The sequence below is a fragment of the Sapajus apella genome, unplaced genomic scaffold, assembly GCF_009761245.1.
Source record: "Sapajus apella isolate SASKATOON/1434 unplaced genomic scaffold, GSC_monkey_1.0 scaffold18, whole genome shotgun sequence".
NCBI lineage: Eukaryota > Metazoa > Chordata > Mammalia > Primates > Cebidae > Sapajus > Sapajus apella.
In genome coordinates this window covers 19,709,668-19,781,756 of record NW_022436958.1, presented here as the reverse complement: position 1 = coordinate 19,781,756, position 72,089 = coordinate 19,709,668, and positions in this window count along the sequence as shown.

Sequence of the window (72,089 nt, the reverse complement as noted above, 5' to 3'; positions counted from 1 at the left end):
TTGTATTCCTAGGTATTTTATTCTCTTTGTGGCAATTGTGAATGGAAGTTTGTTCTTGATTTGGCTCTCTTTAAGTCTGTTATTGGTGTATAGGAATGCATGTGATTTTTGCACATTGATTTTGTATCCTGAGACTTTGCTGAACTTGCTTATCAGTTTCAGGAGATTTGGGGCTGAGACGATGGGGTCTTCTAGATATACAATCATGTCGTCTGCAAATAGAGACAATTTGACTTCCTCCTTTCCTATTTGAATGCCCTTTATTTCTTTTTCTTGCCTGATTGCTCTGGCTAGAACTTCTAATACTATATTGAATAGCAGTGGTGAGAGCGGGCATCCTTGTCTGGTGCCACATTTCAAGGGGAATGCTTCCAGTTTTTGCCCATTCAGTATGATATTGGCTGTTGGTTTGTCATAAATCGCTTTTATTATTTTGAGATACGTTCCATCAATACCTAGCTAATGAGGGTTTTTAGCATAAAGGGCTGTTGAATTTTGTCAAAGGCCTTCTCTGCATCAATTGAGATAAATATGTTTTTTTTTCTCTTTGGTTCTGTTTATGTGGTGAATTATGTTTATATACTTGTGTATGTTGAACCAGCCTTGCATGCCCAGGATGAAGCCTACTTGATCATGGTGGATAAGCTTTTTGATGTGCTGTTGCAATCGCCTTGTCAGTATTTTATTGAAGATTTTTGCATCTATGTTCATCATGGATATTGGCCTGAAGTTTTCTTTTCTTGTTGAGTCTCTGCTGGGTTTTGGAATCAGGATGGTGTTGGTCTCATAAAATGATTTGGGAAGAATTCTCTCTTTTTGTATTGTTTGGAATAGTTTCAGAAGGAATGGTACCAGCTCCTCTTTGTATGTCTGGTAGAATTCGGCTGTGAACCCGTCTGAACCTGGGCTTTTTTTGGGTGGTAAGCCCTTAATTGCTGCCTCAACTTCAGACCTTGTTATGGGTCTGTTCAGGGTTTCGGCTTCTTCCTGGTTTAGGCTTGGGAGGAGGCAAGTGTCCAGGAATTTATCCATTTCTTCCAGGTTTATTAGCTTATGTGCATAGAGTTGTTTGTAATAATCTCTGATGATGGTTTGAATTTCTGTGGAATCTGTGGTGATATCCCCTTTATTGTTTTTTATTGCATCAATTTGGTTATTTTGTCTTTTCTTTTTTATTAATCTGGCTAGTGGTCTGTCTATTTTGTTGATCTTTTCAAAAAACCAGCTCCTGGATTTATTGATTTTTTGTAGGGTTTTTTTGTGTCTCTATCTCCTTTAGTTCTGCTCTGATCTTAGCTATTTCTTGTCTTCTGCTAGACTTTGAGTTTTTTGATCTTGCTCCTCTAGCTCTTTCAGTTTTGACGATAGGGTGTCAATTTTTGATCTCTCCTTGCTTCGCTTGTGGGCACTTATTGCTATATATTTTCCTCTAGAGACTGCTTTAAATGTGTCCCAGAGATTCTAGTATGTTGTGTCTTCATTCTTGTTGGTTTCAAAGAACATCTTTATTTCTGTCTTCATTTCATTGTTTATCCAGTCAACATTCAAGAGCAAGTTGTTCAGTTTCCATGAAGCTGTGTGGTTCTGAGTTAGTTTTTGAATTCTGAGTTCTAACTTGATTGCACTGTTGTCTGAGAGACTGTTTGTTAACGATTTCCATTCTTTTGCATTTGCTGAGGAGTGATTTACTCCCAATTATGTGGTCAATTTTAGAGTAGATGTGATGTGGTGCTAAGAAGAATGTATATTCTGTGGATTTGGGGTGGAGAGTTCTGTAAATGTCTACTAGGCTTGCTTGGTCCAGGTCTGAGTTCAAGTCCTGGATATCCTTGTTAATATTCTGTCTGGTTGATCTGTCTAATGTTGACAATGGTGTGTTAAAGTCTCCCACTATTATTGTGTGGGAGTCTAAGTCTCTTTGTAAGTCATTAAGAACTTGCCTTATGTATCTGGGTGTCCTGTATTGGGTGCATATATATTTAGGATAGTTAGCTCTTCTTATTGCGTTGATCCTTTTACCATTATGTAATGTCCCTCTTTGTCTCTTATGATCTTTGTTGCTTTAAAGTCTAATTTATCAGAGATGAGAATTGCAACTCCTGCTTTTTTTTTGCTTTCCATTTGCTTGGTAAATCTTCCTCCATCCCTTTATTTTGAGCCTTTGTGTATCCTTGCATGTGAGATGGGTTTCCTGAATACAGCACACCGATGAGTTTTGGCTTTTTACCCAATTTGCCAGTCTGTCTTTTGATTGGGGCATTTAGTCCATTTACATTTAGGGTTAATATTGTTATGTGCGAATATGATACTGCCATTTTGGTGCTAGCTGGGTGTTTTGCCCTTTAGTTGAGCTGGTACTTGTTGTTCCTTTATATGTGTAGAGCCTCTTTCAGGAGCTCTTGTAGAGCTGGCCTGGTGGTGACGAAATCTCGGAGTACTTGCATGCTCACAAAGGATTTTATTTTTCCTTCACTTATGAAGCTTAGTTTGGCTGGATAGGAGATTCTGGGTTGAAAGTTCTTTTCTTTAAGGATGTTGAATATTGGCCCCCACTCTCTTCTGTCTTGTAGGGTTTCTGCTGAGAGATCTGCTGTGAGTCTGATGGCCTTCCCTTTGTGGGTAACCCGACCTTTCTCTCTGGCTGCCCTTAGTATTTTCTCCTTCATTTCAACCCTGGTGAATCTGACGGTTATGTGCCTTGGGCTTGCTCCTCTTGACGAATATCTTTGTGGTGTTCTCGGTATTTCCTGGACTTGAATGTTTGCTTGCCTTGCTAGGTTGGGGAAGTTTTCCTGGATAATATCCTGAAGAGTATTTTCCAACTTGGATTCATTCTCTTCGTCGCATTCAGGTATGCCTATCAAATGTAGATTAGGTCTTTTCACATAGTCCCACATTTCTTGGAGATTTTGTTCATTCCTTTTTACCCTTTTTTCTCCAGTCTTGCCTGCCCGTTTTATTTCATTGAGTTGATCTGCGACCTCTGATGTCCTTTCTTCTGCTTGGTCAATTCGGCTGTTGATGCTTGTGCATGCTTCGTGAAGTTCTTGTGTTGCGTTTTTCAGCTCCATCAATTCACTTATATTCCTTTCTATTTTGTCCATTCTCATTAGCATTTCGTCAAATCTTTTTTCAAAGTTCTTAGTTTCTTTGCATTTGGTTAGAACATGTTCTTTAAGTTCACGGAAGTTTCTTACTACCCACCTTCTGAAGTCTGATTCTGTCATTTCATCATACTCGTTCTCCCTCCAACCTTGTTCCTTTACTGGTGAGGAGTTGTGATCCCTTGTAGGAGGAGAGGTGTTCTGGTTTTGGGTGTTTTCATCCTTTTTATGCTGGTTTCTTCCCATCTTTAAGGATTTGTCCACCTGTTGACTTTGTAGTTGCTGGCTTTCAGATTGGGTCTCAAATCTTTCAGATTGACGTGTTTGTTGATGATGAGGTTATTTCTGTTTCTTGGTTTTCCTTCTGACAGTCTGGCCCCTCTGCTGTAGGTCTGCTGAGGTTCACTCCAGGCCCTGCTTGCCTGGTGTTCACCTGCAGCAGCTGCTGAACAGTAAGGGTTGTTACCAGTTTTCTTCTTCTGCTATCTTTGTCCCAGACAGATACCTGCCTAGTGTCAATCTGATCTCTCCTTTATGAAGTGTCTCTTTGGATATATAGGGGTCAGGGAACTGCTTGAGGAGATGGTCTCTTCTTTATAGGAGCTCAAATGGTGAGCTGTGAGCTCTGTTGTTCATTCAGAGCTGCTGGGCAGGTACGTTTAGGTCTGCTGCAGCAGAACTCATAAACTGCTTTTTGTTCCCAGGTGCCCTGTCCCAGGGATTTAGGGCTTTATTTATGAGTTTCCGTTATGATGCTGCCTTCTTTTTTTTTTTCCTTCATAGCTGCCCAGTCCAGCAAGCAGGCAGCCTAGTCACTGTCTGCCTGTAGAGGCTTTGCTGAGCTGCTGTGGGCTCCGCCCAGCTGCCGAGTTAACTTCCCTGCAGTCCTGTTTATATGGGTATAGTTAGAACTGCTTTGGCAATGGTGGCCTGCCTCTGTTGAGGCGGAGTCTCTCTGCTGTGGCGGGTTGCCTTGGCAACGGCGGGCTGCCTCATCATTGGTTGACTACCTCCGTTGTGGCGGGCTGCCTCGGTAATGGCAGACGCCCCTCCCCCACAGAGCTGGACCATCCTGGGTTCAGCTGCGCTTGCTGTGAAACTCTCAATCCAGAGTTTCTGATTGCTGTTCTTTTGTGGGGGTGGGACCAGCCGAGCCTGATTGATTGCCTGGCTCCCTGCCTCAGAGCCTTTTTTAAGTTGGTGTTCCAGTGGCCTGTTGAAGAGGCGCCGAGGTCTGTTTGTTTTCCCCTTGTGGCCACTCACTGTGCTGGCTTAAACAGCAGCACTGAGGTTTGTGGCGCTTTTTTGTTGTTGTTGCCCTGGAATCTACTATCCTGGTTCCCTGCTCAGTCCCCTTTTTAAACAGAGGAATGGGTGACTTCCCGTGGCTCCAATCGCCAGCCAAAAGGGCACCCAGACTGGTGTATTTTGTACGGAGAACTGCTGCTCTGGGACGCCGACAAAGCAGCCGCGTGGAACAAAGGAGTGGCGCCGGCCAGCCGCGCTGGTGACCTGTGGAGCTCCTCCGCCTGGGAATTGCTTAGTCTGTGGGAAATAAAAATGCGGCATCCACTCACCCTCTGCGCTTTCACTGGGAGCTGCAATGCTGAGCTGTTCCTAAACGGCCACCTTGGATCAATCCCCAAAACCCTTTGTTTTATACTTTACACTGTAGTTCAGAACTTTTGTTTTGTTAAACTGTTCTGTCCTGTGGCAGCTATGACCAAAAGAATAAATTATTCTTTATATTTATACTCTATTGTTTCTAGCAAGTGATGTTCTTTAATCACAGTTTAAGTGCTGTTTTTTTTGTAGCTAAGTTCCAAAATTTCTACATTTTAGACTTCAGAACATTATTGAAGTCTCTGTGATCTTGGTTCAATTGAGCAGATTCAGGATTACAAATCTGTTTTGTAAATCATTCTCTATAATTTCTTCTCTATCTATCATTAAAAATATACAATATTTCTCTTTAGCACATCATCAGGATATACTAAATTGTGCCAAATTAGGTAACCTATTGCAGTTTTTGATTATTTTCTAAATAATCTCTGGTCGAAATCTATGCATTTCTGGAGCACTTTATATATTGAATTAAAACAATAACACAGGGCTTGTGTTTAGTTTTAGATAAGACATTACTTTTCAGTTTATCATGAATTATTTTCACATTTTCCAAGCAGTTTAGTCTGAACCAATTTTATGAGCAGGCATCTTTGTGCTGTAGTCAAGTGGCAGCCAAAAGGCCCTCTGGTCCTACTAAAACTTCCTTCATCATATAGTCTCTTGAAACAGGCACTGTGATTCCCATCAAGTGAGCCATCTTGTCATTAACTCCTTATTCTTAGAAAGCCCTGTGAAGAGGATAGCATACTGTCATTAACAGAGCCATTAACATTTGAAGACAGCAAAAATATGGGAGCTGAAGAGGGAATGGGTGAAGAACTGAATCTCACACCCTGTGAGATTTTGCAGAGGAAAATCCTGTTTAATTGCACAAAGAAAAAAGAAAGGAATAACTGCAATTTTGCCTTTTAAAAAATTATTTTATGTAGATTAGATTCTAGACTGAGATATGAAAAAAATTTGCTTGAGATACAAAGACTTTATATAATATTTACTACATATAGTTTTGGAAGATAGCCCAATGGTTGCTTTTTTTATTTGTTCATTATTTCATGTACCAATAGTTAATGTATTTTGAGTTTACTATGTACTAAATATTGTCCTAATTGTATTACATGTATTATGTATTACATAATCTCATTTAAACCTTCTAAACAACTCTCTGAGGTAGATATTATTATCACATATTATAGAATGAAACAATAAGATATAGATATATTACATTGCCAAGGTCACATGGGATTTGGGGAAGATTGAAGCACAGTGAACAAGTGACTGGTACATGAAAAACTAGTAGATGTACAAAAAATCAAAATGAGTGATGTGACAGAGTGATGAGTACAGGATACAGAAGGATAGAATTCTAATGTGTCAGGTGGTCAGGAAAGGATTTGAGAGGAAGTAACATTTGAGGAAAGATCTGTAGGATAAACAAGCTGTGCAAAAACTTGCAAGTTTAATACAAACCTCCTAAAGCAGAAAGAAGTGTAATGTGTTTGGTGAGAAGAACAGGGAAGCTATGTTAGCCATGTTGCAAGTACAGCCCTTCTTCTGCAAAAGCCTTGTCCACTTGGAGATCTATCAAGTTTAGAGGAAGAACAAGTAGTTGTCTTTCTAAGTTATGCTCAGTTTTTCAGTTTTGCTTGTTCTCTGGAATGACACGTCTTAGATGTAACAGTTGTACTGTCAGAGTTCTCCAGAAAAAATGAAACCAATAGATATAGATGATGTAGATATAGATGTATGAGGGGATTTATTATGGGATTGGCTCCTGTGATTATGAGGTCAAGAAGACTCATAATTATCCTCTGCAAGCTGAATAACTGGCAAAGCTGGAAGTGTAATTCAGTCTGAGTGTTGAAGGCCTGAGAACCAGGAGAGCCAATAGTATAACTCCCAGTCCAATGTCAATGGCCTAAGAACTGAGGGACTGCCAGTGTAAGTCCTGGAGTCTGAAGTTTGGTTTAAGAACTAGAGAAGATGATATGGTTTGGCTGTGTCCCCACCTAAATCTCCTCTTGAATTGTAACACCCATAATTCCCATGTGTTGTAGGAGGGATGTGGCAGGAGGTAATTAAATAATGGGCAAGTCTTCCCTGTGCTGTTCTCTTGATGGTGAATAAGCCTAACAAGATCTGATGGTTTTATAAAGGGGAGTTCCCCTGCATATGCTCTTTGCCTGCTGCTATGTAACACATGACTTTGCTTCTCCTTTACCTTCCACCATGATTGTGAGGCCACCCCAGCTATGTGGAACTGTGAGACCATTAAACCTCTCTTCTTTATAAATTGCCCAGTCTCAAGTATGTCTTTATTAGCAGGGTGAGAATGGACTAATACAGAAGGTGAAAGTTTCGGTCAAGAAAAGAAGGAGAGTTTGTCTTTCCTTCACATTTTCAATCTATTTAGGTCCTCAATGGATTGGATGATGCTCACTCACATTGCTGAGGGCAGATCTTCTTTATTCTGTCTACTGATTCAAATGCCAATCTCTCTGGAAACACTCTCACAGACACACCTTGAAATCATGTTTTGCCAGCTATCTGGGCTTCTTTTGGCCCAATCAAGTTGACACATAAAATTAACCATCACAGAGTGTCTTCTCTTCTTTTGGATTTCACATGAAATTTCTTTTTCTAGCCTTTCTCATCCAAATACTTTTCTTATTGGCATACACATTAAGGGCCACACCATTTAACCAAGAAGCAACTTCTGTACTCAGTCCTTAGTGAGGTTGGAGTCTGGATTTCATAAAAAAACAAACAAACCAAACTTTCTTTAGTTCACAGGTTTACTCAAATGTTCATTGAAGGCCTACTATATATATTTTGAATAATAACAAAATAAATTTTTCATGGATATTATCCTTAAGAAATTTAAATCCCATATAATGAATTAAAAAAAATACATATATATATATGTATATATATATAGAAAAATATTTACCTTATTTTTCATATCTCATCAGTCTTTTTGCCTAGTGAGTCCATTATCCCTGGAGCACATGGGTCACTCAGAGAAGGCAAAGAAAGTCATTATTCAGACCTAAGTTGCAAAAGTGACTTTGTTCTGTAAGAAAATAAGAGTTTTAAAAAACAAGCTAAATTGGCTTGGCATGGAGGCTCATGCTTGTAATCCAAGCATTTTGGGAGACCAAGATGGGCAGATCATGATGTCAGGAGAATGAGACCATCCTGGCTAACACGGTGAAACCTCATGTCTACTAAAAATATAAAAAAAATTGCTGGTCATGGTGGTATACTCCTGTAATTCTAGCTACTTGGGAGGCTGAGGCTTGAACTCAGGAGGTAGAGGCTGCAGTGAACTGAGATCATGCCATGGCACTCCAGCTTGGGCAACAGAGCGAGACTCCGTCTCAAAAAACAAAGAAACAAACAAACAAAAAAACCAAGTTTTGTTGAGAAAGAAAATGTCTTCATAAATTCCCAAAGTTTGCCTTTATATAGCAAGATCAAAACCTGATGTCTGAGTGTTTTATTATAAATTACAATGCATAAAGATTGTAAGTCCTAATGTAAGAGAGGTTCTTCTCCAAGTAGCAAAGGAAAAGTATTTTTTTTTCTGTCATATAAAGAAGAAAAATTACAGAACTGAGTGGAAAGAAAGACCTTAAAACATGGTACAAAGCCTTATATCAATAGCTTCTCTTTGGCTGTGGTCTGAAAAGGTGATTGCAGAAAGATGGAAGAGATGAAAACAATATATAGAGATGGAAGCTAAAAGTGATGGATTTTTTTTTTTGCTTCCTTTCCTCTTAGAAACTCTGGGAGGAAAACTATCATGATGGGTCGCTATGTACCTGTGAGCACAACACAACTCTAGGGAGTATTCGTTAAATTCTAACCTATCTCAGCTGTGCTCCTGGTGTTGTACGTTGCTCAACTGAAAGTCAGATTGTGGTGTCCTTGGCAACCTGCTCATCATAAATCAGAAATGGCTGTCTGAGATATGTAGGCAAAGTGGGGCCAAAGAGAACTATCATGAATCTCCCTCCTTCCATGTGTAATGGAAGGAATTTGAAAAGTTCCCACATACCTTCAGTAGGGGAATGCAGAAGGAAGATGTTGATTGTTGAGTTAAACAGGAGCCAGATAAAGCAATGAAGATTTGTGATGACAATGAGAAAAGAAGGGTCCTGAACAGCAAGGGGGCAAACAAGTTTTCTGGAAGAAATCACTATTCCCTTCTCTAAAAAGAGATCAGACCATGAGTGAAACTGCAGCACTGAAGCCAGTGAGGACAGAGACTGCTTGCTCCCTGAGGCTAGCAAGATGAGACACTGAAAGGGAAGTGGGGCACAGGAACCAAAGGCCCCATTTTCAATGACATGAGCCAGGGCCAGCTTACCCTTACACCCAGATGCCATCTTGAGAAGGAAGAGAGGTGCCTTGAAAGGGAGCTGAACTTTGAATTGTTTGCATATTTACCAGAAATGGATGATTATAGCCAGAGGAGACAAAATTACTATTATTTGATAAGATGGGGGTGAGGAAGGTATTAATTTTTCCCCATTATTTTTACAATAAAGATTAAAAAAATTAAGATACTCGTCCCCCATCCCTCAATTCTGAGTTTGTAGCATTAAAATTGTATGTGTGTGTGTGTGTGTATGTGTGTGTGTATACATATCAGTCATCTTCATATGCTATATGAACCTAACTATAAAACAAAATAATCTAGGAGGTTTAGATAAAGTAGTAACAAGATTCTTTATAGCTAGCTAGAAATAATCTAATTTTATTCAAACCTGTGTGCTCTTTTTGTTTTCTTAACTCTGAAAGAGGATTGCCCACTATGGAAGTTCAGTAATTTGTGTAATTGGAGCTCTTTATATTTTATTGATCTACTTTCAAGGTTCATTTGGATTTTGAATATATAGTGCTTTCAATAATTAAAGAAGGATTAGTTTTATTGCTCTGAGTTGGAATCCATTTTATTTTCCAAATGTATTACATTTCTGCACTGTGTACAGAAAGCAGAGGCCTAGATGTTTTTTCACTGGCTCAGTGAGTTAGTTACCAAGCACTAAAAAAGTTGTTTTGGGGTTTTCCACAGAAAATGAGGTAAATGAGATCTTTTATAGGTATAATATGTTAAACTCAAATTAAGATTTTTAGCAATAATTTTAAAAGTTGGTTCCATCTGTTAAGGTTTTGGTTTCACTTTTTGTTTCTTGTTGACTCTAGAAAAATCTCCTCTAACAAATGTGTTTCTGGGGTTAGCTACATAGGATTTTAAAAATGTTTATCAGCTTCTGTGTCTCATCACTTATAAATGAGGGCCACGATGGGCCAACCAACCAATGTGACTCTGACAGCTTATGCCATCAGATTGTCAGCCCTGTTTGGGCTAAATAACTTTAGCTTGACATCATTAATTGTGGTTGACACTAGTGGTATTAAAATTGCTTTTATTGTGAAAATGTGGGATTTTTCTGATACACAGGAAAGGGCACATATCTTCCCCATTTCTGAGGTCCTAGGCTGTACAGGACTAGATACTAATAGAGTTATTTTGTTTATTTATTCTTTGTTTAGTTTGGGAGGGCAGAGAAAAGACATTTTGATAGTATGACAGAGGAATTATGCAACAGAGACAATTAATCTCAGCTGTAAAGGGCTTGATTTGTGTTATAGATTATTTTTAGTGGGCACTGGACTAGGAAAAACATTTTTCCTTCGTCTCTTTCACCAATGTCTGGATGTCTTTTCCGCCTTCTTCATTTTGCCAGAAGAGAAAGTACATGGGCCAAAGCATAGTGGAGGAAGACACAGAACTCTGGTAGAACAAAGAGGGAATAAAGTGTAGGGAGACTTAGGAGGACAAGGAGAAGAGACATCAGAGAAGGAAGAACTCCTTAATGTCCAAAGCAAGCAGACTCACAGGGAATTATGGGCAACTGCTGGAAGAAATAACTATCTTGCACCATCTTTTGGACATTCTGTGTTTTTGATTGTCCAATAGTAGTGTTTCATGTAATGGTCTGTGCATTTTCACTCTTTCTAATATTAATGGTAGAGCTTCATATCTTGTGTGTGTCTCTCTTCCTTAGTATAAACCATTAACTTGAGGATTATGTCACCTTAGTTTTCCACAAGTACCTTACATAGTATCTGTGCTACACATTTACACATTCTCAGTTAATAACCAAGTTACAATGGGTGATATTTCAAAATTACGTATTTGTTCTTTATGACTCTGAACTATTTGAATTATAGTTTTTGGCCATTTGGTCCTTCTAGGGAACTTTAAGATCCAAGATAATCAAGATGTAATTTGATATAAATCTCTTTAAAAGTAAACTCCAAATGTTAAAAGGGATTTTCTTTAGATTATACAGAAAAAGAAACTTGAAAAAATTTCAAGTGTTTTAGCTTATTGTATTAGTCCATTCTCACACTGCTATAAAGGACTGCCCAAGAAGGGCTAATTTGTAAAGGAAAGAGGTTTATTAATTCGCAGTTCCACATGGCTGGGGAAGCCTCAGGAAACTTACAATCATGGTGGAAGGCACTTCTTCACAGGGTGGCAGGAGTGAGAATGAGTGCCAAGCAAAGGGGAAAGCCTCTTATAAAACCATCAGATCTCATGAGAACTCACTATTATGAGAACATCAGCATGGGGGTAACCACCTCCATGATTAAATTACCTTCCACTGGTTCCCTCCATGTAGATATTATGGGCACCTACATGTCATGGATGAGATTTGGTTGGGGATACAGCTAAACCATATCATTCTGCCCCTAGCCCCTCCTCAATCTTGTGTCCTCACATTTCAAAACATAATTATGCCTTTCCAACAGTCCCCCAAAGTCTTAAGTCATTTCAGCATTAATCCAAAAGTTCAAGTCCAAAGTCTCATCTGAGACAAGGCAAGTCCCTTCTGTCTATGAGCCTGTAAAACCAAAAGCAAATTAGTTAATTCCTAGATGCAGTGGGGGAACAGCATTGAGTGAACACAACCATTTCAAATGAGAGAAATTGGCCCAAATGAAGGGGCTACAGGCCTTATACAAGTCTGAAATCCATTGGGGCAGTCAAATCTTAAAGCTCCAAAATTAATCTTCTTTGACTTCATGTCTCACATCCAGGTCATGATGATGCAAGAGGTGGGCTCCCATGGCCTTAGGCAGCTCTGCTCCTGTGGCTTTGTAGGGTACAGCCCTCCTCCCAGCTTCATTCATGGGCTAACATTGAGTGTCTGTAGCTTTTCCAGGAGTATGGTGAAAGTTCTTGGTGGAACTACGATTCTCCAGTCTTCAGGATGGTGACCCTCTTCTCACAGCTCTACTAGCAGTGCCCCAGTGAGGACTCTGTGAGGGGCCTCTAACCCTCACATTTCTTTTCTGCACTGCCCTGGCAGAGGTTCTCAATGAGGGCTCCACTCCTGCAGAAAAGTTCTTCTTGGACATCCATGTGTTTCTATTACAACCTCTGAAATCTAGAAGGAGGTCCCTAAACCTCAGTTCTTGACTTCTGTGCACCTGCAGGCTCAACACTACATGGAGGCTGCCAAGGCTTGGGGCTTGCACCCTCTGAAACCATGAGCTGTACCTTGGCCTCTTTTAGCCGCTGCTGGGACACATTGCACCAAGTCCCAAGACTGCACACAGCAAGGCACTGGCCCCAGCCTATGAAACCACTTTCTTCTCCTAGGCCTCTGGGCTGTAATGGGAAGGGTTGCAATGAAGACCTCTGACATTCCCTGGAAGCATATTTCCCACTGTCTTCATGATTAACATTTTGATCCTTGTTCTGTTTGCAAATTTCTGCAGCCAACTTGAATTTCTCTTCACAAAATGGGTTTTTCTTTTTCTGTCATATCATTATGCTGCAAATTTTCTGAACCCTAATACACTGCTTCCCTTTTAAACATAAGTTCCAATTCCAAACTGTAACTTTGTGAATACATAAAACTGAATGCTTTAAGAATAATGCAGGCCATGTCTTGAATGCTTTGCTGCTTGGAAATTTCTTCTGCCAGATACCCTAAATCATCTCTCTTAAGTTCAAAGTTCCACAGATATCTAGGGCAGGAGCAAGATGGTGCCAGTCTCTTTGCTAAAACACAGCAGACCACCTTTATTGTAGTTCTCAACAAGTTCTTTGTCTCCATCTGAGACTACCTCAGCCTGAACTTCATTGTCCACATCACTATTAGCATTTTTGTCAAAGCCATTAAACAAACAAACAAACATGTAAGCATATGTTCCTAATATCATATGTTATATGTGCTGGGAAACCAAAAAAAAAAATTGCATGACTCACATTATTGGAGTGTTTGCTTTATTGTTGTGGTCTAGAACTGAACTCACACTATCTAGGAGGTATGCCTGTTATATTAGTTCATTCACATGCTGCTATAAAAACATACCTGAGACTGGGTAATTTATAAAGAAAGAGGTTTAATTGACTCAAAATTCCTAATGGCTGAGTGGACTCAGGAAACTTACAATTATGGCAGTAGGTAAAGAGGAAACAAGGCATATCTTACAGGGCAGCAGGAGAGAGTGGGGCCAGGAAAGGAAATTATCATACTTTAAAACCATCAGATCTCATGAGAACTCACTTGCTATCATGAGAATAGCATGGGAAAAATTGTCCTCATGATTCAATCACTTCTCACCAGGTCTTTCCCTCAACACTGGGGGATTACTTGATTCCATGTGACTTCTTAGTCTAGGCCACTGAAGGATAGAGCTTCTGCCTGGTTCTTTCTCTCAAATCATATCAGACATTCTAGAGGAGTCCAGCAAACATGTGGGGAAAATTAAGTAGTCTTATGGAGAGACTTAGAGAAAGACTAACCACATCCTTCCACTGCCAACCATCATCAAGTTTTTGGTCATGGGAATGAGCCACTTTGGAAGAATGTCCAGCCCAAGTCCAAAACAATAGCCCCAGCCAGCATTTCGAATCCAGCATCATTAGAGTCTCTAAGGCAGAACCACTCTACTAAGCTGTTCCTGAATTCCTAACCTAGAGAACTCCTGTGAGATTCAAAATATTTATTGTTGTCTTAAGCTACCAAGTTTTAGGGGAATTTGTTTCACAGCAATGAATAACTATTACATGTGAAAGGAAAAGGCTAAAATTTACATAGTGCTTTTAAAAATAAAGATTATAAATCAATCAGTTTGATTTTGGGCCAACATCTAGATCAGGGACATTAGTTCCAGTTCCTTATTTCGGAATCCAAATATGAAATAACACACATTTTTAAGCTTAGTCTTTGGGTGCCTTAGGTCTTTTCTTTGTAAATATTAGTTAATGAATCTACCAATATCCAAGTTATTTAAGAAAGCTTTGGATTCATGGTAGTAAATTCCCTCTTCTTTTATCTGCAATGAAATTAGTTTAATTTTGTACCTTAACATTCTAATTATCTATCCTCCTTTCTGTATTTCAATCATGTCTATATTCATACCTTGTCTAATACTCTGTGGAATATTTAGGAATGTAAGCCTCCAATCTGACAGTAAAGTAACATTTTTAAAAGGTACTATTTACAGTATATCATCTAAATTCTTTTGCTTCTTGCAAAATGACTAAGGCCCTGAGTATCTCTACAATAGTATATTTTGTCCCTATCCCACTTCTTATGGTCTAACTGATTACAGTGCTCCAATCAAGCTAGCTGTTTCAAACTTCTAATTGGCCTCTGCTTGGAATACTGTTTCCCTCTTGTTCATTATTCTTGAGTACTTGTTGTGGGCAGAGAATCATTCATACTCTTTAATTGCTAAATGTGGGTTTGTTCCTGAAGGGAATTTATAATCCAGGAGGGGGATTAATTAACTGATTCCAAACAGAAAATCACAAAGTGTAACCCTTGCAAACAAAACTTCCATAATAAAGACTCTTGTACTTGTGTAATTAAATCTTCAGCACAATTGCCATCAAACATTAGTAGAAATAAGAATCATTCAAGAGTTTGGCGATATGCAGTTACCTAAACCTTATTATTTGAGATCCTAACTTCATTGGTCTGTGGGCCAAAGAACTGTCATTTTTTATTTTAAAAGTTCCACAAAAGCATTAAAGACCTTGTAAAAGGTCAAACTTTATTGTTTAGGACAGGCAATAAATGATGAGTAAACTTGTAAGCCAAACTATGTATTTAGTAACCAAAGTGAATCTTTTCTCAGTAGCAAAAACTGAACAATAAAAAGTTGGGGCTGGGCATGTTAGCTCACACCTGTAATCCAAGCACTTTGGCAGGGCTAGGCAGGCAGATCATTTGAGGTCAGGAGCTCAAGACCAGCCTGGCCAACATGGTGAAGCCCTGTCTCTACTAAAATACAAAAAATTAGCCGAGTGTGGTGGTGCATGCCTGTAATCCCAGCTACTTCGGAGGCTGAGGCTGGAAAATCACTTGAATCTGGGAGGTGGAGGTTGCAGTGAGCTGAGATTGCACCACTGCACTCCAGGCTGGGTGACAGAGAGAGACTCCATCTCAAATAAAAAAAAAAAAATTGAAGTGGCTATACAAATATCAGACAAAATAGACTTTAAAATTTAAAATGTTGCTAATGATAAAGATGGGCATTTAATAATGATTAAGCAGTGAATCTATCAGGAAGAGAGAACAATTATAAACATGTATGCAAATGACAACAGAAAATTTAAATACAAAAATAAAAGTAAAAAAAGAAAATGTTAAAAATTCTTGTGTGTCAAAGGACACTATGATGAAAGTGAAAAAACAAACAATTTAGTGAGAAAAAAATGTTGGCAAATCATATATCTGATAAGAGGCTTTTCTCTAGAATATATAAAGAACTTTTGCAACTCAGTAATGAAAAGACAACAGCCTAACTGAATGTGGGTAAAGGATTTAGATAAACGTTTCTCCAGAGAAGACATGCAAATGGCCAATATGAACAATACGCAATGATGCACATAACATCATTATTAATCAAAGAATATCCAGTAAATCATTAAATTATTATTAATAATGTTAATTATTACTGAATTATATTAAATAATTAAGACATTATATATGCAATCAAAACCCCAATGATAGCACTTCATATTCACAAGAATGATTATAATCAAAATGTCTGCTAATAACAAATGTTAACAAGGATGTTGAAAAATAAGACCCCTCATATGCTGCTGGTGGAAATGTAAAATGATGCAGTCACTTTAGGAAATAGGCTAGGAGTTTTTCAAAAAGTTAAACAAAGAGTTAACTTATGACCCAGTAATTCCACTCTTCGAAGAGAAATGAAAGCATATGTTAATGCAAAAACTTGTACATAAATATTTATAGAAGCATTATTTATAATAGCCTAAAGTAAGAAATAACCCAAATGTACACCACCTGATGATGAAAAGACAAAATGTGTTATATCAATACAATGGAATATTAGGCCATGAAAAAGAATGAAGGTAATACATGCTACTGTGTGAATGATTCTTAAAAATGTTCTACTAATTTGAAGAAACTAGATACAAAAGACTTCATATTATATGACTCCATTTACATAAAATCTCCAGAACAGACAAATATGTGAATATAGAAAGTGGTTGCTTAGGGCTGGGACGGGGGCTTAGGGGTAGATAGGAAGATTGAAAGGTGATAGCTAAAAGCATCTTTTCAAGAGTTTCTTTCCCAGGTGATAAAAATGTTCTAAAATTTACTGTATGGTAATCTGTGTGAATATAAAAAAACACTGAATTCATAGTTTATGTTGGTAAATTGAATGGTGTATGAACTATATCTCAATGAAACTGTTACCAAAAAGTTCAACTAACATTGACAACTTGCTTTCAGACCCTTAAAGTGTATTTTGTAGATACAAAAATTTTATCTGTGATAATTTTCATATTTGTATTTTATGTTAGAGTCATGTTAGAGCATATATACTTTCAAACTTCAAGATAAAAGTTTTCCAAGGAAATTTTTGTTAGAATTGTAAGAACAGAGTTGGGCTAAGTAGGGAAGGCTGTAGGTAGGAACTTTTACTCAAATGCAACACATATTGGCTGTTTACATATAAGCAAAGACATCATAAAATCACAAGCCAAGAGCAATCTAAGTCACAAGCCAAAAAAATAAAATCTTAACAAATTTGAGGATTTTTTTCTCTTCAAAATAAAACATAAAGCAATTTCTGAACTTTGTGGATAAAATCTCAGAATACAGATAATGATGTTTTATAAAACATGTTAAAGCATGCATATCAATGCCAAACCTTCCCATCCCCAGGACACTTTCCTGAAAACTTTTTGCAGGTCTTTTTGACTTTTTTTTCCCCTTTTCCTTTGCCTTCTATCTAAGTCTATCATTAAGGATTATTATATATTATTTAAAAAGTATTAAAAAACTTTAAAAGACTATAATATTTTATAAAAAGTGGCTTCTTAGATTCTTATCTTCTCATTAAAAGTGTATCACTTAAAAATCTCAATATATTTTTTGACATTTATTTAGGCATAATTGATAAATAGAAAATTTATGTATTTAGGATAAACAGCTCAACTCAATGAAATAAGATAAGAAGGCAAGATTAGAGAAAAATGTGAAAAGAAATAAACAAAGCCTCCAAGAAATATGGGATTATGTGAAAAAACCTAATCTACATTTGATAGGTGTATCTGAATGTGACGGGGAAAATGAATCCAAGCTGGAAAACACTCTTTAGGATATTATCCAGGAGAAACAGCAAGGCAGGCCAACATTCAAGTCCAGGAAACACAGAGAACACCACAAAGATATTCCTCAAGAATAGCAGCCCCAAAGCACATAATCATCAGATTCATCAGGGTTGAAATGAGAAAAAAATGCTAAGGGCAGCCAGAGAGAAAGGTAGGGTTACCCTCAAAGGGAAGCCCATCAGACTCACAGCAGATCTCTCATCAGAAACCCTACAAGCCAGAAGAGAGAGGGGGCCAATATTCAAAAACCTTAAAGAAAATAACTTTCAATCTAGAATTTTAAATCTAGCAAAACTAAGTTTCATAAGTTAAGGAGAAATAAAATCCTTTATGGACAAGCAATTGCTGAGAGATTTTGTCACCATCAGGCCTTCCTTAAAAGAGCTCCTGAAAGAAGCACTAAACATGGAAAGGAACAACCAGTACCAGCCAGTCCAAAAACGTACCAAATGGTAAAGACCATCAACACAATGAAGAAACTGTGTCAACTAATGGGCAAAACAACCAGATAGCATCAAAATGGCAGGATCAAATTAACAAAAAGCAATATTAACCGTAAATGTAAATGGACTAAATGCCCCTATCAAAAGACACAGACTAGCAAATTGGATAAAAAGTAAAGACCCATCAATGTACTGTATGCAGAAAACCCATCTCACATACAAGGACACATAGGCTCAAACTAAAGGGATGGAGGAAGATTTACCAAGCAAATGGAGAGCAAAATAAAAGCAGGAGTTGCAATCCTAGTCTCTCAAAGAATAGACTTTAACAAAGATCAAAAGAGACAAAGAAGGGCATTACATAGTGGTAAAAGGATCAATGCAACAAGAAGAAGTAATGATCCTAAATGTATATGCACCCAATACAGGAGCACCCTGATATAAAAAGCAAGTTCTTAATGACCTACAAAGAGACTTAGACTCCCACACAATAATAGTGGGAGACATTAACACTCCACTGCCAATATTAGATAGATCAACGGGACAGAAAATTAACAAGGATATCCAGAACTTGAACTCAGATCTGGAGCAAGTGGACCTAATAGACATTTACAGAACTCTCCACCCCAAATCCACAGAATATACATTCTTCTCAGCACCACACGGCATCTACTCTAAAACTGACCACATAATTGGAAGTAAATCACTCCTCAGCAAATGCAAAATAATGGAAATAATAACAAACAGTCTCTCAGACCACAGTGCAATCAAATTAGAACTCAGGGTTAAGAAACTAACTCAGAACTGCACAACTTCGTGGAAACTGAACAACTAGCTCTTGAATGTTGACTGGATGAACAATTAAATGAAGGCAGAAATAAAGAGGTTCTTCAAAACCAACAAGAATGAAGACACAATGTACCAGAATCTCTGGGACACATTTAAAACAGTGTCTAGAGGAAAATTTATAGCATTAAATGCCCACATGAGAAGCAAGTCATGTGGGCATGATCTAAAGTCAACACCCTATCATCAATATTGAAAGAGCTAGAGGAGCAAGATAAAAAACAAAACAAAACAAAACAAAAAAACCTCAAAAGCTAGCAGAAGATAAGAAATAACTAAGATCAGAGCAGAACTGAAAGAGATAGAGACACAGAAAATCCTTCAAAAAATCAATAAATCAAGGAACTGGCATTTGGAAAGATCAACAAAACAGACAGACTGCTAGCCAAATTAATAAAAAAGAAAAGAGAGAAGAATCAAATAAATGCAACAAAAAAACGATAAAGGTGATATCACCACTGATTCCACAGAAGTACAAACTACCATCAGAGATTACTACAAACAACTCTATGCACATAAACCAGTAAACTTGGAAGAAATGGATAAATTCCTGGACACTTGCACTCTCCCAAGCCTAAACCAGGAGGAAGTTGAAACCCTGAATAGACCAATCACAAGGCTGAATTTGAGGCAGCAATTAATAGCCTATCAACCAAAAAATGTTTAGGTCCAGATGGGTTCATAGCCAAATTCTACCAGATGTACAAAGAGGAGTTGGTCCCACTCCTTCTGAAACTATTCTAAACAATACAAAAAGAGAGAATCCTTCTCAAATCATTACGAGACCAACATCATCCTGATACCAAAACCCGGCAGAGATTCAACAAAAAAATAAAACTTCAGGCCAATATCCATGATGAGCATAGATATGAAAATTTTCAATAAAATACTGGCAAACTGATTGCAACAGCATATCAAAAAACTTATCCATCATGGTCAAGGAGGCTTCATCCTGGGGATGCAAGGCTGGTTCAACATATGCAAGTCTATAAATGTAATCCATCACATAAACAGAATCAAAGACAAAAAGCACACTATTATCTCAATAGATGCAGAGAAGGCCTTTGACAAAATTCAACAGCACTTTATGCTAAAAACTCTCAGTAAACTAGGCAATGATGGAGCATATCTCAAAATAATAAAAGCTATTTATTTTAGTCAATGGGCAAAAACTGGAAGCATTCCCTTTGAAATCTGGCACTGGACAAGGATGCCCTCTCTCATCACTCCTATTCAATATAGTATTGGAAATTCTAGCCAGAGCAATCTGGCAAGAAAAAGAAATAAAGTGTATTTAATTAGGAAAGGAGGAAGTCAAATTGTCTCTATTTGCAGATGACATGATTGTATATTTAGAAGATCTCATCATCTCAGCCCAAAATCTCCTGAAACTGATAATCAACTTCAGCAAAGTCTCAGGATACAAAATCAATATTCAGAAATCACAAGCATTCTTATACACCAATAAGAGACTTAAAGAGAGACAAATCAAAAGTGAACCCCCATTCACAATTGCTACAAAGAGAATAAAATACCTAGGAATACAACTAACAAAGGATGTAAAGGACCTCTTCAAGGAGAACTACAAATCACTGCTCAAAGAAATAAGAGAGGACACAAACAGATGAAAAAACATTCCATGCTCATCATTAGAAAAAATCCATATTGTGAAATTGACCAAACTGCCCAAAGCAATTTATAGATTCAAGGCTATCCCCATCAAGCAACCAATGACCTTCTACATGGAACTTGGAAAAACCACCTTAAACTTTATATGGAACCAAAAGAGAGCACACATAGCCAAGACAATCCTAAGCACAAAGAACAAAGCTGTAGGCATCATGCTACCTGACTTCAAACCATTCTACAAGGCTACAATAATCAAAACAGCATGGCACTGGTACCAAGTCAGAGATATAGACCAATGGAACAGAACAGAGGCCTCGGGGCAATGCCACACATCTACAACCATCTGATCTTTTACAAACCTGACAAAAACAAGCAATGGGAAAAGAATTCCCTGTTTAATAAATGGTGTTGGGAAAACTGGATAGCCATGTGCAGGAAGTAGAAACTGGACCACTTTCTGACACCTAAAATTAACTCCAGATGGATTAAAGATTTAAACATAGGACCTAACACCATAAAAACCCTAGAAGCAAACCTAGGCAAAACCAATCAGGACACAGGCATAGGAAAGGGCTTCATGACTAAAACACCAAAAGCATTGGCAACAAAAGCCAAAGTAGCACATCAGATCTAATTAAACTCCAGAGCTTCTGTACAGCAAAAGAAACAATCATTAGAGTGAACCAGCAACCAATAGAATGGGAAAAAAAATTTTGCAATCTACCCATCTGACAAAGGGCTAATATCCAGAATCTACAAAGAACAAAAACAGAGTTACAAGAAAACAAACCCATTCAAAATGAACAAAGGATATGAACAGAAACTTTCAAAAGAAGACATATATGAGGCCAAAAACATATGTAAAAATGCTCATCATTACTGGTCATTAGAGAAATGCAAATCAAAACCATATTGAGATGCTGTCTCATGCCAGTTAGAATGGTGATCATTAAAAAGTCTGGAGACAACAGATACTGGAGAGGATGTGGAGAAATAGAAACACCTTCACCCTGTTGGTGGGAGTGTAAATTAGTTCAACCATTGTGGAAGACAGTGTGGTGGTTCCTCAAGAAACTAGAAACAGAAATTCCATTTGATCCAGCAATCCCATTATTGAGTATATACCCAAAGGATTGTAAATTTTTCTATTATGAAGACACATGCACATGTATATTCATTGTGGCACTGTTTACAATAGCAAAGACCTGGAACCAACCCAAGATGTGGCAGATATACACCATGGAATACTATGCAGTCATAAAAAAATGATGAGTTCATGTCCTTTGTAGGGACATTGATAAATCTGGAAACCATCCTTCTCAGCAAACTGACACAAGAACAGAAAATCAAACACTGAATATTCTCACTCATAGGCGGGTGTTGAACAATGAGAACACATGTACACAGGGAGGGGAGCATCACACACTGGAGCCTGTTGGGGGCACTAGGGGAGTGATAGCGGGGCATAGGGAGGTTGGGGAGAGGTAAGATGGGGAGAAATGCCCAATATAGGTGACAGGGTAATGGAGGCAGCAAACAACCTTGCCATGTATGTACCTATGCAACAATCCTGCATGATTTGCACATGTACACCAGAACCTAAAGTACAATAAAAAAAAGATATATTGCTTTGATGTTTTGATATATGTGTACATTGTGAAATGAACACCACAATCAACTATCATATTTTAAAACTCCACAGACACATAGAACACTTTTATGTTGACAGCTTCTCTTGGTAGGTTATTGCCTAACTATGATCAGTTTTTTTTTTTTTACTATTTGAGGCCCAGCAGGACTAAGGATTCTTTAAATTGGTACGAAATCTTGAGAAGAGGTAGACATGACTAGAAGTACAAGCAGACTTGATGTGGGGAGCCTTTGGGAGAAGAGGAAGGGAAAGAACATGAATGAGAGAGGGATAAGTGTGTGGTGGAGTGAGTCGACTGCTATGTTGGTGATTTTCATTTTCTTGCTACAGACCATTAGTGCTGATGGCAACTTCTTCCATCACTGTCTACCTATATATTCTCCTCTGTTAGGTTGCACTCGGTATTTCTGATCGAATCTTCAGGATGTTCCTGAGAGCCAGAACACCCAAGTGCCTAATTAGAATGAAGGTGCTTAAAATCTGCAACCAAATGCTCTAGGAATACAGGAAGAACTGGAGCCTCCAATTCCCATACAGCCATGCTGGTGTTGAAGAGAAAGTCTGGAAACAGTATGATTTCAGAAAAATCAGTTCACTCCTCTGAAAGCAATTTGCTTTAACCGTAAAGGGGGGTTAATGATAAGATTCACATAATATTGCTGTTGTGAGAATTAAACGAGATGTTATATGTAAAGCTCATGAATAGTTCCTGATACATATAGTTAAAAGTCAATAAATGATAGCCGCATTATTATTATTGTGTTCAGGCATTACATAGCCAGGGCACTGGAAATAAGGCCCCCAAACCATATTTTTCCATTCAGACAACCAACAAATGCTGAAAATGTTTTGGTCATCTTAACATCCTGACTGTTTAGTCATTTGGAATATTCACTGGAATTACTTTAAATTTCATGAAGACACTTGAAAGACTTGTTAAACACCCATCTTTGTATTTTTTACATGAAATTTCGTATAGCTACAAATGAATAAGAAACACTTTCCCACTACTTTTTGTATAGTTCCAAATTATTTAACATTTCCAGAAGAAGAACAATTCTGAGATCACTTTAGAGGGTTTCTTGACACAAAATTTATTGAGCAATGCCACACCATTTGTTTAGGAATTAATTATCAGGATTTAACTGTTCAGAGAAGAAAGATAAGTATCTTTTAGATTTTTTCTCCCAAATAACCCCGGGATTTGACATTTCTTGGTACTTATTAGCAGTGAGTCTAAAAAAGTAAATAACCCTATTGACATAGACTCGTATCAGTAAATAAGGGACATTTTGGTTAATAGTCACTATCAACCAACCATAAGTAGTTCTATTCTTTTCACTGAGGAATTTATTTTCTGGTATACATTACTAGAATTTGTATTTTGTATGCTGGCAAGGGTAACTGGTTTTAGTTTCTGTCAATGATATAAGAGATTAAAAAAGTAATTTTTTTAAGTGAATTGATTTAAAGAACAAAAGAAGAAAATACCAGACAGGTACTATGTGAATATGGCATGGCAGAACCCAGGCATAGATTTGTGTCTTTAGTTTTCAGTGTCTATTATGTACTTAACAAATGCTTTCTGAGTGTATGAATAAGTCAAATTCAATAAGTCAATTCAAAAATTGCTGTCACTAAATTTGCTATTTTGGGTGTGTACTTATGTCTTTGGCTTGTACCTACCTGCCTTTGAGTCTTCCTTATTTCTTTTTTTAATTTTTTTAAATTTTTAACCACTCTTGAACATTTTGAGGTCCAGGATAGGTCTGTATTGAACTTTGTCTTTGCTCTTTAGATCCTTCTTTCTCTACCTGTTGAAAGCTCCAATCTCCATTTTCAGGGGCCTTTCCTGTTATATACCTGTTCTATCCTTCAGGACATAGTAAAAGGCCTGACATTTAAGTGCTAAATACAAGTTTAAGATTGATCATAGGTTAACTTAGCGGCTCCCTGTGGCCCAAATCTGGTAAAACTATAAGAGTTGCTTGCATATTTAGATTGGTCAATTCTCAGTCCTCATTTCTCTTCATCTTCTTATCACTTGCCACTCCTTTCTTATTATTCCTTTCTTGAAACACATTTTTCAGCTCAACTCTTAGAATACCGTACTCTACTGCTTTTTCTTTTACCATGTTTGCTAATCCTTCTCAGTCTCTTTTGTTGGTTCTCCTCTTCTTTTCAAACTCTTGGTGTTGATATGCCTAGAGTGTTTGGACTTATTCCTCATTATTATCATAGTTTTATCAATTCAATTATTTCCCTTGTTAAGGCTAAAAACTTTGGGGTCTTTTTTGAGTCATCTTTTTCTTTCACATTATATACCCAATGCATGAGGAAAATATGTGTGTGCTATTCTGAAATATGTCTAGAATTTGATTACTTCTCTCTACCACACTTTTATCATCTGGATACAAGCAATGATTAGATTATGCCTAGTTTATTGTATTAACCACTTAAATTACATCTTTACTTTTATCCTTATGTCTGCATAGTTTGTTTTCAAAAGTCTGATAAAAAAATAGTCATATCCACAGGGAGGGGAACATCACACACCTGGGCCTGGTGGGGTGTGGGGAGCTAGGGGAGAGATAGCATTAGGAGAAATGCCTAATGTAGATGACGGAGTGATGGATGTAGCAAACCACCATGGCAAGTGTATAACTATGTAACAAACCTTCACGCTTTGCACTTGTATCCCAGAATTTAAAGTATAATTTAAAAGAAAGTCATATCATGTCAGGCTTCTTTCACTCACATACTACTAACAATTTTAATTGCTCTCCATTTCTCTTATATTTATTTTGAAAACCTTTATGACATATAACAAACTGTACATACATAAAGTATGCAATTTGATAAGTTTTGACACATGTATACACCCATGAAACAATCACCACAATCAATATAATGAAGACAACCATAACACAGAAGGTTTCCTCATGCTCCTTGCACTCCATTCTCCCTGTTCTTCCTTTACCCATCCTCATTTCCCAGGCAACCACTCATCTGCTTTCTATTGCTATAGGTTGTTTGGATTTTCAAGAATTTTATATAAAAGGAGCAGCAGAATAGGCACTCTTTTTTATTTATTTATTTGTTTTGGGTCTTAATTCTTTCTCCAGCATACCTATTTTGAAAGTCATCCATGACAACTTGTTTTTTTTTTTTTTTTTCTCTTTTATAAGGTTTAGACTTTTCTTTATGTATATATATTTATTGCATTTTAGGTTTTGGGGTACATGTGAAGAACATGCAAGATTGTTGCATAGGTACACACGTGGCGGTGTGACATGACAACTTGTTGTGTACATCAGTTGTCCATTTCTTTTTACTGCTGACTACTGTTCTATTAAATGAATGCACCAGTTTTTGTCTTTCCATTCTCATGTTGATGGATATTTGAGTTGTTTCCAGTTTTTGGTAATGATAAATAAAGCTGTTATTAACATTGATGTGCAAGTCTCTCTCTGACTACAGGTTTCCATGTCTTTTTAATAATTACCCAGGGACAGAATGGCTATTAGTTCATATGGTAGTTGAACATTTTACTTTTTATAAAACTGACAAACTGTTTTCTGAAGTGTTTCTATCACTTTGTATACCTACCAGCACCATTTGAGAGCTTTAGTTTCTCCATATTCTTGCCAACGTTTTGTATGGCCAGTTATTTAATCTTAGTTGTTTTAATATATTTGAGGTGATGTATTATCATAGTTTTAATCCATTAGTATTTAAATTATTAGTCATTTATTAGTCATAGTCAAATGTCATTTTATATGCTTATTGGTCATCCCTCTATCCTCGTTGCTGAAGTATTGTTAAAATCTTTTGCTTATTTTCTTATTGTGTTGTTTTCTTATTGTTGAGTTTTGAGGTTTTTAAACAAATGACTATTAAATACAAGTGATTTATCAGATGGATTATTTGCAAGTACTTTCTCCCAGTTTGTGGCTTCTATTTCCATTATTTTAGCAACATCTTTTGAAAAGCATATTACATTTGGATAAAATAAAAGTTAGGAATTTAGCAATTTTACTTCGGCAATTTTACTAAGAAATATTTGCCTAACCTGAAGTCACAAAGATTTTCTCTTATACTTTCTTCCAGAAATTTTGTAGTATGAAGACATATTTTGGTCTATGATTCTTTGTTGGTTAAATTTTTAATAGATTATTTTTTGGAGAAGATTTAGGTTCACAGCAAGGGAAGACACAGAAATTACCCATATGCCTTTTGCTTCTATACATGCACAGCCTCCTTGACTGTCAACCACTTGCACCAGAGTGGTACGTTGGTTACAATTAATATGCCTAGGTTTATAGGTTATCATTAATGGTACCAGAGTTTACATTAAGGTTTACTCTTGGTGTTATACATTCTATGGATTTGGACAAGTTTATAATGATATATATTCACAATTAATATATCCTGCAGAGTAATTTCACTGCCCCAACGATGCTCTGTGCTCTCCCTATCTATCTTTTCCTTTTTTCTATCCCCTGACAACCACTGGTACTGTCTCCATAGTTTTAGCTTTTCCAGAATGTTATAGAGTTGAAATCATATAGCATGTAACCTTTCAAATTGACCTTTTCACCTAGTAACATGCATTTAAGTTTTCTCCATGTCTTATAATGGCTTAATCGCTAATTTATTTTTAACTATGAGTAATATTTCATTGCCTGGATGTGTCATGGTTTACTTATTCACTCATCTACCAAAAGGGATTTTGGTTGCTTTTAAGTTTTGGCACTTATGAATAAAGCTGCTATAAACATCTATGTTTAAGTTTTTGTGTGGGAACTACATTTTCAACTCTTTCAGGTAAATACCAAGGAGCACAATTCTTGGATTATATTGTATGAAAGAATATGTTTAGTTTTGTGACGAACTATCAGATGATTTGCCAAAGAAGCTATGCAATTTCACATTCCCACCAGCAATGTGTGAGTTTTTGTTGCTTCAAATCCTCACCAGTATTTGGTGTTGACAGTGTTTTGTATTTGGTTATTCTTACAGCTGTATAGTGGTATCTCACTTTTTAAATTTATAATTGACATGTAATAATTGTAATAGGTAGGCACAAAAGTAGTTGTGGTTTTTTTTATTACTGTCAATGGCAAAAATTGCAATAACTTTTGCACCAACCTAATACATATTTATGGGGTGCAATGTGATGTTTTGACACATGTATTTGTAGTGTAATAATCAAATTGGGGTAATTATCATGCCTACTATTTTAAACACTTATGGTTTTTTCTCTCACCAACATTATGTATTCTTTATTTATTCATACATTCATTCAAAAAATATGAGCTGAGTACTTACTACAGGCAGGCTTATAAATTCATAGAAATTTTACTTTAATTTAATTTTAAGTTCTGGGATACACTTCTTAGTGATAAAAGCATTAAAAATCTTCTCTTCTTCTGGCTATCTTTAAACACACATGATGTTACTATTTGCGATAGTCACCTTACTGCGTAATAGAACACTAAAATTTATACTTTCTGTCTACCTGTAATTTTGTACCCATTAATTTGTCCTTCCTGATGAAATATGATGGGGAGCATCTTTTCATTTGCTTACTTGTCATCTGTATATCTTTGATGAGGTGGCTGTTTTTGTCTTTTACCCATTTTAAAATCAGGTGTTTGTTTTCTTATAGTTGAGTTTTAAGAGCTCTTTGTATATTTCGGATAACAATCCTTAACCAGATATGTCTTTTGCAAATATTTCTTTCCCAGTTAGTAGCTTGCCTTTTTATTCTTTTGACAATATCTTTTGCACAGCAACATGTTTAGTTTTAATGAGGTCCAGCTACCTTATCAATTCTTTCTTTCATGAATTGCGCCTTCATGTTGTATCTAAAAAGTCATTGCCAAATTCAAGATCATTTAGATTATCTCCCATGTTTCCTTCTGGGAATTTTATCATTTTGCATTTTACATGTAGTCATTTTACATTCATTTTGAGTTAATTTTTGTTGAGGGTATAAAGTCTGTGTCTAGATTCATCATTTTGCCTCTGGAGGTCTAGTTGTTCCGGCATCATTCATTGAAAGGATTATCTTTCCTCCATTGTATTGCCTTTGCTCCTTTCTTAAAGATTAATTGATTAAATTTATATGGATCTATTTATGTGGGCCCTCTATTCTGTTCCATTGATCCCATTCTACGTCTTTTGCCTTTCCATATGAATTTTAGAATCAGTTTGTTGATATTCACAAAACAACTTTGTGGATTTTTTTTTTTTTTTTTTTTTTTTTTTTGACAGGGACTCACTGTCACCCAGGCTGGAGTGCAGTGGTGTAATCATGGCTCACTGCAACTTCGACCTCCTGGGCTTAAGAGATCCTCCCATCTCAGCGTCCTGAGTAATTGGGATCACAGGTATGCACCACCACACTTGGCTAATTTTCAAATTTTTGTAGAGATGGGATATTGCCATGTTGCCCAGGCTGAACTTGAATTCCCGAACTTCAGTAATCCTCTTGCCTCAGCCTCCCAAAGTGCTGGGATTACAAGCATGAAACACTGCACCCAGCCTTGCTGTAATTTTGATTGGGATTGTGTTGAATCTGAAGATCAGGTTGGGAAGATCTGACACCTTGATCATATGGAGTCTTCCGAACCATGAATATGAAATCTCTCTCCATTTATTTAGTTAAAAAAAATCTCATCAGAGCTTTGTACTTTTCCTCATGTAGATCTTGTATGTATTTTGCTGGATTTATACCTAAGTATTTCATTTTTAGGGGCTACTAACGTAAATGGTATTGTGTTTTCAATTTCAAATTCCACTAGTTTACTGCCAGTGTATAAGAAAGCAATTGGCATTAATACAAGGTGTGTTAACCTTGTGTCCTGCAATCTTGCCATAATAGTTTATTAGTAACAGGAGTTTTTGTGTATGTGTGCCAATTCTTTCAGATTTTCTACAAAGACAATCATCAATCATTTCATGGGTAAACAAGGAAACTTTTATTTTTTCTCTCCAATATTTACACCTTTTATTTTCTTCTCTTGTGTCATTAATTAAGACTTCCACTACGATGCTATAAACCAATGGTAAGAAGGAACATCATTGCTTTATTCCTGATCTTAGTGGGAGACCATTGAATTTCCCACCACTCAGTTTGATGTTAGCTGTAGGTTTTTGTAGAAATTCCTTATCAAGTTGAGGGCATTTCTCTCTATTCCCAGTTTAATGAAAATTTTTGTCATGAATGAGTGTTGGATTTTGTCAAATGTTCTTTTGCATTTATTGATGTGATCATGTGATTTTTACTTTTTAACCTGTTGCTGTGGTTAATTATATTAATTGATTTTGGATGTTAAACTAGCCTGCATACCTGGGATAAATCCTATTTGGCCATGGTAGATAACGCCTTAAATACGTCGTTAAGCCCTATTTTCTAATATTTAGTTGAGGATATTTGCATCTATACTGATGAGAAATTTTGGTCTGTAGTTTTCTTTTCTTGTGATGCTTTTATCTGGTGTGGGTATTAGGATAATGCTGGCTTTATGGAATGAATTGGCAAGTATCACCTCTTCTTCTGGAAGAGATTGTAAAGGACTGGTATATTTTCTTCCTTAAATATGTCATAGAATTCATTAATGAACCCACAAGGGCCTGGTGCTGGTTTTTGGGGGGAAGGTTACTAATTATTGATTCAATTTATTAATATAATCCTATTCAGATGATATATTTTGAGCTAATTTTTATACAGGGCGTGAGGTATGGATTAAAGTTCTTTTTTGCATATGGATATTTAACTCTTCTAGCTCCATCTGTTGGAGACACAATTCTCTCTTTACTAAATTGCATTCTCACCTTTGTCAAAAATCAGTTGCCAGTATGTGTGTGTATATATATATATGTATATATACTGGCAATATATATATTTCTAGATTTTATTATATTTCACTGATTTATTTGTGTTTCTTGATGCCTTATCCACACTTTATTATATATGTATTATATTCTAATTCAACATATTATATACTTTTCTTATTTATTTTGTTTGTAGTCTGCCTTTCTTACCCCCTAAAATTGAAACTCTATTCAAATAGAGATTTCTGTCACCTTTCTTTGCTGCTGTTCATTTATTGCCCAGAATACTGCTTATCACATTGTGGTCACTTAACACATTTGTTTAAATAAATGAATGATGGACAGAAATAGAGAACTCAAGTGAAGAGATGTTTAGCTTCTGTCAAATTGAAGTGACAATAGAGCCTCTGGCGAGAGCTAGCTTTTGAAAACATGAGAATGTAGAGAGGTCTGATTAGAGAGGGAGATTTGGTAGCTATTTGTACAGAAGCAAAAATTCTTGGTATCTTTTCATTGTTTTAAATGATTTAAAGGTAACAGTAGGGACACCCATATTCTCAGTGTCCATCTCTAGGAAACCAGTCACTGGTTTCTGCCTGGTTTGAAGAGTCAAGGAAGCAGAATTTTCCTCTTTAAGGTATTTGGTATATAAGGCTATGCATGTTTCTGGCTTCTGCTACTTGTTTGAGTTTGAAGCCCACTGTACTATCTTGACATCTGGCAGAGGCATGATCCTTTCCTTTTTATTTTAATCAGCCCTGGTCTTCCAACTGATCTTTGACTACTGACTCCTGTACTCATCTTGGTTCCAGACTGTCTCCTTTGCCTGACTCTGGGTTTAATTATTTACCTTTTTGTGACTTTTGTGAACCAAGTCCTGCACTCTGGATTGACTGCTGTCCATAGTTCAGTCAGAAGATGGAACCCTTTAGAGGAAAGGAACTCTTGAAGGGAGAAAAATATATGTTAATGTAAGTACCGGTCCCTGGGTGAAATCTTGTGGAATCCTCAAAGAAAGGGAAAGAAAAAAGAGAATATAAAGAGAGTAAAATACACATATAAGGCGAAAGTGTATAAAGGAGAGTAAATATTTTCATAAAGAAGAAATTAACCAACTGAATGAAATTTTATTGAAATATAGAGAATGAAGAATGAGTCAAGTCCATTAGGTTGCACAAACAGGAAGCCATGGGTGACCTTTAATTACATCCTGGAATTTACTTGCTAGATAATTTTGGTACTGGTTTTACTGCACTTCTTCACCATTTGAAAATGAACATATGTTTCTGTATGTGTAAATGTAAGCTTTTCAAAGAGATGGTTTGGCTTATTTTTTACTGGAGGTAAGAAATAGTGGTGTGTGTGTATGCGTGTGTGTGTGTGTGTGTGTATGTGTGTGTGTGTGTAGGTGGCTGTAGGGAGAAGAAACACTTAAGATTTCTAGTCTTTTGCTCTGTCTTCTTTTTTCCTGTTCTTCCCCCTTATAACACATCAAAATGGCACAGAAGTAGGAGGACACGGTCTGGTTTGAGGGGATAAACTCTGGGTCAGGCAAGTATTTTTATGTTTGCTGTAAAGAAAAAAAAAACAGCTCTTTGTTCACTCATCTCAAACTCTGATTTATTCTCTTAAAGGCTAGCAGCATTTGGGGATCTGCTGTGTTCTACCGCATTCGACGATCTCAGCCTGCTCAGATGGCTCACATGACAGAATGGTCTCACACAGTTCTTTCAAAAGTTCAAATCTGGGCTTAAGAAGCTAAAGCTGGCAGTGAGATGTGATTAAGCATATTGGAAGGACAAAGATAGTCTTGTGTTTCCACAACAGCCCGGGTTTAAAAGAGCTTATTTCAGCAAGAAATATGTGTATTTAAGATATATGTACATATGCAATATATGTAGAATATGTACATAATTTATTTCTCTTATTTTAATAAACGTATTACTCTTTGATAATGTAAAAAGATGACTTATGCAAAACCAAGAGTATTTGGGCAAGCACATATCAGTTTTTGGAATTAAAAATGGTTTGTTCAAAATGTTAATGGCTCAGCTTATAGATTGCTTTGTGCTGTACACATGCATATACATTTAAGATGTGGGCTAGAATAAAAAGTACTAGTTTTTGAGACCCTGCTTGATTGCATGCCACAATTCAAGGTAAGCAGGTGGCCTAGTGAGATATAAAAGGCTGGCTAAACAAAGAATTTTATTTCCTGGTTGGTGCCTGCAGGGGAGAAATTATGAAAGGAAAGCAGAAACCTGACAGTTAAAGAGAGTCCAGAATTTTGAAATGAAATGTTTTTATTGATTTTAAAAGGTATGCAAATTAATTACAATTTACAAACAAACATAAGCTTTTGAAAATGATAGATTATTTTTGGCAATAATAATAGGTGAAAAAATAGTTCATTATACTCTATATGAAATCATAACTTTAGCTCAGTAGAATATGACTCTATTTTATGATAGATGACAGATTTTGTAAGAAACCAAACAAGGGTACAATTTGAAAGAAAGAGTGGCATATTGTTTAGTTATCTATTCTTTTGCATAAGACTATGAATGAATGGCTCAAATAAAAAAAAGTCTTTAGGAGATTCTGCTATGCCAAATTTTAAGGTGTTTTGTGCTGCCAATTCTAGCTTAGAATTATTTTTGAATAGTAAAGGCCATCTACCTCGAGCTAAATAAAATCTTCATTTTAGTAGACATAGTAAATAAACACTGAGCACTTCCTGCATTTCTGAAATTAATAGTTATTTGGAGCCACAAATGTGCACATTTGTTTTCTTATTTTCATAGGTGATTTCACTAAGCAAAAACCCTTGTTAATCCTACATTCGCATAGATAGAAGGTCAAAGTTGGTCAGTGAGCCAAGAAATACCATATCAGGGTTTCTTTCCCCTCCAATTGAAAAAGGTATAAATTGTGGAATTAGTGTATTGATTGAAGGCTACAACTTCAAGCAATCAGTTTTTCTGGCTTGACAAGATTATTTTATCCTACTTTTCTTTTATTATTATGTGTAGTATTTGAGTCATCCTTCAGGCAGATGAAGTGACAGCTTGATTTAACTCAATAAAATCCACCAGTTAGGTAACCTACTGAGCTGAACAAAAGATGAAAATGATGGCAAGGGCCAGGTGCACTGTTAGTTTAAGCAAGCGGAGGAGTCTGGATATGAAGAAAATATTAACAGAAATTATACTATAATCAATGCATTTCTATGGGAACTTGAGAGAAATTTGTAAAACCTTCTTGCTAGGCAATTGAGCAGATAATGTCTTTTCTTTAAACACAAAACAAAATAAACAAATCTTTAAAACTAGACTACATGCATGAAAAGCAATACCTGAAAAATGGCTGTGCTTTTGTGTAATTGCAGCAAGTAAAATAATCTTTAATTTCTTAGTGTATTTGGAATGAAAATGCTGTACAATGGATTTGTAATAGCTTGGAAGCTAAAACTGTAATTTGTGTATCTTTCATTGAACTTAACCTTAGCTTTCGTACATCATATCCAATTGATGCTTTTCATGATTTCTTCAAATTGGAATATTTTAACATTTACAAATAATGTCAATTTGAATTTTCCTGAGAAACCTAAATACATAAGCCACAGTAGATTATTTTGTTTGCAGAACTGGAAAAAAAGTCTTATAATTGAAAATGTTCACTTAAAGCAATTGAAGACTCTAAGGATGTGCATTGCTCTTTGATTACATATAAAGCTTCCATTATTGACAATGGGAGTAGCTCCACAGGCAATTGGTAACAACTTATATGAGCAGAACTTTGATGTTAAATGGATAGTTTCATTAACACTCACTTTTGGAGCTTTAGAGACAACACTGTAGTTTACATTACCTTAGTGTGCTGATGTGAATACAGAAATCTTGGAAAAGTGTGGTGAGGTTTGTGGTGGGTGGTGTGGTTTGAGGTTTGTGATATGGTTAGGGTTTGGAAGATAGGGAGTAGTTTAATTATTTTATGGAAATTTGGGAATTCCTTTTAAGGCAGCACTCTCAGGTTTCAAATGAATCCGATCTGGTCTTTGCAGCAGTTATTTCTTATGTAACCCAAATATGTGAGGACCAGTTCTTTAAATGCTTCCCAAAGTTTATTTCAAAAAACAATATTGATATCAAATAACTGTCAGAAATTCTTTATGTAAAGTTAGTATAAACTCTCATGGGATGGTAAATAAATTTTTTCTTGCATACTAATTTTGGCCAGCTGGTAGTGTTTTCCCTACATTGTGAGAGGAGGAAGAGTCTGAGTTTCTATCCGGGGACAGCAGGAACAAATGAGATTTTAGTGATAACTTCCTCAAGTCCAGGATGGGAAAGTCATGGCCCACGAGCTGCTATTTTTTAACTACTTGTTTTTTTCAAAGGGATATAGTCATCTTCATGTGTTTAAATTTTTATTCTGTAATTCTTTTCTTTGCTCTTCTCTGACTTTTCTCTTCCACACACATTCGTGTCAGCAGAACTTTCCACAGTTAAGGGAAATTTCTGCTGGGAAAGGGAGCTGGTATTGAGGGTGTGTGACTTCTTGGGTTGGCAGTGTCTGTGTTGTCTCCACTGGCATAACAATGGTGTTGGCAACTTAGCATCACTGAGAAGGAAACCTAGGCTGGTGATACTCTGGGGCAGGTGCCCCATTTACTGGAGGTCCCGGCATTGCAAGAATGAATTATTTCCAAATACTTTTCATTTTCTTTTTGACCCAAGGAATTAGAAGAACCTTGAAAAGCTGTAGTTAACATAAAGGAAATTAAAATCTCATGTCTAAGGGCATAAGATTTTTATACCCTTAAATCGAGGAGAGAGAGAGAATAAAAAGGAAATATTTTTCAAATAATCCACACAGGATTGTCCTCTTATAGCCAAAAAGCACAAGTTTTATAAGCAATCACCTGCATATGCACGTAGTGGCTTTATTTCACCTGTAATTTACAAGATGTCAAAATCAGAATTCAGGTCTTATTAACCCAAGGGGTTGAAGTTAATTAAGGTGAGTAATTTTAGTAAACTTCATTTAAAAAATGAGTAACTTGTTAGGGCATTCATTCCTAATGCTGATTTTTTGATCCCAGCCCTCCACATGTGCTTGATTTTATGTTTGTGGCCAATACAGGGATGAAGTAATTAGAGAGCTCCCAGTTTAATTTCAAAATGTATGTAGTTTTTTTGCTCTAGCTTTACTTTATATCAAAGTATACATGTTCAACGTGATGGATTTTGATGATATACACCCACATTATCATTACCTAAAGCAATATATAGAACATACCTACCACCCTGAAATTTTCTTCATGTCCCTTTTGAAATTAATTCCAAACTCCTTCCCCTTTTTCATATGCACAAAGTCAATCAATGTTCTGATTTCTAGTTTTAGGTGTATATAAAGTTTTGTTTGATTTTGGACTTCTTATAAATGGAATGATTTATAAGATGAATTATAAATGCCTATGTTCTGTGCCTGGCTTCTTTCATTTAATAATGTTTGTAAGTAAATTTTAAGATGCATTCATGTTGTTCTTTTTTATTTCTTAGTAGTATTTCATTATATAAAAAATAATTTGTTTATCCATTCTGTTTTCAGTTTCCCTTTACTATGAATAAGACAATTAAGTACAAGCCTTTTGTGGACATAATGGTTTTCACTTATTATGGTAAATAGCTAAAAGTGCAATTGATGGGTCATAGGTGTGATGTATGCTTAATCTTTAAAAATCATTTGAAAATTTGTGTGCGTAAGTTAACTTGTATTTTTTGGTGTACAGTTTTATGAATTTTAACACGTATATAAATTTGTATAATCACCAGAATATTCAGGATGTAGAATGGTTTTACTACCCTCAAATGCTACTTTTTGATGCCTATTTGTGGTCAAACACTTACTCCTTTTCTAACCTTTGGCAACCACTGATATATTCTTTGTCCTCAGGGTCATGATGAGATAAAAAAAAAAAATTGAAGAGTTTTGAAGAGAGAAATTACTTGATCTAACTAGTGCATTAAAAAGAATTCTCTCTCTGCTATGTTGAAAATAGACTGTGGGTTTGTATGTGCATACACGTCAAGATATCATATAAAGAGAATAATATCATTTATAACCTTTTGAGATTGGCTTCTTTTATTCAGAAAACTGCCTTTGAGATTCACCCATGTTGTTGTGTAAAACTACACTTTGTTCCTTCCTAAATACTATTTTATTGTATGGATGTATCACAGTATGTCATTTACTTGTTAAAGGACATTTACCTTGTTTTTAAGTTTGGGGCTGATGTTAATAAAATTGTTATAAACAATCAAGTGCACGTTTGTATGGGAATAGCTTTATCTTTTCCTTTTTAAACTGTATGCATTTTGTTTAATTTTTTTCTTACTTCACTGGCTAGGCCTTCCAATAAAACATTGAATGGGGTTGTGAGAATGGACACTGTTACCTTGTGACTGATCTTAAAGTGAAAACATTTACTACTAAGTATGATGTTAGCTCTGTGTGTGTGTGTGTGTTTTAATTTTTGTTTTTACATTTTCTTTATCTTGTTAGGGAAGTTTCATTCTATTCCTCATTTGCTAAGAGTTTTAGTCATGAATGGATGTTAAATTTTGTGAACATCCATCACATTAACAGACTAAAGAAGAAAAACTAGGCAATCTTAACAACTGGTACAATTGATAACGGTGTTAATTAATGTGATGAATTACCAAAACTGATTTTCAATATTGAACTAACCTTGCATTCCTGAGTCAATCCTACTTAGTCATAATGTGTTATTTTTAAAATTTATTGCTGGATTTGATTAATGTTTTGTTGATAACTTTTGTTGGTGAATTTCATAATGGATATTGGCCAGTAGTTTTATGTCTTATTCTCATCTGATCTGTTTTGTGTGTTATTCTGGCTACTTATAATGTATTGGGTTTTTGATCCATCCTTTTCTATTTTTTTGGAGAAATTATGTAGAAATAGTATAATTTCTTTTTTAAATGTTTGGTAGAATTCAACAATGAAAACATCTACTTGGAAGATAATTCCCTTATATTTCTGCACATTTCGTGATAATTTTTGTTCCAGGATATCTTGATAAAGATGTTTGCATAATGAACAAACTTGGAAAATAGAGAGTGTTTCTGATCATAGCAGAGGGCAGGTTGATTTTCTATCCAGAATAAAAAGAAAATATCTCCCTCTGGGCAGAGTTTTAAACAGGTTTGTTAACAGTTCTCTTGTAAGATGGGGATTTTCTAAGCTCAGGATTCTTTATGACAGAAACACACTGTGCACACAGCATCTACCTGGGCTCCCTTCTGTAGAGTCATGGAATTTAGAGGCCAAGTGGGACCAATACAAACATGAAGATTATGCTGCCTGCTGTGCTGAGAGTTATGAAGTCCTTTGTCTCTGAATCCAGAGTCTTGTGCTTTCTCCAAGTTTTGAGAGAAATGACAGAAAAAATTTTATCTTGCTAACAGGGTAAAATCTTAGACCCTTCTCAATTCTTCAACCTGAGAATAAGTTTTCTGTTATAGACAGGGCTCCTCTTATCTGAATTTGTTCATAATTATATAATATGAGCATGTTCCACCGTGTAACAATAATTGTTACTTTCAATTATTCTTCATTCATTCCTTCACAAATTTTGCAAGTATTATTTGAGTGCCAACCTTGTGACATGCACGATTTGAGGGTCTGAAGATACAGTGGTGAATAATAGAGAAAAATTTTTGTCTTTATGGAGCTTATGTTAAGGTGAAGAGAGACAGGTAAAAAAATAATAATAGACAGCATAATATTCCAGATAATGATTAAAGCAGGGAAAGAGGAGAGGGACTACTGGTGAAGGTAGGGTTTGTTTTGTTTGTTTTTTTTTTAAATAGGATAGTTACTGTTACAGAAACATTTGTGCAGAACTCTGCAGGCTGTGAGGCATAAGCCACGGAAATATTGGGGGAAAGGACTTTTCAGGCAAAGAGCTCAGCAAATTTATAGGTCTTGAGTTATGAGTGAAACTAGTGTTTGAGTAACAGTGAAGGACACAATTGCCAGGGCAAATCAAGTGAGAAGGATGGATAGCTGATGAGATCATGAAGACAGCAGGAGCCAGATCGTATAAAGACAAACTTTTACTTTCAATGAGATAAAAAACCACTGAGGAGTTTTGGAGAGAGGAATTGCTTGATCTAACTAAAGCTTTAAAAAGATCACTCTATCTGCTGCATTGAAAATATATTGTGTATTTGTATGTGCATACACACGTGTGTGTGTGTGTGTGTGTGTGTGTGTGTGTGTGTGTGTGTCAGCAGGGAGAAGTAAAGATGAAAACAGAAAAACACATTAAAAGGCTATATAATTATTTAGTTGACAGAACATGGGACTGGATTATTAATGTTGGGGATGATGAGAAGTGGTTAGATTCTAAGTTATATTTGAAATGTTTAATAGAATTTACTGATGCCTTGGATGTGAGTATGAGGGAAAGAAATGAGTTAATCTAGTTTCCAACTTTTTTGACTAGAGGAATTTGAAAAATGGGAATGCCATTGAGATTAGGAAGATGATAGGGAGACCAAGTCCCAGACATGGTGTTTGAGATGCCTCTTGGACAACTAAATGAAGATGTTAGGAAGACAGTTTGAGAAATGAGGAAAAGATGTACATTTTGAAGACATCAAGATATAGAAACTGGATAAGGTTACCTTGGGAGTGTGTGTAGATAACACAGAGAACAGTCAGTGATTGGCTAGATGAGGAGAAAGAAACAGAGGAGACGAAAAAAAAAAAGATACCAGAATGGCAAAAAGGAAACCAGGAGTCTGTGTTGTTCTTTCTAGCCATCTGAAAAAAAATATTTCAAGAGGGAGAGTGAGCATGTTTTAACACATGCTGTAGGTGTTTCACTCATATCCTTTGAACCTTGCTGCTATTTGGAGTGTTTCTGTCAAGTTTTGGCTGCCACTTTCCACATCTTTGTACCTAAGGATTGTTTCCAAAACCAAGGAAATTCACTCTGCCCAAGCATAAACCAGGCCAGAAATGCTGGTTAATTAGTATAACTCTACCATTCAGAAGTCCTTAACCAATGACTTGAAGGAGCCACTGTTTAAGTACCCCAGCTCTCTAGATCCTTAGGTGGAAATAATGCTGAGGTGAGTGTTCATACTGTTTCCATGTGTTTCCTCATGGAACTTAATTCCAGTGATAGCTGTTTTAATAACATACTCCTCATTGTCTGGCTTCTCTTTCCTGTACCACTTACCACTCACCTATTAGTGTTTCCTGTGATTCCTATGTAAACTACCTACCTTTGAACTCTTGCCTTAGGATCTGCATAGGGAAAATCCCAAGCTAATGATCCTGAATGTTAAGTAAGATGAGGGCTGCATTTGATTATTGGAGTTAGCCTCAGTGGCCTTGAGAAGACTGGTTTCAATAGAATGTTTGGGTTAGAGTTTATTAGATTGTTTTCAAGAAATCAGATAAAATAATGAAGTAGAGATATTGATTATAGGCTACTCTGGGCGAGTGTTATAGAACGAAACAGAAAAATGGAAAGGTAATTGGAGGGTAATATGTAGTCAAGAGAATGTTTTTATTTGAAGATAAGAGGAATTACAGCATCACAGCATGTTTGTTTGTTGATGGGGATGATCCAGTAGAGAGGGAGTAATAATAGGGTAGGGGAAGGAGAAGGGACGATTTCTGTAATGACGTACTTCAGCTGTCTAGAAGGAAAAGGGATTGAGTGGATAAGTTTTCAGATAGGAGCATACACAATTTAACTTACGTTGAGAAAAAAAAAACAGTATCAGAGCTCAGATTTGGGTAAGTGGGTAGATATGGTAGGAGGATGTGGAATGTCTTTTCTGATTACTTCTATTTTCACTCACTTGTTGAGACATAGGGGGAGGTATGATACTTTGAAGAGGTTGCAGAAAGTATGAAGTAGGCATTGAGGAGAATGAATTTGTTAGGGAAATAAAATAGTTTCTTTTTTAACTTAAAGTATTTAAGTTCTGCTATCATGAAGTGAAAGAGAAACCAGTGAACATGGTTCTGTGTTTTTCTCCAGTTATAGTCAAATACAGAGTTTTAGGCACAAAGCAGATGGAGAATTACGTTTATCCATGCTTGAAATTTTTTCCAAGTAAATATTATGAAAAGAAAGAGAATGTATGAAAAGGAATGATTACAAAGATGAATCATGGAATAGAAGCTGGGCAAGAAATGAAAGAAAGAAAAATGAAGCTGGGTGTTGTATTGATGTAATGAAAGGCCTAAGGGGTCATAAAATTGCTGGAATTAGGAGTCTAGAGGGACTAAGCTGGAAAGATAGAAGGTAGAGTCAGGAGAGTGAGAGGCATGCAATTAAGATTATGAACAAAGAATACAATTATTATTAGTAACATAAATATTTTGGGCTTGAAGGCCGTAGAAGCTCTGTTGCATTTACTCAATTCTGCTGTTGTAGCTAGAAAGCAACCACAGACAGTACTACTGGGCATAACCACATTTTAAAACTTTATTTATAAAAATGAGCAGCTAAGCAATTATAGCAAGATTTCAGGATACAAGGTTAATATACAAAGTGCACTCACTTTCCCATATACCAGCAATGACTGAGTGGAATTTGACATTAAAAACACAATGCCATTTACATTAGCACCACCAACAAATAAAATACCTAGGTAGAAATCAAAGAAATGTGTATAAGATCTGTACTAAAAAAACTACAAAACTCTGATGAAAGAAATGAAAGAAAAACTAAACAAATGGAGAGAAATGCCATGTTCATGGATAGGAAGACTCAACATTGACAAGAGGTCCATTCCTCCCAATTTGATCTGTAGTTTCAATGCAATCACAATCCAAACCCAAGCAAGATATTATGTTGGTATCAATAAACTGACTCAAAAGTTTATGTGGAGAGGCAAAATACCCAAAAAAGTCAACACAATATTGAAGAAAAACAGGAAAGTCAGAGAATGAACACTACCAAACCTTAAAACTTACTGTAAAGCAACAGTAATCACAACAGCGTGGTACTGGTCAAAGAACAGACTGATTGATGGAACAGAGAGCTCAGAAATAGACTCACATAAATATAGTTAATTGACTTTTGATAAAACAGCAAAGGCAATACAATGGAGAGAAGATAGTCTTTTCAGCAAATGGTGCTGAAACAACTGGACAGTCACATGCCAAAAAAAAAAAAAAAAAATCTAGACCCTCACCTTACTTTTCCCCCAAGTAAATCTAAATGTCTCATAGACCTATCTGTAAAATGTGAAACTCTTAAAAGATAATAAAGAAAAACATCTAAATGACCTTGGTTTTGGTAATGACTTTTTAGATACAACAAATTCATGGTACATGAAAGAAATAATTGATAATTTAGACTTCATTATATATATAAATGTCTGCTCTGGAAAAGTCACTGTCATGAGAATGAAAAGATAAACAACAGAGCAGGAGAAAATATTCTCAGCATGCATTTCTGATAAAAGACTGTTATACATAAAAATATATCATCCAAAATATACATAAAAATCATTACAACTCAGCAATAAGAAAATGAATACCTCAGTTAAAAAATAGACCAAAGATATTAACAGATATGTCACCAAAGAAGATATACAGATGGGTAATAAAAATATGAGAACATATTCAATATCATATGTCATTGTGGAAATGCAAATTAAAATAACAATGAAATATGAGTACACAACTATTAGAATGGTTGAAGTCCAGAACACCAACACCACCAAATGCTGGCAAGAGTGTAGAGCATCAGAAACTCTATTGCTAGTGTTAATGTAAAATGGTACAGTCATGTTGGAAGACAGACTGGTAGTTTACTACAAAACTAAACATACTCTTATTACCCAGTCTAGCAGTCGTACTCTGTCTTAGTTCATTCAGGTTACTATAACAATAATATCATGAATATGTGGCTTATACACAATAGAAATTAATTTCTTATAGTTTGGGAGGCTGGGAAGCTCAAGATCAAGGCACTGGCAGATTCTGTGTCTGGTGAGGTTCTGCTTTTTGGTTCATTGGTGGCTGTCTTTATATGTCCTCATATGGCAGAAGGGCCAAAGTAGTTCTCTGGAGAGTCTTGTGTAAGGGCACCAAGAGAGCTCTAGTCTCATGACCTAATAACCCCCCAAAGGTCCCACCTTCTAAGCCATCACTTTGGAGGTTTCGGTTTCATCATATAAGCTTTGGAAGAACACCAATATGCAGTTCATAGCATATTTCTTAGTATTTACCCAAAAGAGTAAAAAAACTTATGTCCACTCAAAAACCTACACACAGCAGTTTATCATAGTTTTATTCATAATTGTCAAAAGTTAGAAGTAACCAAGATATCCTTCAGTAGGTGAGTGGATAAATAAACTGTGATACATCCAGACAAAGTTTCTACTTAGTAATAAAAAGAAATGACTTATGAAGCCATAATAAGACATGGAACATACTTAAATGCATATTATTAAGTAAAAAAAAAATAACCAACCTGGAAAGGCTGCCTACAGTACAATTCCAAGTCTATGACATTCTGGGAAAGGTAAAACTGTGGAGACAGTAAAAAGATCAGTGGTTGCCAGGGGTTAGTGGGGAGGGAGAGAATAATGGGTAGAGCACAAAGCAATTTTAGGGACATGAAATTGCTCTGTATGATACTATAATGGTGAATACATGTCATTATATATTTTTCTAATACCATAAAATGTATAACAGGAAGAATAAACCTTAATGTAAACTATGGTTTGGGTGATAATGATGTATCAATGTAGGCTTATCATTGTAACAAATGTATAGATGGGGGTGGGGGAGTATATAAGAAATTTCTATACCTTTTGCTCAATTTTGCTGTGAATCTAAAACTACTCTAAAAATAATGTCTGTTAAAAAACAAAACCAAACAAAACAAACAAGTAGCTGGCCTGTGGCGATAGTTTGCCAGCCCCTAGGGTACGCCCATGAATCTGAGTCACTAGAGGAGGGTGGAAGACAGGCCTAGAAATGGAAGTAAAGGAATGAGGGACCTGATTGTTGACAGAGCTGTTGATGTGAACACTGACGTTACTCAGACCAAGCAGAGTAATGCAGGGGAGAATGGCAATCAGCCTGGTGTCTAAGTGATTAAAGAATGAAAGAGGGTCACTCTGGTGTTAGTAAATGACTACACAAGGAGAGATAGAACAATTCATCTTTTACAGTACACAGAAATTTCCAAGCATCCTGAATATCTGAACTTAACTACTGTTAAGATGACATACAATGGCAAAGCATGTTTTGCTAAGGATTAAATAAATATGGAAATATAACCAAGGAATCAAACTTATGTTAAAACAAATGCTCAATAGTTATCAGTATTTGACCTACACCAGACCAGACCTCTGCTGTTTGTGGCCTTGATAACCATGTCAACCTGATGTCAGGCATGTTTGGGGACAAATTGGTTTGGATGATTTCAGTGTTAATTCTTAATAAAGTATTTATATTGTTATTTTACCTTAGTGCATTTCATTTTCATTTTACTTTATTTGGTTAAATGTCAGTATCTGCTAAATGAAATAATTCTTTAACACTGTGACTAAACTAACCTTTTGTATGTGTTGAGTGACAAAGCTTATACCCGATACTACATCAGAAGCTGGTTTAATGGCTGACAATGTATGTCTCTCTTAACTGCCTCTGATTTGCAGAAATGTGGCTACTTCCTGCATTGATGTCAGCTACAGCTGGTTAGGTACTGTGAGGGCAGGAAAAGGACAAGAGTCACTTAGAGGAGTTTTTGTTTCCAAATGATTACTCATAACCATAGATTGTAACATTAAGATGCCTGGGACTGTAGATTAATCTTTTTATCAACCTGTATTCTTTTGTTCACCCATCACTTCTTTACCATTTAAAATTCTTGATATTCTTTGTCAGAATCATATCACAATCTCTTGAAATTATAGCTTAGTAAATTGCTTGTTTAGAATTTAAGTAAAAGCATTTATAAATAAATATAGTTTCCTTGTATTCTTCACTAGATGTCATTTACTTTGACTAAATTTACTTAAACCATTTTAACCTTTCAGAGAAAGTCCAGGATTTTATTTTATTTTTTTTTACTTTTAAAAATACTCAGCTGACATTCTGATTTACCAAAAGGACACCACCACCATTTTTCTGAAGTGCATCTGTTCAAAATCAGAGAAAAAGAAAATAAAGGCTTTCGTTTTCTTTTTTCCTCCATTAATTTTTTTTTAACCTTAAGGAGTTTGGGGAATTATGATTATAGGTGACTTAAAAAGTTATTAAATCCATATTTAAATCCACAATATGCCAAATACTGTCTACTATATTAATAAGTATCATAAATATCAAAATAGTCAATGCTTTTTCTTTGTGCACATTCAAACCTATCTGACTGTCTCTCCCATTGCTGTGGTCTGAACATTTGTGTCCTCCCAAAATTCAGATGTCAAAATCCTACTCCCACAAAGTGATGATATTAGGAGATAAGGATGCCCAAGAGAGACACCTGGCCTCTGATACCATATGAGGACACAGCAAGAAAGTGCTGTCTATGAACCAGAAAGCAGGCCCTCAGAAGACACAGAATTTGCTGGCACCTTGATTTTAGGCCCACTAAACTCTAGAGCTGTGAAAAATAAATATCTTTGTTTATACGCCACACAATTTATGAGATTTTTTCATAGAAGAAAGAATAGGCTAAGATACCAATTGATGCAATATAGCACAGCCCGTGTGTATTACAGGAAGATGTCCCTGCCCCACTGGGAGAGGGGCAGGCTCTCAGAGAAGAGGTTTCCAGGAGCCTTTCTGGGGATAGCTATAATCACCTGTGACAATTATATTGACCAGATGAGCTGGTTAGAGCTTCTAAAAGTTTTAAAATTTCTACTTTTTAGAAGGCAAGTTTTTTGCTAGATGTTTTTAATTAAAAGTTCTTTTTGAAAATAACCTATTTCTAATTACATAGTAAAAGGTATTTTACTGTTCATTATAGAATGAACCTGACAGAGTAGATGAAATAATGTTTGCTGTCATTTTATACATAGGAAAATGTTTCCTATGTATACAATTTCCTATGTATAAAATATACAATTTTAAAAATAAAATTTCACTAGCAATTCATTTCAATTCATAGTGGAGACAGGACATTCAGGAAGAAAACCCTACATTTATAGTGTGTGCATGCATTCATATGTGCATGCACAAAGATAACACTCAATACAAAAGCTTCTAAATGACTGGTTCAAACATTTTTGATAATACCTATAGTTTTTAGTTATTTGAAACAAAACTACTTAATGGGCTGAGAATGTGTACAAGTAAGAGTCTCAAGTTACTTATTGTAAGTGTGTTATAAAATAGATTAATACCTAGTTAACTCACATTCTGTCTTTATACTTGTTAGGAGTAGACTAAAAAACATTGATTTTGACTTAGCATCACATTGGGTTAAATTCTTACTCAATTTACCTTGCATAGTAAATGACAAAAGGAAAGTATACTGATTGTTTCAGGTACTTACTATTTAGAAGAATGATATGTTAAAGCAACCGTTACTTGAAGTTAAGCTCAGATTTCTAAAAGTTGTGTTACAATTATAATACTGTGTGGATATGTATATGGACATATACATATATGGATATCTATTATTTAGAATAGACTACTGAAAATGATTTTGTAAATTACACAATTCAGAATCTTTACAGATAGAGAAAGCATTGTAATTACAGCCACTATTTCTCTTATTGTAAATTTGAAGATGCTGCTTTTCTTTGATGTTTTAGATATTAGGGTTGAGCCATACACCTTTGGAGTCTTCATTAGAAAATAAGTTATTTGTAGAATTAGGAAGATGGATTTATTTACTCTCTTATTTTCTACTCAAAGCACTATGCTAGGTGCTAGAATGGTGAAAGATACAAAGGAGAATGAACAGAATTTACTGTAAAGTAACACTGTCAAATAATATTGGGAAATTGAGCATATTATATTAATACTACACTCTTGAATTTTTATGTTGAAAATTAACATATTAAAGGTTCTGACAAGCTTTGATGGAAATAAACTTATTTAAATTTGTTGAAGGCACCGTTTTCCAGGAATTTTTTTTTTTGCAAATGGCTTTTCATTTCTCTCACAATTTTTATTTTATGAAACAGACTGAGAAATGTAGGGCTGCAGTAGCCTCTTTACCTTGATTCAGACCTCTCTCACACCCTAACTTCCTGTGCCTAGTACAAGTTACAGATGTTCCACATGGCAGAAACCCTCTGTGTTGTACATGGACAGCCATAGCACATGATCCAGGTAGAGATTTCCTTCTATTATGATTGTCTCTTGTAACCAAAATAGTTAGGCTTGCAATAACTTTTCCTTTGATTTCTTATTTAGAAGGCTCCCACTACACAATTCGAAACATTAACCGTTACACTCATAGGATCTAAATTGCTAGTAAGCTTCTAGCTTCCATTTCAGGTACTGCCCTACATCTCCAACTTGCCCTTTTCTAAGGACTTCCATGGTAGGAATTTTAATTAACAATCTTGTTATAATGCTGCTTAAAAATTTGACCAAAAAATTTTCATTCAGCAAAAAATATTTTAAATAACCTTAATCCTGGTGGCAGGATACCCACTATTTCAATCAAATTATTGCAAGACCCGTATAATTGGTCTCCATGTTTCTGCTGATACTCCCGTTCCCCAAGGGATTTTACAGCTAAAGGATCCTTACACAACAACCTTCACATCGCTCCTATTTCAGAAAAGAAAGGCCCATGTCCTCAACCTGTTCAACAAGAGCTCACATAGCCTGACCGTCATTCCTTCTCTTCTCCTACCTCTCTTCCTCTTACTCATCTTTATCTACACTGGCCTCTGTGCATCCTATTCTCTCTGAATAAAATGTCTTCTAAAATAGCACATGGTGGTGACCTTGGGATCATGGCAGATGGGAGGCAGGACTAGATTGCAGCTCCAGACAGAGCAGCATGCAGACACTTGCACTGTGAATTTTAGCTCCAGATCCACTGCAAGAACAAACCAGCAATCCTGAGAAGACCACAGACCCTCTGAAGGAAACAGGCTGCTTTTGCAGGACCCGGGAGACATCTCAAGTACAGTGAGTGCCCAACTGTGGATGTGGAAAAGGGAGATCCTCCTCTCCTGAACACACCCCCCCAGTAGAGAAGCTGAAGGTCTGCTTGCTGGAGAAGTTCCTGATTTTACTTGGAGCTGAGTCAAGTTAGAGCTGAACCAAGTGAAATACAGGGGCAGAAGAAGCAGCAGGGAAGCCTGGAGCTCACTGAATCCCTAAGCAGCCCATTCCTGCCTGACACCACAGGGAACCATCAGGAGGGAGGCCAGGGGAGCAGGGGGTAAAACTCCATGAGGAGAAGGGAGAAGGACCTCCCTAGTTGAACTCTGTAACAACTTGAGCAGGGTGAGAAGCATCCTGGCCAGAACTCGGGGGAGGGTGCGAATCCAGCTTGCAGACTTCACAGGCGGGGGAAGAATGAAAGCCCTTTTCTTTCACAGCTGGGAGGTGGAAAGCCCTGGGCAAGTTTTCAAGCCTGACTTGCCCTCTGCCTAGAAACAGACTTGGGGCTGTTGTGAGGGACACAGTGGGAGTGAGACTGCTCCTTCAGTTTGCATGGGAGCTGGGTGAGGCCTGTGACTGCCAGCTTTCCCCTACTTCCCTGACAACTTGCATGACTCAGCAGAGGCAGCCATAATCCTCCTAGGTATACAACTCCAGTGACCTGGGAATCTCACCCCCATGCCTCTCAGCAGCAGCAAGATCCGCCCAAGGGGTGTCTGAGCTCAGACATGCCTAGCACTGCCCCACATGATGGCCCTTCCCTACCTATGCTGGTAGCAGAAAGCAAAGGACATATAATCATGAGAATTCTAGGGCCCGCCCATCACCAGTGCTTCTCCACTCTACTACATCTGACGCTTTCTGGAAAGCATCACCTCCTGGCAGAAGGCCAACCAGCACAAAAAGAGAGCATTAAACCACCGCAGCTAAGAACCCTCACAGAGTTCATTGCACCCTCTGCCACCTCTACTGGAACAGGCACTGGTATCCACAGGTGAGAGAACCATATATAGATGGTTCACATCACAGAACTCTGTGTAGACAACACCTGGTAGCAGCCCAGAGCCAGATAAACTTGCTGAGTGGCTAGCCCCAGAGGAGAAACAATCACAACAGTTCAGCTCACAGGAAGCCACATCCATAGGAAAAGGGGGAGAGTACTACATCAAGGGAACACCCTATGGGACAAAAAACAGCTGTACAACGGCCTTTAACCCTAGACCTTCCCTTTGACAGGACCTACCCAAATGAGAAGAAACTGGAAAACCAACCCTAGCAAAGTGACAAAACAAGGCTTGTCAACACCCCCCAAAATCATACTAGTTCACCACCATATGGATCCAAACTAAGAAGAAATCCATGATCTACCTGAAAAGAATTCTGGAGGTTAGTTATTAAGTGAATCGGGGAGAGACCAGAGAAAGGCGAAGCCCAAAGCCAGGCAATCCAAAAATGATATAAGAAGTGAAGGAAGAAATATTCAAAGAAATAAATAGCTTAAAGAAAAAAATCCAAAATTCAGGAAACTTTGGACACACTTTTAGAAATGTTAAATGCCCTGGAAAGTCTCAGCAATAGAACTGAACAAGTAGAAGAAAGAAATTCAGAGCTCAAAGATAAGGTCTTCAAATTAATCCAATCCAACAAAGACAAAGAAAAAAGAATAAGAAAATATAAACAAAACCTCCAATAAGTCTGGGATTTGTTAAATGACAAAACCTAAGAGTAATTTGTGTTCCTGAGGAAGAAGAAAATTCTTAAAGCTTGGAAAACATACTCAGGGAATAATTGATGAAAACTTCCCTGGCCTTGCTAGATACCTAGACATCCAAATATGAGAAGCACAAAGAACACCTGGAATATTCATCACAAAAAAAGATCTTCATGTAGGCATTTATCATTAGGCTATCCAAAGTTAAGTAAAAGGAAATCATCTTAAGAGCTGTGAGAGAGAAGCACCAGGAAACCTATAAAGGAAATCAGATTAATAGCAGATTTCTCAGTAGAAACCCTACAAGCTAGACGGGATTGGGGCCTTATCTTCAGCCTCCTCAAACAAAACAATTATCAGCCAAAAATTTTGTATCCAAAGAAACTAAGCATCACATATGAAGGAAAGATACAGTTGTTTTCAGACAAACAAATGCTGAGAGGGTTTGCCATTACCAAGCCACCACTACAAGAACTGTTAAAAGGAGCTCTACATCTTGAAACCATCCTGGAAATACATCAAAACAGAACCTGTTTAAAGTATAAATCACACAGGACCTATGAAACAAAAATATATGTTAAAAAGCAAAAACAAAACAAAACAAAAAACAAAGTACACAGGCAACAAAGAGCACAATGAATGTGATACCTCACATTTCAATACTGACATTGGATGTAAATGGACTAAATGCTCCACTTAAAAGATACAGACAACAGAATGGATAAGAACTCACCAACCTACTATCTGCTACCTTTGGGAGACTCACCTAACACATATGGACTCACATAAACTTAAGTAAAGGAGTGAAAAAAGGCATTTCATGCAAATGGGCACCAAAAGCAAGCAGGGGTAGTTGTTCTTATATCAGACAAAACAAACTTTAAAGCAACAGCATTTAAAAGAGATGAAGAGGGACATTATATAATGGTAATAGGCCTTGTCCAACAGGAAAAATCAGAATTTAAGCATATATGCACCTAACACTGGAACTCCCAAATTTGTAATTCAATTACTAATACACTTAAGAAATGAGATACACAGCAACACAATAATAGTGGGGGACTTCAATACTCCACTGACAACACTAGGCAGGTCATCAAGACAGAAAGTCAACAAAGGGACAATGGATTTAAACTATACCCTGGAACAAATGGACTTAACGGCTATATACAGAACATTTTATGCAACAACTGCAGAATACACATTTTATTCAACAGTGCATGGAACTTTCTCCAAGATAGACCATATGATAGGCCATAAAACGTGGCATAATAAATTTAAGAAAACTGAAATTATATCAAGTACTCTCTCAGACCACAATGGAATAAAACTGGAAATCAACTCCAAAAGGAACTTTCAAAACCACAGAAATGCATACAAATTAAATAACCTGTTCCTGAATGAACATTAGGTCAGAAATGAAATCAAGATGGAAATTAAAAAATTCTTCAAACTGAATGACAATAATGATACAGCATATCAAAACCTCTGGGATACAGCTAAGGCAGTGCTAAGAGGAATGCTCATAGCCTGAAACACCTACATTAAAAAGTCTGAAAGAGCACAAACAGACAATGCAAAGTCACACCTCAAGGAAGCAGAGAAACAAGAACAAACCAAATCCAAATGCAGGAGAAGAAAGGAAATAACCAAGATCAGAGCAGAACTAAATGAAATTGAAACAAACAAACAAATAGAAAAGGCAAATGAAACCAAAACCTGGTTTTTTGAAAAGATAAATAAAATTGATAGGCCATTAGCAAGATTAACCAAGAAAAGAAGAGAGAAAATCCAAATAAAGTCACTGAGAAATGAAACAGGAGATATTACAACTGACACAACTGAAATATAAAAGATTATTCAAGGTTACTATGAACACCTTTACACACATAAACTCGAACACCTAGAAGAGATGGATAAATTCCTGGAAAAACACAACTCTCCTAGTTTAAATCAGAAATAATTAGATATCCTGAACAGACCAATAGCAAGCAGTGAGGTTGAAACAGTAATTAAAAAATTTCCAACAACAAAAAAAGTCCAGGACCAGATGGATTCACAGTGGAATTCTACCAGACATTCAAAGAGTTGGTATCAGTTTTTTGACACTATTCCACAAGATAGAGAAGGAAGGAACCCTTCCTACTTCATTCTATGAAGCCAGCATCACCCTAAGACTAAAACCAGGAAAGGACACAACCAAGACAGAAAACTGCCGAACAATATTCTTGATGAACACGGTTGCTAAAATCCTTAACAAAATACTAGCTAACCGAATCCAACAAAATATCAAAAAGATAATCCACCATGATCTAGTGGGTTTCATAACAGGAATGCAGGGATGGTTTAACATATGAAAGTCAATAAATGTAATACACCACATAAACAGAATTAACAACAAAAATCATGTGATCATCTCAGCAGATGCAGAAAAAGCATTAGACAAAATCCAGCGTCCATTTATGATTAAAACTCTCAGCAAACCCAGCAAAAAAGGGGCATACTTTAATGTAATAAAAGCCATCCATGACAAACCCATGGCCAACATTGTACTAAATGGGGAAAAGTTGAAAGCATTCCCTCTAACAGAAACAAGACAAGGATGCCCACTTTCACCACTCCTCTTTACCATAGTACTGGACATCCTAGCCAGAACAATCAGAAAAGAGAAAGCAATAAAGAGCATCCAAACCAGTAAAGAGGAAGTCAAATTGTCCCTGCTTTTTGATGATATGTTTGTTTACCTTGAAAATCCTAAGGACTCCTACAGAAAGCTTCTAGAACTGATAGAAGAATTCAGCAAAGTTTCCAGATAGAAGATTAATGTACACAAATTAGTAGCTCTTCTATACACCAACAGTGACCAAGAAGAGAATCAAAATCAAGAACTCAATGCCTTGTACAATAGCTGAAAAAAGAATATTTAGGAATATACCTAACAAAGGCATCGAAAAACCTCTACAAGGAAAACTACAAAACACTGCTGAAAGAAATCATAGATGACAATAAAATAAATTAAAAAAATAAATAATAAAAAAATCATAGATGACACAAACAAATGGAAATGCACCCCATGCTTATGGATAGGTAGAATCAATATTGTGAAAATGGCCATAATGCCAAAAGCAATCTATGAATTCAACACAATTCCTATCAAAATGCACAGAGTTAGAGAAAACAATTCTAAAATTTATATAGAACCAAAAAAGAGACCTCATAACCAAAGCAAAATTAAGCAAAAAGTGCAAATCTGGAGGCATCACGCTAACTGATTTCAAACTGTAATACAGGGCCATAGTTGTCAAAACAGTATGGTATTTGTGTAAATATAGGCACATAGATCAATGGAACAGAATACAGAACCCAGAAATAAGCCCAAATACTTACAGCCAACTGATCTTCAACAAAGCAAACAAAAACATAAAGTGGTGAAAGGACACCCTTTTCAACAAATGGTGCTGTTGACTAGTCACATGTATGAGAATGAAACTGGATCTTCATCCCTCACCTTATACAAAAATCAACTCAAGATGGATTAAGGACTTAAATCTCAGTGAGGGATAAAAGGCAACAAATATGGTGTAGTGTATTCTACTTGGGAGATGAGTGCACCAGGATCTCACAAATCACCACTAAACAACTTACTCATGTAACCAAATACCACCTGTACCCCAACAACTTATGAAAAAAAAATAGTACATGGCTAACTTCCTCACCTCTTTAAAGTCATTAATCAAATATCAGCTTCTCAATTATTTAAATTTATTTTTGTTCATAGCATTTATCATTTTCTCAAATCCTGATAAATTATTTATTAGGTCCATTGTTTAAGATATGCCTCCCATGTTGGCATTTAAATTCAGTGAGGCCAAGGGTTTTTGTATTTGTGTTTGGGTTTTGGTACCTTCTGATTATTATTGTGTCTGGGGCACCTAGAACCTTGCTGACACATAGCAGGTAGTCAATAAATATTTGCAAACCAAATGAATGAGTAGATTAAGTAATCAAAGAAAAATATTTCCAACTCATTTGATGAAAAATATTCACCAACCTAGATATTTTATTATTATTATTGATGAAAATATTGAGTGGTTTACAAGATAGGAAAATCTAGCGTTAACTCAGCTGTTTTATTGTTTTTTATTTAGTCAAATCCTAGAGATATGAAATTATTCACAAATTAAGTCTTTGTATAGTTAAAGCATTATTTTGGTATTCATTGCTTGTTTTGAGTTGTGCTTTTTAATATCATGCCATACCTGACATCCAGATAAATGCTATAGGGTTCTGAAACCAACAGTCTTCCTTCTTAACATGTGGAGAAGGTAATTCCTTCAACATTGCATTAGCTTGTATGAATCACAGTGAACGACAAGATTTCAAAAGGCAGCAGTAGACATGGGTTTCATATAAGTGGAGATCAAAGTTTTCTTACTATGTACACTTTCTCAAATTTTTTCCAAACATTGTTTCAAAACAGAAAATAATCTTACTATCTGTGATGACAGGTTACCCTTGGGGGTAAGGGTGGTAGAGGCAGGCTCCAGGCTTAGTTCTTTTGTTCTCTGAGGAGTATTAGAGGACTGAGCCACAGCTGTTGGGTGAGGGAGGTTGGAGAGCTGGCAAATTGAGAAAACCAAACCAAACCAAACCACTGTGTGCCAAACCTGCACAGCTGTGTCTACTACTGATAATCCTTCTGAAGCATGCCAGTTGCTTCCATTCAGCACCCTGGAAGGGAACTTACCACACAGCAAAAAACAGAAAGCTCGGTCTTGTTTAGAAGCTCTCTGCTCCTTGCTTTGCTTTTGTTCCCTGACTGATGCTTCCTACCTCTTTCACTGACTGAGCAATGGCAGATTTTGGCGCTCCTTAGGTAAAATAGTATATCTAACCTCTAAGTAAAAGACAGATTTTACATATTGACTCCTTTCTCTTTACTTTTTTTTAAATCTGAGAGTTTGTCAATAACCAACAGGAATGTTCAAGAAATACCCAAGTCACCTCTTCCTCTGGTGTTCTGCAGATACAATTCTCTATATTTCTAATATTTTCCTCTAATTCTAGTTTATCAATTATGCAGGTAGTGTCTTTTTTTCAACATGTACTTTTAAATATTTTCAGAAAGAACATTTGTTCAACTGTAAATGCCTAAATTCTATTATTATGTTTTTTAGTCTGGTAGATTCATTTACGCATGTTAATTAAAAGTATAAACACAAAACACAATTCTAATAGTAATTTAATTTTAATTTTACTTTTTTGTATTTTACAAAATCTCCACACTGTAAAAGAATTTCTAAATATTCAAAAAGTAATAAACATTGAAAAGGAGTGGTGAGAGTGGGCATGCTTTCTTACTCTTGATTTTAGATAAAAAGCTTTCAGTTTTCCACCATTTGGTATGTTATTAGCTGTGAGTTTGTCATGCATGTCTCTATTATGATGTACATTCTTTCTATATCTAGTTTGTTAACAATTTTTATCATAAAATAACCTAATAAATATAAAATTATTTTTACTATTTGTTTTTATTTTTTATTATTTTAGACTATTCTCTAAACTTGTGAACCACCATATATTCTTGCAGGTCTACTTTGAGCTCCTTGTAACATCTGCCTCTTTTTCTTTCATTTTTCTTTTTGAAATACCACTATTATACTATCTGTCATACAGGTATTCTAAAGGCAATGTCTGTTTCTTGCCAAAAATTTAGAAAATTTGTAAATTCAGAAATTTATCTACATTTTTCCAGAAATTTGCAAAATCAGAAAATATGTAAATATAATATAGAAAATGAATACCATCTATACTACTCATCCTAAGATGACCATCATTTACCTTTTGCTAAATACACTAGAATTTTTTCCAAATATTTATTGTATAATTGTGCATGTATACACTTCTTAATACACATGTACATACATATTTGAAAAACTGAACTCCTATAGTACATGCTGTTTTTAAATATACTCTTTCAGTTAAATATATAGTGTGCAATCCATTAAATGGAAGTATCATAATTTATTGTCGACTAACATTTAGATTATCTTCCATTCAATGGAAATCTCTTTAAATACATTTACACTGCTTAACAATAAGCCTGAATGTTTGATACTGAAAGTTGAATTTAAAAAAACTTGAATAAAAATAAAGTATAAAGCACATCCAGTAAGCTTATTCACCTTCACATTTTTTCCTCATAAACGTGAAATGTTTAAGATTTCTTTTTCAAGAGCATAATTTATTGTATTCATGTATGTGAATAGTGGTCCTGATGGAAAAACTTCAAGATTATTGTTCTAATAATTAAAACCATGAATTCAATATCAAGTACCCTCCTGAAGCTTTCCTGATGTCTACTTTGTGGTGATCAGGGACCAAAAACTAATTTAGATGTGGTTAAATCCTATGGCTACATGCCTGGCCACTCTTTGCTGAGTTTACTATTGGTCAAGTTAAGTTTGTCCCAAGAACATGAGTTATTTTATACATTTCTAAGGAAGCTTAGAGTATGTTTTTTGCTCCCTCTGGGGATTGAAATTAGTCTCTATCCTTTTAAAAGTAAGATGAAATTAGAAATGCACTATTAAGAGGAAGCACAAAAGGAAACATACAATATATTACAACACTGTCTATAGCGTGTTATCATAAGAATATGAAGTAGAAGCTACCTAAATTCGCTCTAAGATTTGAAGCAAATTAGCCACCCAGAGGGGCCAGTCACGATCTATCTGAAACTTTTTCATCATTTACTAAGTTATGTCTTTCCTATCAACTTTCAAGGTGGTTGTGTGGATCATAAGAAATAATACATGTTCATAGCTTTTGGACAATGTCGATGGAAACTTTATTACAAGGTGTCAGGTTCCTAGCATGAAGGAGAATTTCCACCTGAATGGTTTCAACTGAAGAGAATCTAATAAAAAACTCTGTAGAGAGGCATGGGCAGTGTTAAAGAAGCAAAAGAAGGCAATGGAGGCTACGTGAGACTAATAGCATGAAACCTTCCCACTCGTATCAGTCTGAAGCAACTAGGACAATGATTCTCAGAGCATGGTCCCTGGACCAGCAGCATCAGTATCACCTGCCAGTAATGAAGTTTCTCAGTTTTTACTTTGGACCCACTGAATCATAAAATCTGCATGTGGGACTACTGAGCATTCTAGTTGATTTTTTTTTTTTTTTTTTGAGATGGAGTTTCGCTGTTGTTGCCCAGACTGGAGTGCAATGGCACGATCTCGGCTCACCGGAACTTCCACCTCCTGGGTTCAAGCAATTCTCCTGCCTCAGCCTTCTGAGTAGCTGGGACTACAGGCACGCACCATCATGCCCAGCTAATTTTCATATTTTTAGTCACCTTGTTGACCAGGATGGTCTCGATCTCTTGACCTCGTGATTCACCCGCCTCAGCCTCCCAAAGTGCTGGGATTACAGGCTTGAGCCACCCCGCCCGGCCCTAGTTGATTCTTGATGCTAAAAATTAAAAACCACTGAGGTAGGCTGTGCAATGGTAATGAAAATTCCAAATATATGAATTAAGAACACTTATTTCTAGCTAATGCTTTATTTTGAACATGTTACTGTGGGTCAGCTGCGGTTCTGCTCCCTGTTGTCTTCTCTCTAGGACCCGGGCTAGATGATGCAGCTTCTATTAAGAACATTGCTAATTAAGACAGTAGAAAATAAGAACATGGTAGAGGATGGCTATAAAATTTCTCCTAAGAAGTGACACAAATTGCTTTGCTCTTCACTGGTCAAGTTGGTCACATAGCCATGTCTACGTTCAATGTGTCAGGAGATGAGTTTCATTTATAATGAGGTGCCCTGGATATGGGTCAAAAATAATACTATCTACTCTATCACTCTCAGGCCAGAAAAAGCCATGGGAGAAAATAAAGCTCCTGGAGGCTAGGACACCCTAGAGCCAGGAGCTGTGCTGCTATTCAGTAGGAGAGAAAACACGAAGGGATGAAAGTGCTGCTGAAGGAGAGGCACAGAAAAACACCTCCACACCCATTCTGTGTCTGCATGGGTCAGTTCACTGTCCTAAACGGCAGAAAAGGCTGGAGCCTGGATCCGGAGGCGGTGGCAAACAGAATTACCAGTTAGTAAATTATGATCATCAGTGACTTTTGGTTTACATCTGTTTAGTCATCTATCCTTACTTCCTTTCATTAGTTGGCAGGAGTGAGAATTGACCATGGATGGAAAGTCTTTATGTTATATATACCACTTTTTTCTTTAATAAAAAGACTTGTATCCTGCTAAGCTAAAAAACTCTAATTATCTTGAAGTTAATTAGTGTTTATTTTTTAATCACCATACTATCTTTTGGTACCACTGTCACTAGTGTCAGGGAACTTTGCCGCAATAGATTTGGATGAAAATGATCAAGAGACAGTGTAGCATTTCTAAAGCAAAGATAATTTCTACAATTGATGACAAAGTAAAGAATGGTGAAGTAGAAATGTGTTCAACAGGACATCAGAGACCTTAGTATTAATTGGTGGTTTAGTTCAGGCAGGCTACATAATGGTGGGAAAAACTCAGTTTATGAACCAATAAAAATAAGTTTGGCTGTGACAACCTCCAGGATTCTTTTTTAGTAATATAATATGATGTTTTTATATCACATCTGTCTTGTTTGATAGACATTAATAGAAGTGGAAGTGACATAAAGCTAAGTTCCACTAATAACCTTTTTTTCACCAAGTTTATCTGATATATTATGACCAGCATTAATTTATTCTTAAGGGGTTCAATCCCAAGAAAGTTTAGTTGGCTTCAAGAAAATATTTGTTAATTTATAGATTGGCAATAGGATTCTCTTAGAAAGTGCAAGATTGATTGAACCACAATAGCTACAAGATTTCTTTTCCTATCTCCATCTTAAGTTAAAAAAAAGAAAGGGTCAGAGAAGTCAGGTATCTTGAAAAAATTTGCAAAGCTAATATACAGCAACACCAGGAATTGTGTGTGGTCTTGGTCAAGTTATTTAATCTTTTTCAGCTTTAGTTTATTCATAATTATAATACAAATACTAGTGTGATTTTGAAACAATTAGGTGCGACATATGCATGGTACTCAGTGGAGTGTCTGGCATGTATCAGGTTTCTTATAGATGTTAGTTCTTCTTGCTTCCTTCTGTTTATCCAAAGCACATACTCTGATGCTTTGCATGTAATATGCTTAATATGTACTTTCTGCTTGATTGATACTAGAATATATTAATTGGCTATAGCCATGTACCAACTGTTATAAAGAGTGTACTGACTCAATTTTGGTGACATTCCTGGTCACTTTTATTTTTGTTGGCCATGATGGTTAAGAACTTGAATGTCTGGAGCCCAGACTTGAATCTTGACCTTGGCAATTATTTGCCTTTTGATCTTGGGCAAGGTCACTGTTCCTCAAATTTCCCATCTGTAAATAAAATGAGTATAATGATAATGATGATAGCAGTGGTAACTTCCTCCTAGGCTTTTTTTTTAAAGATAAAGTTTGAAGAAATTAATACCTGTAAACAAAAAAAAATTATGCTTGGTACAAAGCAAATACTTGAAAATTGTTAGCTTTCATTATTATTCTTATACCAGATGCCCACATTGTTTGATAAATGTCCCTCTCCCCTCACACACACATACACACACACACACACACACCCCAGCTCTAATGAGTTGATCCCTCTCAAGAGTCACCCCAAAAGTATAGTATCAGTATGTGTAGGTTTCCAAATGACATTTTATAAATGGGCACCAAAAATTCTCTTAAGCAAAAGAGAGGAAATCAAATTCCAAAAACCAATTAAATAATATGGAGGGTAAAACACTATCTGACACAATCAGGCGACAGAGAATGAAGGCCAACATAGCGTTCCCAGCTGTACACTCTGCTGCCCTTTTCCCCCTCTTAGCAGGGTGAGTTAAGGTGGAGTGTCATCCTTAACTTTGAATTTTGCTGCTTTTGTCAGTTTGTGTCACAACCTTAACATTATTTAAATGTACTTTTTTGTATTTAATATTCATATTCAGGTGTTCAAGCCATAATTTCTGTTAGTAAAAGTGACATTTCTTAAAGTTCATTATTTTTTCCACATAGAAATCTCAGACATTAAAAAAAAACAGACTTTAAATAATAGAACAGAAGTGTCTTCAGGCTAACAGCCACCCCTGTGATTTGTCATTTTGGTACTTGAGTACCTGGAAGAAATAAGTTTGATAACACCCGAGTCATTTAGCTTTGTGATTAGAAACTCGGCAGTCTGAGCTGCGTGTCTTAGGCAGCCCTTCACATTCAGTGGAGAGCTTATATAGACTGTGTTGCTCTGACTTGTTTTGCTTGACATTTTCAAGCCAAGATGCACTATATAAAATGTCCATTAAATTTGCCAAGGATTTCAAGTTATCATGGCAATGTATCTTGATGATAATCAAGAATGTGGCAACAATTATACGGCATCTATCTGTAGGGTTTAGGTAAAGTACTCAACTGAAATCCTTGAAGTAATTCATTTACAAAAAGTAAAATAGGTAATGCTTATTGCTCAGTTACAGAAAATAGACGTTAGACTTCTTTAAATGAAAAGAAATACCATGAAAAGAAATACAAGTTAAAGCCAACCTATTACAAATGCAATGAGAGGGTCTTTCTGGTCAGATTTTTATCATATACACATCACATCAATTTTGTCTCTTTCTTTTAATGTGGCATATATTTTTTAAAATGCAACGTACTTCACATATATCCAAATGACACTGGATGTAGGAGACTGTTTCATAAAGGCATGGGATTTTTTAGTTATTAGAGTTTGACATATACCATTTATCATTAATGCTGTTGGTTTAAAAGGATATAAGGGAAAAGAGAAAGAAAAAAAGAAATGAATTATTCAAGGCTTGATATTACATTATACTAAAAATGTACCAAAATTATAACCTTCAGATACCCACTGTCCGTTTTAACAGCCTATAATGCTTATTTATATCTCATTTTCATTGAATGGTTTGTATTCCTTTCATGGTGTGAGAGGATGCTACATCTTATTCACATTAGGAATTTGAGAGAAGGGATCCATTAATTCTATATTAATTTGTGCTAATTCTAGTAGAGTTGTGTCAACCTTAATAAAACTTGGCATCATCTAAAAGTCCACATTAAAAATTAAACTATGCATTAAGCATTTAAGTGATAAAAATTAAAGGTCTTTTGCTTTATTTAAGGATTTATTCCAAACACTAAAAGAATGAACTGATACTGATTCACTATATATGACTTGTCAGAAAAATGTAAAAACATCTATATTCTAATTTTCAGTGATGGCTTTCATAAGTCTTATTTAAACCATATAAACATTAATAAAAAATGAATTGTTTGTAGAGGAAAGTAGAAGATCTATTACAAATAACTTTTAAAGATCTTTAATCGTTGCTGGCATTTAAAAATATTTGTTATTTTGTGTTGCTGTTTTCTCCGCTGTCTCCCACACATAATGATACTTGTTGACTAGAATTTTTCACCTTCTTATATAAGTAAATTGTTTAACATTTGTTTCAAAGAGAGAAAATATGTTTTGGATCCATGCTTGATTATGCCTTTGATATAGATGCATCTTTTTACATTTATTTTTAATGAAATTTATCTATTCTTCCCTTCTTGCTAAGCTGAGTATAAAAAGACACACATCCTCCTTGGAAGAAAATAATTTGTAGTTTTCAGCAGAGGAAATGTAATTTCCTTATCCCCTCCTAAACAGTTTAGGGCTTCTTGTTCAGCCTCTTACTTTTTTCTAGACAGTAAATAAGAATTGTGAAGATCTCTTTCCCTTTAATAAGAGTGTTCTTCATTTTTTTTAAAACACATTTCAATTCTGTCCAGTTATTCTAGACTGAGATTAAATTTTTGCTCTTTCTTGTCTGTGTCACTTCCCTTTTACCTCCCTAACCAGGATCCCAAAGCCATTTGTAGGTTTTGCCATCTACTCTTTTTCACATAGTTACGTTTTAAAAACATTATTTAACTTTGTAAGCTCATGAAGGCAGGTACTGAGACATTATGCTGACCATTTCCTATAATAATACTGTGTTTGTTATACATCAAAAGTGTTATTGTTACATAAAGTCTTAGAAAATTGCAAGCATTCTTTCAACATTGCACAGTCTCTAGAAGTTGTGTTCTATATTTTCCTCAAAATGCCTGTAGAATATTTAATAAGAATAAAATATCATGTTTTAAAATATGTCATGGTGTATACTATCCTCAAAGAAATATAGTTGCTGTTTACAAGAATTCCAGGTAATAAATAAGTAGAGCAATGTAGTTTTAATCATTGTAAATGACTAACAATGTTGGGTCTCAGCTTAATGCTTGGGGTAGACTTCAGGTAACACAAATTTTTAAATTAACCTCTAAAACAATTTAATTCTTCATATCATTTACATGATTATTTTCATATTATTTGATGCAAGCTTAGTTGTAGACTGTTAGGTTCTACTCCTCCAGGAACCTGCAAATACAGTAACCTGCAAATGTGAAAATGAAATAACTAAACTCCTTGAAACAGATTTATATGTTGCCTTTCTCTTTGACAACTACTGCTGGCTAACTCCACTAACCATGTATCTAGCCAGGAGTATAACTCCAATACCCATACCAACAGGATGGAGCTAGTTTTAGCATACTCCTTCAAGGCAAAGAAATTAAATTTTTTCTTTAAGCTATAGACCTCTGCAGTACATGTTCAAGTGGTCCATGAATGAAATGTTTTTCTTAGCTAAAGTTCATTGCCCTTCTGGGGGCTTGTTTTTGACCCAATTTAACCTTAACCTGACCAATTTTTCCAAATTTGTTTAGAATTTTTTTCATTGTAATTCATAGACATGTTGTGTTAAAATATTACCAGATAAAATAAACTGAGCTCCACTGAAGAAAAAAGGTTATTAAGCACTTAAGAAGTGTTTTCCCACAAAATTTAATTGGCTGAACAATATCTGGCTTTAGAAAAATTTGTAATAAATAGTTCCTTCATATATTGGGTTTCTAATCAAGCCTTAAAACATGAATGTTTTTGTTATTCAGTGAGATCCCATGGCTTGAAATGAGGTGCTAATCTAATAAATTAGAATACAAAATTAAATTATCACCCTATTCCTATAAGACATAGTAAAAGATTACGGGTTATTAAGCTTCTTATAAGAGTGACTTAGCTTAGTTAATTTCTTATGCCTTAATTATAAAAAAGACTTCCTACAAATTCAAATATTCTTGGCATATATGAGAACAATAAGTACAAAAATCTCTTAGAGAGAACGCTTCCATGCTTCTCTCTTTTCCCTTAATAATGTAAGATGTGGTAAACAAGATAGGGGAGACACTGGCAGAGGCAGGGCACCAATCTAGTACAATTTGCCTTCAGAAGGATAGGAAAAGGGAAGAGATGATTGCCATTTCTATTATTTTTACTATTCTCTGTAATCCAATAGTTCTTTTCTAAATGCTTATTTTTCTTATAACTAGTATCTATCTTTTCCATATGTATGCCTTTTACATATTTTTCCCATAAGACACTTCTAAAAGATGTGTCTGCCTTATAGGATGTTCAAGAACTCAAGTAGAATTTAATAGATATAGACAAGGTGTGGATTTGCACCATTTCACTTCTACTAAATATCTAAGTAGGATTAAATGACTGTGTGTTTATGGAAGCAGATAGGAATTAGTAATTGTGTTTCATCGGAGATATAACATTTCAGACTCCTTAAGATGTCTCAGCAGAACCCTATTGTTTACTGAAGCAAAAGAACCAGATTCTAGATGGGAAGATGTAATTGTGTGAAGCACCCTGGAGTAAACTGACATATTAAACAATACATTGATTGTAAGCAATGAGTATATTCAGATCCAAGTTGTGTTGAAAGATTTAATTACTGAGTGAGGTTGGAGTTACTTGTGTGAATGAGCAAAACTTCAAATAGAAGGTAATTATTCCATAATCAACTTATTTTAAATATTTTCAAAGTAAAATATAACTATCCTCACTTCCTATTGAAATAGTAGGGGTTTCTGTTTTAGTGGTAATGTCAACTAGAAAGACAATTTTACTTAATGATAAACTGAAAGACACATTTAGTCTTATTATTAGCAAAGACATTTGGTAGCATGGATAGCATATCAAAACCTCTCTAGCCAGAAAAAAGCTTACCTTGTAATAATGAAAAAGAATTCTATTTCCTCAGTACTTACTTACTTAGTAATTACTTTAACCAGTTGTCATTTAGCCTTTGTGTGACAGCACCTGCAACTTATGGTCATCATGAGTTGGGCTTCACCATCATTTTTAATTTTTGATGTTAAAATTTTCATTTGATTTACTCTAACTTTTTCTAGAAATGTTACCACTTCTTAATTTCGACACCTTTCATTTTGGGTGTTTGGTAGTTGTGATAAAAAAAATGAATTAAATAAGTGTTTAATTACAAAAAAAATCAGATATAAATACCTCTAATTTATAAAATGAGTAACAATCTCTAATAAATGAATTAATCCCTTAAACACATTTGCTGAGAACATAATGCATAAGAGGAAGCATTCTCAATGTTACTAATTAGAAATGGGAGAATCAAGAAGCAACATCAAAAAAGATACCAAAACAGTTATGCAAAGAAGTAGTAGATTCAAGGTAGAACATGAGGCAGGTATAAATACCTGGGTACATATACTCAGGTGTGCAAGAATAATCACATCCTTGTTTTAAGTCATTTTTCTTCTGATTTTGCAATTGCATCCAGCCTGGCTGGCACCAAATTTCATCTCAGTTATTATTAGGGCTCCTTTTTTTCTATCAAAGCCTTTGGAACTAGGGGGCACTGTTTAGTGTCCAGAACTGGCAGACTATTATCAGACTGCTGATATACCCGGGTCCAACCCTGAGTGGTCTCATAAATCCAAAAATTCTCTGTTTGGATGCCATGTGAGCTTTAGGAAGATCTTTGTCAGGTTTAGGAACACTGGTTACACTATCCAACCATCCTTTCCAAAGCCTTCTACCTCATCTATCTGACAGAGTAAGAATGGAACTAAGTTCCTAAGTAATTTTGAGACAAGCTGCCTTTCCCACTCTTTCTACATCAGGAGTCTACCAACGCACTCTCTCTTTCTCTCCTTGTCTTCTCCTTTCTCCAACCCTTTCCTCTCCCCTGCTCTCTTCTGCCTTCCTCAATGGCACCTAATTTTACCTTCTCAATGCGCTTAGAGTTTACAGAAAACAGGAAGAGCTCCTGGCTCAGAATTATTTTTCCCTTTTCTGTTTTCTAAACTCAGTAGTAAAATTGAAGAGTAAGCACACAGAATAATGTGTCAATAAATTGTTCTGATACTAGATATGTATTCAGATAGCAAAGAAGTCAGTATTTATTTTGCTTGTATTCTTTAAGACCAGAGAATTCTAAGCTTTGAGGAGTACATTTGGAAAAAAAAATTAGCATTTCTATTTTTCATTTTTCAAAACACAACTTCAAAATAGCCCTTAAACTTTTAATTTTTGCATATTTTATATGTGGATGTTATGATAATATAATATAGTAAGCATATGTGTAAGTAAAATTTCTACATAAATAAACGTGTTGAGAATAGAAGCTTGAAATTTTCAATAAATGAGAGTATATAACTAAAAATGTAAAGACAACAAATCTAAGAAATCATAAATATTTTAATTTAATAATTAAATGAGTATCCAACATGTACAAAGCAATGTGCTAAGTATTTTAGGGGACACAAATTTTAAGGCAGGCAGATATGTAGTTAACTATTTAAAAGGAAATTTAAAAATGAAATTCGCATCTGTATTATAGACCAGTTGTATAAAAAAGGATCTTACAAAGAGAATCTTATTGTAAGTTGTCAAAAGAGAGAAAGCTACTTCCTGCTGTGTATGTTTGTGTAGTGGAAAGGGTGGGTGGGACACAGATCAGGAAAACTTCATGGAAATGTATTTTGGACTTGGGTCTTGAAAGTGGAGTAAGTATTAACTGTAAAAATAAATTTAGGAATAAAGATAATCCAGGACAGAAGTCTGTGGGTACCCCTGAAGGTACATAAAGCATTTACAGGAGGTACTCAGTCATGGATACCATTAAAGAAACAAAATTTCAGGTTCTCAACCTCCACATGTATGATTTCAGAATTCATGCTTCTGTTTTTTCTCTTTCTGCACAATACCTCCCTCTGTGGGTCGGGGAGGAATCATTGAATATACATTAGAGACCTTGCAGCTCCAGACTGGCAAGTTATAACACTGAAAAGAAAGAAGATTCAAATAATGATCAGGAGAATACAAGATACACCACAACACTATGTAAAACACGAATAATAATTAATGTTTTCCAATAACTCAGTGACATAATAGTAATAACTTCAACACCTAAAATGTTTATAGTGCTCTAAAGTATCTAAAGTTTTCACATGTATAATCTCATTTATTTTCATAAATCTCCATTGAGTAGATAATGACATATTCTAAATTACTTAAAAGAAAATTATGTCTTAGGGAGTTGATGCAACTAGATGAAGACTATACATCTAGATACAGAAGAACTGTATTTCGACCAGCCTTTAAAATATATTTTGTGTTATTTCCATACTACTGTCGAGTTTTTAAGCTCTATCCTGCAAGTCTGCAAAGAATACTCAGTAGAGTAGTAAAAAATAAACTTAGGGAAAGCTAACTGATCAATCATAAAGACAGGATACAGAACAGATACTTAAAATTTAAAAATCATCTATATCATTCCTTGCTTCTCATGTGAGCATTTATTGATATAAATTTCCCTCTAGACACTGCTTTAAATGTGTCCCAGAGATTCTGCTACACTGTATCTTCATTCTCATTGGTTTCAAAGAACATCTTTATTTCTGCCTTCATTTAATTGTTTATCCAGTCAACATTCAAGAGCCAGTTGTTCAGTTTCCATAAAGTTTTGAGGTTTTGAATTAGTTTCTTAATCCTGAGTTCTAATTTGATTGCACTGTGGTCTGAGAGACTGTTTGTTATAATTTCCATTCTTTTGCATTTGCTGAGGAGTGATTTACTTCCAATTATGTGGTCAATTTTAGAGTAGGTGTGATGGGATGCTGCGAAGAATGTATATTCTGAGGATTTAGGGTGGAGAGTTCTGTAAATGTCTATGAGGTTTGCTTGGTTCAGATCTGAGTTCAAGTCCTGGATATCCTTGTTAATTTTCTGTCTCATTGATCTGTCTAATATTGACAGTGGAGTGTTAAAGTCTCCCACTATTACTGTGTGTGAGTCTAAGTCTCTTTGTAGGTCATTAAGAACTTGCTTTATGTATCTGGGTGCACCTGTATTGGATGCATATATCTTTAGGATCTTTAGATCTTCTTGTTGCATTGATCGTTTTACCATTATGTAATGCCCTTCTTTGTCTCTTTTAATGTTTGTTGGTTTAAAGTCTATTTTATCAGAGATTAGGATTGCAACTCCTGTTTTTTTTTGCTTTCTATTTGCTTGGTAAATCTTCCTCCATCCCTTTATTTTGAGCCTATGTGTGTCCTTACACATGAGATGGGCTTCCCAATACAGCACACCTATAGGTTTTGACTTTTTATCCAGTTTGCCAGTCTGATAGACTGGATAAGGAAAATGTGGCACATATACACGGTGGAATGCTATGCAGCCATAAAAAATGATGAGTTTGTGTTGTTTGTAGGGACATGGATGAATCTGGAAACCATCATTCTCAGCAAACTGACACAAGAACAGAAAATCAAACATGTTCTTATTCATAGGCTGGTGTTGAGCAATAAGAACACATGGACACAGGGAGGGGAGCATCACCCACTGGGGTCTTTTGCTGGGGAGACTAGGGGAGGGACAGCAGGGGTGTAGGGAGTTGGGGAGGGACAACAAGGGGAGAAATGCCAGATATAGGTAATGAGGATGGAGGCAGCAAACCACATTGCCATGTATTTACCTATGCAACAATCCTGCATGTTCTGCACATGTACCCCAGAACCTAAAGTGCAATAAAATATATTTAAAAAAAAGAAATCTATATTCTTGCTTTCAAGGTACATCCCATGGGAACTTGTTCTCAGGCCACCAACCCAGATCTACTGAGTCAGAATTGTGTTTCTGACAGGATCCCAGATGTTTCATTAAAATTTGAGAAGTACTGGGATAGATGACAAAGCAAATTTGTCAATATAGGTAAATAGCCTGTTTGGCATTTATAGCATTGCTTCCACCAGTGAATGGTCCATTTAACTTGCTTCGATATTATAAGTTCTCCTTGTTATCCATAAAAATCCACAGACAAAAAATTAGTTTCCCATTATCTCTCCTTTACGTAAGGAAAAAGAGTTTATTATGTTTAAAGCTAGTAATCACCTAATTTTAAAATAATGTTTACCTAATTTAACTGCACAATATTCCAACCTAAAGATCACAAATTCGATATAAACTATAGGCAGATTGGCTGATTATTAAATATTTGGTTGTTCCAGCATTTGTACATGATTTATATGAAGGTTATAAATCATATTTTGAGCTTCATATTATTTCCTTGCTAGAAGCAGAACGTGGGTAAATTCAAAAGGCAGCTACAAAGAGATGGCCCTAGGGTTTGTTTCTCTAAATCTTTATGTACTTTTTTAACGTTTCCAATACTCATCACTTTTTTGCAACAAGTTTTAAAAGAGAAGTATTTATAAAGTTGATGGTGGTTTGTTTAAACTCATTGCACTTTTGTAAATTTCAAGTGACAAGTACGTTCTGCCATTAGCAGAGTTTTTGGAGACACTCATATGTGCCAGAACATGCAAAAGCCACACATTCTTTGTTAAATTAAACAGTCCTAAGCATTGTGTGGACTCCTGGCATAGCATGGCTAAATATTCAGACACATGCCTATATAGTACTCTGTGTTCTGCCAAATGGAGGGAAAACAAAAGAAAGAAAATTATATAAATATACTGGTAAACATTGACTTTGTAAGATACAGCATAAGCTGCTTTGGAAAAAGATTGTAGAGCATGATTCAAAGAATGCATTTAAATTCTTTTCCTTAGGAAAATGTATCTAATTTGTTTTTCATGAAAACATGTATTTAGCAGTGGGGAGTTTTTCATTGGCTAAGATATTTTGGCATATTTATGGCAAAAAGGTGATTGGAATAATGTTTGCATTCATTTTGCACTGAAAATTGAAATAAGTGTAAGATATGCACTTTGTAATATAAAACCATTGCTATTCAGGATATACTCCCTTTAAGAAAGCATAATTCAGTATATGAATTCAAAGTGACTAAAGTATAATTATGGAAGAATTATTCATGTTACCAAAGGATCCTTCCTTTACCAAACATTTATCACAGGAAATCTTTAAATAAATAGTTTCCTTTTAGGACATTTAAAAGTACTGGATTTAAAATGGTTGATGTTAAAGAAATATCTAAGGAGCACCTCTATTATATAAGTCATACATTTTAATAGATGACTTTAGAATTTCTTAATGATCTGGATTTACGGTAAAATGAGTAATTATTACAAACCATGGAAGAAACTGAAAATCTAATGGGCAAGCCAAGGTAATGTTTCCACAAACAAGTTCTCTACTCATGAAAGAATATATAAGCGTTCCACTTTTTTTAAACTCATATGATGACTTTCTAAAATGATATTCTATTATGGGTACAATTATTTATTCCAGAATGGTACCAACTTTTCTGGGACTATTTGAAAGCCATCTTTCTTTCTTTTCTTTTCTTTTTTTTTCTCTTAATGTAGGTCGGATTTATTCTCATCATTGCTTTATTAATTTTTTAAACTTTTTAACCTAAAAATCTTAGGAATCTGGAGCCTTTTAGCTTTTTGCTGGCTGTGTTAAGCCGGCTGGGAGAGCAATCTTTGGAGATGCCCACAGTGTAGCTGCACTGTCAAAGGACATGCCTGCTCCTGGAGTGTGACCTGGAAAGCATTTCTGTGGCAGGCTCGGTGGGTGGCAGTCTCTGTGGCATGCTGGGTTTCACTTACCGCACTTGCTGCTGAAACTTCCCTCCATGGTGTCTCCCCCTGGGCTTCAGGGCTCAGCCTTCATGGAGGCAGTGAGGTGCCCAGACCAAGGACCAAGGTGGGAGAAGTCATTTCAGAAACTGGCAACACAGCTTCCCCTGTTCAGAGTGAAAGAAGGTGCCATGTGGCCACGCCGTTCACGGAGACCTTCCCACCCTGCGGGAGCATTTGCAGCAGAAGGTCCCGGTCATCTCTAGGGAGAGGCCAGTTCTTGGATCCTTTGCTGGGCATTACCAAGCTCCAAGCAAGCCCAGTAAAGGGATAGGATATTCCTGTGGGGAACGAGAGGATAAACTTTCTTGAAGATGTATGAACAATTTTAAAGATATAGGTAATTTTCCAAAGAAACATTTTTAAATGCCTTTTAGTTCACTTTTAAATTATCATTTTTAAATGCCAGCCTTCTGGTTCTCTCATTCTGCAGCTGACGAGTCACCCTGTTAAAAGCAAAAGCTGAACTCTTCCCAGCTCCGTGCTCCCTTCCACCCCATGCCCCACCGCAGAAGCCCTTTTAAACAGTCGTGTTCTCCTGTACGGAGAGACGCTGTTTCCCTGTCTGAGTGTTGCCTGTGAGACTCCAGCCCTGGAGCAGCCCAGAGAACCCGAGCATCTCCACAACGTTGCTTGCAGGAGTCAAGGTGGCACTGGTGACTGATGGCCCTTTATGAGCAAGTGACTGACACACAATCTGGCCAGATTCACCTGAAAAATGAGAGTCAAGAGAAAGAAAGCCTCAGTCTTCTGAGATCAAGTGTTAATTGCATGATGTCTTCATCCTTTGTCTTAATTTAGAAAGGAACACAGTTGGATGTCCTTGCCTTTTAGCTTAATTTTAATTAATTAATTAATTAATTATTTGTTTATTTTATTGCACTTTAGGTCTGGGGTACATGTACAGAACGTGCAGGATTGTTGCATAGTTATGTACATGGCAATGTGGTTTGTTGCCTCCATCCTTGTCACCTATATCTGGCATTACTCCCCATGTTATCCCTCCCCAAATCCCAACCACCCTGCTGTCCCTCCCTTAGTCCCCCCAACAACAGACCCCAGTGTGTGATGCTCCCCTCCCTGTAACCGTGTGTTCTCATTGTCCAACACCTGTCTATGAGTGAGAATATGGGGTGTTTGATTTTCTGGTCTTGTGTCAGTTTGCTGAGAATGATGGTTTCCAGATTCGCCCATGTCCCTACAAAGGAAATGAACTCATCATTTTTTATGGCTGCATAGTTTCCATGGTGTATATGTGCCACATTTGCCTTGTCCGGTCTATCATCAATGGGCATTTGATTTAGTTCCAGGTCTTTGCTATTGTAAACAGTGCTGCAATAAACATACCTGTGCATGTGTCTTTATAATAGAGCAACTTATAATCCTTTGGATATGTACCCAGTAACGGGATTGCTGGGTGAAATGGAATTTCTATTTCTAGGTCCTTGAGGAATCACCACACTGTCTTCCACAATGGCTGAACTAATTTACACTACCACCAAGAAAAAGGTGTACCTATTTCTCCACATCCTCTCCAGCATCTGTTGTCTGCAGGCTTTTTAATGATCGCCATTCTAATTGGCATGAGATAGTATCTCAGTATGGTTTTGATTTGAATTTCTCTAATGACCATTGATGATGAGCATTTTTTCATGTATTTGTTGGCCTCATATATGTCTTCTTTTGAAAGTGTCTGTTCATATCCTTTGTCCATTTTTGTATGGGTTTGTTTGTTTTCTTGTAACTGTTTTTGTTCTTTGTAGATTCTGGATATTAGCCCTTTGTCAGATAGGTAGACTGCAAAATTTTTTGCCATTCTGTTTGTTGCCGGTTCACTCTAATGATTGTTTCTTTGACCGTACAGAAGATCTGGAGTTTAATTAGATCTGATGTGTTACTTTGGCTTTTGTTGCCAATGCTTTTGGTGTTTTAGTCATGAAGTCCTTGCCTATGCCTATGTCCTGAGTTGCCTAGGTTTGCTTATAGGGTTTTTATGGCGTTAGGTCTTATGTTTAAGTCTTTAACCCAACTGGAGTTAATTTTAGTGTAAGGTGTCAGGAAGGGGTCCAGTTTCTGCTTTCTACACATGGCTAACCAGTTTTCCCAACACCACTTATTAATAACAGGGAATCTTTTCTCCATTGCTTGTTTTTGTCAGGTTTGTGAAAGATCAGATGGTTGTAGATGTGTGGCGTTGCATTCGAGGCTTCCGTTCTGTTCCATTGGTCTATGTCTCTGTTTTGGTACCAGTACCATGCTGTTTTGATTACCGTGGCCTTGTAGTATAGCTTGAAGTCGGGCAGCATGATGCCTCCAGTTTTGTTCTTTTTGCTTAGAATTGTCTTGGCTATGTGGGCTCTCTTTTGGTTCCAAGAAGTTTAAGGTGTTTTTTTCCAGTGCTGTGAAGCGGGTCATAGGTAGCTTGATGGGGATAGCATTGAATCTATAAATTACCTTGGGCAGTATAGCCATTTTCACAATATTGATTCTTTCTAACCATGAGCATGGAATGTTTTTCCATCTGTTTGTGTCCTCTCTTATTTCCTTGAGCAGTGATTTGCAGTTCTCCTTGAAGAGGTCCTTTACATCCTTTGTTAGTTGTATTCCTAGGTATTTTATTCTCTTTGTAGCAATTGTGAATGGCAGTTCGTTCTTGATTTGGCTCTCTTTAAATCTTTTATTGGTGTATAAGAATGTTTGTAATTTCTGCTCATTGATTTTGCATGCTGAGACTGCTGAAGCTGCTTATCAGCTTAAGGAGATATTGGGCTGAGATGATGGGGTCTTCTAAATATAGAATCATGTCATCTGCAAATAGAAATAATTTGACTTCCTCCTTTCCTAATTGAATACATTTTATTTCTTGTTCTTGCCAGATTGCTCTGGCTAGAACTTCCAATACTATACTAAATAGGAGTGGTGAGAGAAGGCATCCTTGTCCAGTGCCAGGTTTCAAAGGGAATGCTTCCAGTATTTGCCCATTCAGTATGATATTGGCTGTGGGTTTGTCATAAATAGCTTTTATTATTTTGATATATGTCCTGTTAATACCTAGTTTATTGAGAGTTTTTAGCGTAAAGGGCTGTTGAATTTTGTTGAAGGCCTTCTCTGCATCTATTGAGATAATCGTGTGGTTTTTGTCTTTGGTTCTGTTTATGTGGTGAATTACATATTTATAGACTTGCTTATGTTGAACCAGTTTTGTGTCCCTGGGATGAAACCTGCTTGATCATAATGGATAAGCTTTTTGATGGCTGTTGCAATCGGTTTGCCAGTATTTTATTGAAAACTTTTGCATCTATGTTTGTCATAGATATTGGCC